Source organism: Phascolarctos cinereus, unplaced genomic scaffold, assembly GCF_003287225.1.
Source record: "Phascolarctos cinereus isolate Bilbo 61053 unplaced genomic scaffold, phaCin_HiC Scaffold_726;HRSCAF=1367, whole genome shotgun sequence".
NCBI lineage: Eukaryota > Metazoa > Chordata > Mammalia > Diprotodontia > Phascolarctidae > Phascolarctos > Phascolarctos cinereus.
In genome coordinates, this window is record NW_027556098.1 from 293,682,752 (window position 1) to 293,743,699 (window position 60,948).

The window sequence follows — 60,948 nt, forward strand, 5'->3', positions numbered from 1 at the left end:
CTATATCCCAAAGAGATAGAAAGGGGGTGGGGGCCTACTTGTATAAAAGTATTGATAACAGCTCTTTTCATGGTGGCAAAGAATTGGACATAGGGATGCCCATCAATTGGGTAGTGGCTGAACAAGTGGTTGTATATGATTGTAATAGAATATTATTGCTTCATAAGAAATGGTAAGAAGGATGATTTCAGAAAAAAAAATTAGAAATATTAAATGAACTGATACAAATTGAAATGAGCAGAACCAGAACATTGTACACAGTAACAGCAATATTGTGCAATGAAGAACTATGAGTGACTTAGCTATTTATAGCAATACAATGATCCAAGACAATCCCAAAGAACTCAAGATGAAAAATGCTGTCTGCCTCCAAAGAAAGAGCTCAATAACTTCTCAGTTTTACATAATTGCAAGATTGTTGTAGTTTGATGAGTAAATGCAATGTATAACAACGTATAACTGAAGAAACATTCTGTTCCTTTTATTCTCTCTGAGTAGCTATTCACATGCGGCCCCCACATCGAGGTTGTTATTGAATTAAATGGTATTATGAATAAGAAAATGCTTTGAAAAATGGAAAAGGTTTGTATACAGGCAAGATAGATTTTTGCATTTTGAACATGGACTTGAATGAAACTAAAAACTTGAGCCCAAAACCCAAAGGAACAACTGTACTAACTGCTTCAATTCCCAACAGCAACAACAAAAATAAAAACATTAGTAGTAGTAGCAGTACTTAGTAATATGGAGTCTGAATACAGACTGAAGCACACTATTTTTTTAACTTTCTTCTTTCTTTTTTTCTTTCCTCCTTTCATTTTTCTTTGCATCTTCTTGCACCAAATGACCAATATAAAAATGTTTTACATGATTGCACATATATAACCTCTGTCAGATTGCTTGTTATCTCAGGGGGGGAGGAGAGGAGGCAGGGCTAGAATTTGGAACTCAAAACTTTAAAAATGTTTAAAATTATTTTATATGTAATTGGAGGAATAAAATATTATTCTTATATTTTTCCTATTACACATAAAAATAATCTTACCATTCTTTTTTCAAATTTTGAGTTACAAATTCCCTCCCTCTCTACCCTTTCACTCTGCCATCTTGGCTCTACCACTGACAGCCCACCAGGAATAAAATATTATATTTTAAAAAACCCAACTAAATGTGATCCCAAGAACTTGGTTTAATTCCTGGCTCTACCACTGACCTCATGACATTGTTATTGGACAAGTTTCTGAGATTCATTTGTCTTATTTAGAAAATGCATCTAATAATACCTATGCTGCCTACTTCACAGATTTATTGTGTAAGTAACTGATTCAGTTGATGCTTCAGCAAAAACAATATTACTCTTACTAGCTGTGTGACCCTGGCAAGTCACTTAACCCCAATTGCCTCTCAAAAAACCCCCCAAAAACAAAACAAAACAATGTTACTAAAAATAATAATAATACTAACAATAATATTACTAAGTACTGCTACTACTACTAACGTTTTTATTTTTGTTGTTGCTGTTGGGAATTGAAGCAGTTAGTACAGTTGTTCCTTTGGGTTTTGGGCTCAAGTTTTTAGTTTCATTCAAGTCCATGTTCAAAACGCAAAAATCTATCTTGCCTGTATACAAACCTTTTCCATTTTTCAAAGCATTTTCTTATTCATAATACCATTTAATTCAATAACAACCTCGATGTGGGGGCCGCATGTGAATAGCTACTCAGAGAGAATAAAAGGAACAGAATGTTTCTTCAGTTATACATTGTTATACATTGCATTTACTCATCAAACTACAACAATCTTGCAATTATGTAAAACTGAGAAGTTACTGAGTTCTCCCCCATTTAGACTGTAAGCTCCTTGAGGGCAGGGGCTGTCTTTTGCCTGTTTTTTATGGCTAGTGCTTAGCACACTACTTGGCACATAGTACGGGCTTAATAAATGTATATTGACTGACAGGCTCATAGGCAAACTCCATTTCAGTCACCAAACCTAAATCTCAATTTTGCATTTGTAAAATGGGAAGAATAATACATTTTACCTACAGAGTGCTTATGAGACAAATGTTCATAAATCTTGTGGAACAATATAAATATGAATTTTTTTGTGGCATATACCCAAGCTCACATAGCTAGTAAGTGTAAGAGTTGGGACTCTAACCCAGGTGTCCTGACTTCAAATCCTGTGATATTTTTGGACTGTTAGCCATAGTTGTCTTCCAAATATATGTGAATTTCTACTTGCTTTAAAATATATTATTTTTTAAAAGTTTTATTAATATCTTTCTCTCACACCAGACATTTCCTCACCTATCCCTCAACCTTCTCTTTTAATAAAAAAAAATTGTGCAAAACAGATTGATGAAACTACCACATCTGACAGCATATATCAACATTTCTATTTGTAGTTCCCCATTTCTTTACCAAGAAGAGGTGAGAAATATGTTTCATTATCACTTTTTTCTAGACCAAAATTGAATTTTGCAATTAATCTGATTTGCAGGGTTTTTTTATATTGTTTTATTTAGTTACTTTGGATAAGGGGATTTATTTGCTATTTGCTACACAAGTTAATTGTGGAATTGACATTATATGGGAAGGGAGTGTCAAGCCTTGGATATACTCAGTAGTTTGGGTTACCCTTTCCCTATTAAGAATATCAATCATGAGCTCATTTTTTAACCTAAAATTTATTTGTTATATACTAACAATATTTATGGGGGAGAGGGACAGATAGATAAAATTCTAGTCCAGTAACTTTTTTTTTTTTTAGGGAAGTGAAGTGGTCAGACTTTGGTGCCAATTTCCTGCCTTTTCTCCTGGAAGGAATCAAGTTCTCCCTTGGAGAAGTGTTGGTGGAGAAGACTATAGATATATTAGTTCATTCCTCTCTGTGAGTCACATCTAACAGATATATATAGACACACATAACCTATATAGGCAAACACACACATACAAACACACACACACCCATACTACCACTACTACCCTCCTTCTACAATAGTAATGTTAGTAAGAGTACACTCTTGCAGACGTTGCCTTCCTGCAAAAATTAAATGGTCTTTCTAGTCTGGTTCACAATCAACAAAAAGGTCACCTCTCTTGATTTAGATGATAATAAAAGGGACATTTCCTTTAGTTAACAAATGAACAGTGCCTCTAATCAACGATTCTGATCTTTTTGAGAAGCCAAATACACACTTTATCTTGATATCTTGATCTTAGAGAGTCAGGGGAAGTAAAGGTCAAAGTCATAGCCATAGAATTAGTTCTTTTTAATACTACTAAGGCCTTAATGTCACATTGTGGTCTGCTATATTATTTTTAATATTTAATTAATGCCTTTTTATACAGTAGGGCTTTCTCTTATCTATATGCCACTGGACAGAAAGAAAAGTCCTGCATGTACCAAAAGTAGTCATAGCAGTCCTTTTCTGACTGCAAAGATAATGGAGGGGGGTCCATTATTTGGGGAATGTCTAAACAAACTATATGAATGTGATAGGACCTAATGACACTAAATGATGAATATGAGGAATTCAGAGAAACAGGTAGAGATATATATGAACTTGTATAGAGAGAAGTAAGGACAAAGTATACATGACTAAATAAAACAACATAAAAACATTGCAAAACAGATTAACTGCGAAAGTCAATTTGGGTCTGGGGAAAAAAAGTGATAATGAAACATACTTCTCACCTCTTCTTGGTAAAGAAATGGGGAATTATAGGTGGAAATATTGATATATGTTGTTGGATATGGTAGTTTTATCAATCTATTTTGAACAATTTTTGTTTATTAAAAGGGAAAATTGTGGGGATAGCTAAATGAATGTCTAGTGTGAAAGAAAGGTATTAATAAAACTTTTAAAAATAAAATAAATAACAGATTATAAAGCAAGTAGAAATTCACATGTATCTGGAAGACCACTAGATTTGAAGTCAGGACAAAATCAAAATGTCAAAATGGGAGCAAAATAACTCAACTGAAAAAAAAAGAGAGAGAGAGAGAGAGAGAGAGAGAGAGAGAGAGAGAGAGAGAGAGAGAGAGAGAGAGAGAGAGAGAAAGAGAGAGAGAGAGAGAGAGAGTCCCACCTCTTACCCTAGGAGAAATTCCCTGAAGGGTTTAAAAATCTGGGAATAGGGACATGTTTGAGTTCCTGCTCCTCTATATGTCCACTTCTCTCCAAGGAAAGATCCTTTCAGGGACCTGAGGACATTGTGAAATGTTGGAAAACAGGAAACCAGGTTCTCCCTCCTGCCAAGGTCTTGGCAACACAGCCCCTCATACAGGCTCAGAACATTGAATAATCTCCACCAAAAAAGAGGGTTTTATGCAAATAAACTTTGAGCCTGAGGTTACACTATAGTTCTCTTTGGCAAACCAAAACCCTAAACTTAAAATTATGTACTTTTGTTTTGTATTATTTTATATTTCCTATCAAATGTAAGTTGAAATTTCCTAGAGGAGAGTGGATATTCTGATGAGCAGAGGAAATCCAGCCCATTTGAACTTCTCTTCATACAGAAATAATTGCATATTAATGCATTATCTCTAACAGATGTTAGCCTAAAATACAAAGTACAGCTTATTTTCTTTCACACTAGGATAAGCTTAGGGGACATTTTCATATCCTACTGAGTTAACATTATATCTTGTTCTGGTGCCCTTGATCATCCCCCCTTCTAGTCAGTACAGTAAGTTTAGAGGCAGCCAGTAAAAAGGAGCAATAACAGGAAATAAGATTGCAAAAGGGAACCTGGAAGTCACATACTAACAGTCCCAAAGATCAAAGCAGCATAATTTACAAATTAAATCATATGCTAATCAAAATTCACATCTTGGTGTACGTGATGAATCAGCAAAAGCCATTTGGCTTGTCAAAAACTTGTCACAGTATCTGGTCCTAGATGGCTTCAGCTGGTAGGTAAAATTTTCTCTGAGCTCTCCAGGTACCCAAGCTGAGAAAGTTGCCAACACCGATATGTAAGATTTATAGGTGGCATTTGATTCTCCTTTGGCTGAAAAATTCATTATTATGTAACCAATCTAACAAGCTTGGTAGGTCCCTGGACAATGGGCATAGAATTTATCATGAGATGCATTAAAGAATGTAGGTTCTTTGAGGGCAGAGACCATAATCTTGCCCTTCTTTTTTATTTCCATCATGTAGCCTAGTGCCTGGCATGTGAGTGCTTACTAGCACATGGTGCTTAATAAATGTTTGTTGACTTACTTGAAACTTCTTTCCAGCTTGGTGGGATCTATTAATACATTGCTCTTCATTGGCATAGCATTTAGGGAGCTAAAATCACCTCCACTGTTGTGAGGCAGAATTAAGATTTAAATGCAACTCTTCTATTAGATGAGATGAGAAGAAACAGACAAAAATTTTTGCATTTGCTTTTTTATTATGCCAGTAGAAGAGGACAGTCGTTCTGTGATTCAATGGGATTTTCCTCATTGACCAGCCAGTCCACTGCCAGGATGACTTGGCCTAACTTGTATGGGCTCAGATGCAGCATGAAAGTAAGATTCCTTGCAGTAGAGGAATTCATGGAGTCAGTGAGTAGCACTGACCAATTGCTTGTAGTCAATGACTTCTTAGGTCATATCTGTCATGTCCAACTCTCCATGACCTCATTTGGGTTTTTCTTGGCAAAGATGTTGGATTTTTGCCATTTCCTTCTCCAGCTTATTTGAAAGATGAGGAACTGAGGAAAACAAAGTCAAGTAACTTGCCCAGGATCACAGAGCTAATAAGTATTTACTTGCCAGATTTGAATACAGGTCCTCTTGACTCCAGGAACAGACAGTTCTTTATCTACTGTGCCACCTAACTGCCCTAGTCAATGACTGGGGAAATGAAATTAGACGGGGATAAACTTCAGATTGGTGTTGCTGTGTAACAACTATGTCTTAGGATCAGATTGTACAAATGAGACAAGACTCATGTATGTGTGTATGTGTGTGTGTGTGTGTGTATGTGTGTGTGTGAAAGAGAGCAAGACAGAGACAAAGAGAGACAGAGACACACAGAGAGAGAGAAAGACAGAGACAGAGAGAGACAGAGAGAAGAGAAAGAGATGATCTAGGAAAATAGGATAGAGGGAGTTACAGATTGGTAACTTTTGTGGGGTGAAAATTTTGTGAATAGGAGATAAGGGATAAGACGTGGGCCCTAAGTGTCATTGAGTCTATTTTGAAGTACCTATTTGAAAAATAGCTATAATTCTGCCCAAGTCAGTCTTAAATTTATTACTACAGAGAACTGCAAAGAAATTCCAGTTACTCCTAAATATACTCCTAGCGCTCACTGAATTACTTTCCCTGAGGAATAGTTGGCACTGACATGGTTGGGTGTGGAAGGGGCGGTATGACAAATTCCATGGTCATGTGACCCTCACAAAGGAGTGTTGATGTCTTGATTAAGATGTTTGTTACTATAGGTGTAGGGTCCTGTTAGATAATAAAAAGGATGACTCAATTGGGATATGCGTGTCTTCCATTTTAAAGTTTCTGTTTGAAATGAGCCTGACATGACATTTTTTTCTGTTGGCTTTTAAGAAAAATAAAATTGTCAGTCTGGCATTTAAATCCTTTCACAAATAATCTGGCTACAACCAATTTTTCCAGGTTCTTTTTGAATCAATCCCCTTCATTTAATGTGCATTCCACCCAAACTGGTCTACTTGCTATTCCCCAAACCAGTCTTCTTTCACCCACCTCCATGCCCTCACACAGGCTTTCTCCCATATCTGGAATGTATTCCCTCCTCATCTCCTTTGCTTAAATTCTCAGCTTATGAGTCATCTCTTACAGAAAGCCTTCCCTGATCTCCCCTCCCCATGTTAGCACTCTCTCAGTCAGTTAATCAATAAGTATTCATGAAGCACTTAGCATCTGAGGCAGGATTTAGTCAGCTCTTCCAAATTCCAGGTCCAATATTCTATCTACTGTGCCACCTAGTTGCTCAGCCAAAAGGTAATTAAACCTATTGGGGCTGATTGCCAAGTGAGAGAGTAAAGAAAAGAAAAGAAGGCCAAAGACTGAACCTTGGGGGTCACTTACAATTAGTGAAATCACACAGGTAAAGAAACATGGAAGAAAACTGAGGAGTGGTGAGGACAGTAGAAGGAGAATCATAAGAGAGCTGTGTCATGAAAACCCACAGAAAATTCAGAAGACTGTCAAATGCTGTGGAGAGATTTAAAAGAATAAAGATGTAGAAACGGCAATTAGAGTTGAAATTAGAATATAATTGGTAACTTTGCAAAGGACAATTTTAGTTTGTGAAATTGGAAAACAGATTGCAGAGGACAGAGAAGAGAAACAAAGGAGAGGAAGTGGAGACAGAGTGTACTTAATTTTTTTTTCAGGGAGTTTACTTTAGGTAAGATTTTTCTTTTGTTCAGCCATTTCAGGCACGTCTGACTCTTTGTGACCCCATTTGGGGTTTTCTTGACAGAAATACTGGAGTGGCTTGCCATTTCCTTCTCCAGCTCATTTTACAGATGAGGAAACTGAGGCAAACAAGGTGAAGGGACTTGCCCACGGTCACACAACTAGTAAGGGTCTGAGGCCAGATTTGAACTCAGGAAAATGAGTCTGGCATTCTATCCACTATGCCACCTTGTTGCCTGCTTAAAGCAAGAAAGCGAAGGCAACACATAGGACAATAGCTAGCAGGGATAATATGATCTAGTGGTATCTTTTTTTTTTCCAAGATAGGAGAGATAGATGTATCTGTCAGCTACAAGAAAGGAACCTAGGAAGAGACTGAAAATTAGTGAGAATGGGAGGACAGTAGGGATGATCTACTGAAGAAAGTGGAAAATAATGGGATCAAGGTTGGCTGCTTAATTTTTCAACATGTTGATGATTTTTTAAACACAATTATTTCTTCTCAACTTACTGTTTTCCTTTTACCTTTTAAGAGAGGCATCTTGGTGTAGTAAATTGTTAGCTATGAAGTCAGAGGACCCAGGTTCAGGTCTTCCTTTCTGCTACTTACTACATCCTGTGATCACCAGTAAATTGTTTAGCCTTTCTGAGTCTAAGTTTCTTCACCTGGAGAATAAGAGCAGCTGTGATCTAAATGACCATTTAAGTCCTCTGCCAGCTCTAAATCCTAGAATTCCCTTGCAAGTACTCTCTGAGATAGATACAAGGTTTTTTGGATCTCCAGTGAGGAAGCTCAGGTTCAGTAATACCCAAAGTCCCACAACTAGTAAGTATCTGAGCTAAGATTTGAACCTAGATCCTAATCTAATACCCTATCTATTATGGCATCAGTGTGTGGGATATCAGAGAGAACAGATCATTTGTGGCAACATAGTCAGAAGGTCCTGGGTGTCTGTGCGGAGGAGGAGGCAGGGAGATGAAAGACTCAGACTTGCCTGGAGCTGGGCCCAGATGCCGTGGAGAGCTATTAAAGGATTTGCTCCCTCAACTCTTGGATCTTCTTATGTTTTCCCACATTGTTGCTGTCTTCCTTATTTGCATATTATAAGAGGGTAGGAAGCAATTCTGTTCCCAAATGTTTTCTGTAATTGACTCAGGAAGATTTTTGTCTGAACAATTGCGATTGTATAGAATAGCTGTCCTTGGGCCAATTGTTCATGACACACTTAGAAATCTTTGGTGAATCATGGAGTTACTGATATTAGTAAAGGACTTATAAGAAGGATGTCTATTTCTTTCACCTTGGGGATGAAAGGTAACATGTCAGGGCTGGATATAAAGAAAAACAAAGAAATACATTCACAAAAGGTTATTCTTGAAAGAAATATTTAATGATCATACCGTCATTTTCAAACATAGAATTTGACTGTGTTCTACATTACATCCCGTTAAGAGTGACCATACAATGATTTTGTCATTAAAAAAAATCTCCATTTCCTGGGCTGTTAAGTTTTGTACCAGAATTGTAGGAGTGTTCAGCAAGGTCATAACAAGACTTGTATTAATCCCCCATGGAATTTGCCCAACTTAGTTTAATTCAATTCAATTAATGTTTTTATGTATCTACTATCTGTAGAGCAGTACGCATATGAGAGCAGGGGAGGTGGGGAAGGTGGCATTATGAAGATAGCCTTGAAGTGGTTCCTGCCCTCAAAGTAGTTAAAATTTAGTAGGGGAACTAAGCCATTCATATAAATAGACATAATAAAAAATAAAGCAAGACAAGTGCATAGGACAGGTAGGAACACATTGCTCTGTGAAATCTGTGGAGAGAGAAATCACTTGCAGCTTGAGGGTCCATGGAGTAGCTTCAGAAATGATAGCATGTGAGCTGAGTGGGCCTTGAAGGATGTATATGATTTCAGCAGATGGAGATTAGTTGAAAGGTATTCCAAGCATCAGAAAAGTCCCAAGTCAAAGAAAAGAGGCAGGAACTGGATAGAGGAATTAGAAGACTGAAAGGTAGCTCAGATATGTTGGAGCCAGACTGTAGAAGGAAGGAGGGAGGGAAGAAGGAAAGAACAGAAGAAAGAAGGGAAAGATGGATGAAGTGATTGTGTTATTCAGTTGGTTGTCCTATCTGATTCTTTGTGACTCCATTTGGGGTTTTCTTGGCAAAGATGCCTCTGTATGTACATTGTATGTTCTACCCAGATGAAAAGAACAGACAAGGGAGTGTTTCGTGACTCTACAGAGAAAGACAGGAATTCTAGTATGAGGATTTATGAGTTACCCTTTGCAATGTACAGTGACTGAATATGCTTCACTCTCATTCTTTTTTTAAACATATTTTTAATTAATTTATTTATTTTCAGTTTTCAACATTCACTTCCACAAGATTTTGAGTTCCAAATTTCCCCCCATCTCTCCCCTCCCCCACCCCAAGATGCCATGCATTCTGAATACCCCTTATCCCAATCTGCCCTCCTTTCTATCATCCCCATTTGCTCTTATCCCCTTCTTCTTCTATTTTCTCATAGGGCAGGATAGATTTCTATACCCCATTGCCTGTATATCTTATTACCCACCCACCCTCATTGAGAAGCAAGCAAGTCTATACAGGTTATACATGTGTAGTCATGCAAAACACTTCCGTAACAGTCATCTTGTGAAAAACTATATTTCCCTCCATCCTACCCTCCCCCCTCCATTTATTCTATTCTCTCATTTGAGCCTGTCCCTCTTCAAAAGTGTTTTCTTCTGATTACCCCTTCGCCCAATCTGCTTTCCATTCTATCATCCCCCCTCTCTTTTCCCCTTCCCCCCTATTTTCCTGTAGGGTAATACAGATTTCCATACCCAATTAAGTGTATGTTATTCCTTCCTTAAGCCAAATCTGATGAGAATAAGATTCACTCATTCCCTCTCTTCTTCCCCCACTTCCCTTCCACTGTAAAAGCCTTTTCTTGTCTCTTTTATGTGAGATAATTTACCTCATTCTACCTCTCCCTTTCTCCTTCTCCCAGTATAATCCTCTCTCACCCCTTCATCTTCAACTCACCCTGTGTCCTCTGTTTGTCTGTCTGTCTGTCTATCTATCTATCTATCTATCTATCTATCTATCTATCTATCTATCTATCTATCTATCTATCTGTCTATCTATGTATCTATCTATCTATGTATCTATCTATCTATCTATCTATCTATCTATCTATCTATCTATCTATCTATCTGCCTAGATAGATATAGATATACATATATTTTCCCCCTCAAACTACCCTAATATGAGAAAGGTCCTCATGAGTTACAAATTTCATCTTTCCATGTAGGAATGTAAACAGTTCAACTTTAAAAAGTCCTTTATGATTTCTCTTTCCTGTTTACCTTTTCATGCTTCTCTTGAGTCCTGTATTTGAAAGTCAAATTTTCTATTCAGCTCTGGTCTTTTCCTCAAGAATTCTTAAGTCCTCTATTTCAATTGAATGTCCATTTTTTCCCCTGAATGATTATACTTAGTTTTGCTGGGTAGTGATTCTTGGTTTTAATCCTAGCTCTTTTGACCTCCAGAATATCATATTCCAAGCCCCCCAATCCCTTAATATAGAAGATGCTAAATCTTGTGTTGTTCTGATTGTGTTTCCACAATACTTAAATTATTCTTTTCTGGCTTCTTGCAATATTTTCTCCTTGACCTGGGAATTCTGGAATTTGCTATAATATTCCTAGGAGTTTTCCTTTGAGGATCTCTTTCAGGAAGTGATTGGTGGATTCTTTCAATTTCTATTTTACCTTCTGGTTCTAGAATATCAGGCAATTTTCCTTGATGATTTCTTAAAAGATGATGTGTAAGCTCTTTTTTTGATCATGGCTTTCAGGTAATCCAATAATTTTTAAATTATCTCTCCTGGGTATATTTGCTAGGTCAGTTGTTTTTCCAATGAGATATTTCATATCATCTATTTTTTTCATTCTTTTGGTTTTGTTTTACAACGTCTTGATTTCTCATAGAGTCATTAGCTTCCATTTGCTCTATTCTAATTTTTAAGGAGTTATTTTCTTCAGTGAACTTTTGGACTTCCTTTTCTATTTGGCCAGTTCTGCTTTTTAAGGCATTCTTCTCCTCATTGGCTTTTTGGATCTCTTTTGCCATTTGGGTTACTCAATTTTTTAAGGTGTTATTTTCTTCAGTATTTTTTGGGTCTCCTTTAGCAAGCTGTTGACTTGTTTTTCATGATTTTCTTGCATCACTCTCATTTCGATTCCCAATTTTTCCTCTATTTCTTTTACTTGCTTCTCAGAATCCTTTCTGAGCTCTTCCATGGCCTCAGAACAATTCACATTTTTCTTGGAGGCTTTGGATGTAGGAGCTTTGACTTTGTTGTCTTCTTCTGGTTGTATGTTTTGATTTTCTTTGTTACAAAGTAAGAGTTTACGGTCTGAGTTTTTTTTTCTCACTGTTTGCTCATGTTCCCAGCCAATTACTTGAGTTTTAAACTCTTTATTAAGGTAGGGATCTGCTTTGAGTGTGGAGAATGTACTGTCCCAAGCTTTGGGGGTTTTGGGTACCTGTTTCCAAAGATAATTCTAGGGACCTGTAAATTTTCAGTACTTCTAAGGTGGTATGATGAAAAGTGAGGTGTTTACTTCTTTCCTGGCCTGTACTGTGGCGTATGAGTGACCACAGGCACTCTTTTCTGCCTTAGAACTATGAACTCCCTCTTAGAACTTAGAACTCCCTCTCCACCACCACTACAAGCTCCACCATGCCAACCTTCACTGCAGAATTGCCACCCAGGACTGCGACCCAGATCCAAGCACATGCAAAGCAAGAGAATCCTGTCTCAGTGCCAGCAAAGAGATCCCTGCAATCCCCCTCTGATCAGCCATTTGATCCCCCCACCATCTGTGCGCTGAGTGCTCTGGAAGCAGCCACCATCCCGAGGCTTCACCAGGATTGAGGCCAGACTGCACTCCTCTCTCACTCAGGTCTGACAGACCTTTCCTACTGACCTTCTAAGTTGTCTTTGGTATTTGTGGGTTGAGAAGTCTGGAAACTGCTGCAACTGCTAGTAATTCAGTCCTGTGAGGCCTGCTCCAGGTTCACTGAGGCCTATCTTTGCCTTCCCGGCCCAGACTGACCTGTGCTCCTCTCCTAGCACAGAGTGATATACCTTTCGCATCAACCATCCAGGTTGTCTTGGGCGGGAAATTTGTTTCACTCTGTCTTTTTGTGGGTTCTGCTGCTCTAGAATTCGTTTAGAGAAATATTTTTACAGGTATTTGGAGGGGTTTGGGGGAGAGCTCAAGCAAGTTACTGCTTTTACACTGCCATCTTGGCTCTGCCCCCACTCTCCTCTTATTCTAAGTAGGATCCAATTCTTCCTATGAACATTGTGTGTAATTATGAGAGAATGTACCTAGGTATGGGTAGAAAGGGTTGTTTTGGAACATTCTGTATCATCTTAATTAATGCCTTTTTAAAACTTTAAGTCTACTGAGTGATTATCAATGGAAAACACCAATAGAAGCTCATTAGTATCCAGCACAAGGCTACCCTTAGAGTCCAAGATTGTTGCCACCCTCTGGGGATCCAACCTTTGAGTGCAAATTAATGGAGTACTCCACTGGCAGTGCTACATATAAATTCCTTCCAAAGTATAGTACTCACATCTAGATACAATAATTCATTTGTGATCTGACCACGAAGCTGTTTCCATGATTGTTCTGATTGTTTTACATGGATACTTTCATACATTCAGATCACAATACAAGATTCCATAATTCTATTTAATGTAATCTATGATTAGTTTTGGGGGCTGCCACATCACATTGCTGACACACTGAGCTTGCAAGTCAAACTTCCAGCTATGTTGCACACTAACATCTTTCTCTCCACATCCTCTTTATCCTGTATTTCTGTGATGGCCTTATGTAGATCTTGACATTTATATCTATTAAATTCTACTTTATACTATCCAGCATACCATTCTAATCCATCCAGATTTTTTGGATACCATTATTAGGTATTCCTCACAGATTTGTGTTTTCTGCAGATCAAGAAGCATTTTATCTATGCCTTCCTCAAAGTCATTGAAAAAAGTCATAAGTAGGAAAAGGCCAAGGATGATTTCTAAGGAACTCCACTAGAAACCTCACCTCAGAATGACACAGATTTGATAATCATTACAATACTTTTTTGAGTCAAATTACTCATTCAGCCTGAAAACTACCTAACTGATCATTCAGCATATACCTTGCTTCCTAGGATGTCATCATAGACTTTACCCAGTGCTCTGCAGAAATTCAGGTGGGATAATGGAAAGAGCACTGCTCTGGGCATCAGGAGACTTAAGCTTAAATCTTAGCTCTATTGTTGTGATCCTGGGTAAGCCTGTATTTCCCTATTTTAAATGGGGGTGATATTTTTACTATTTACTTAACAGGGTAGTTTTGAGGGAAGTACTTTGCAAGTCTGAGGTCACCATACAACCAAAGATTATTATATTCCTTTAATACATTAGTCTGACAATCCAACTTAAAAAAAAGTAAGTGAGGATAATCTGGCCTGGCTTATTCAAAATGAAACCACCTCTTTCCATTTTTAACTGCTCATACCTGTTGAGTATACCCCCAATACTGTCTTTATATACCTTTAATAAGGTATTTATTGTAGCACAGATTCCTTGCAGCAAACTGGGATTCTTAGCTGATAAAGATATTTCTATATCAGACAACCAGTCCTCTGTATAGCTACTTGATATAATTAATAAATGTTTCTAATGGATCTGATCAGTGAATACAAACTGAGAAATCCTATTTATTTGCCCTCAATACACACATATGTATATGTATACACATACATTTTCATATATACATATGTGTGTGTATATATGTAATATATATGCATATATATACATAATATATGCATATATATATATATATATATATATATATATATATATAGAGAGAGAGAGAGAGAGAGAGAGAGAGAGAGAGAGAGAGAGAGAGAGAGAGAGAGAGACACAAAATTGGGGTTGAGTTGCCCATGATCACATAGCTAGTGTCTGAGGCCAGATTTAAACTTAGGTCCTCCTGACTCTAGGACCAGTGCTCTATACACAGTGCCACCTAGCTGCCCTGACAGATATAAATATATGTGTATTTAAAGCCTCAATAAAATATTTACTAAAAAAAACCTAGATATAATATAGGGGTTGAAGAATCAGCACAGTATCTATATTGGCTTCTAAAACCAGAATGTTAAAGGCATCCCAGTGAAAGAGTTATCTGGAAACTGATAGAGCTCACACTGCCCCTAAAATTGTATAACAAAAGCAAACTCATCTGACCAGGAGAATAAAAGAAATAGCATCAGTCATTTGGAAATGCATAGCCACTGTTCTCTAGTTATTGACCCCTTTGGTGTTATGAGATGAAGAGAATAGTAAATATTCCAAAGAGATGATCTTGGAGTGGTTTGCATTGTAGTAAGACAACAAGTAGAAAGCATGTGAAGTGATGCATTTTAACTGCTTTTGGGGGCCATGACTAGATAATATGAGCCATGGAAAGAACAGAAATAGAAGATCAGAGATAAAAAAGGATACTAAACTGGATTCTTTGGGAGGATCCTACAGGTCGTCATCTAGCCACTGATGTTTCTCATGCTAATGCCCACCCAAATGTCCCACCATTGAAGAGCAGCAGAACAGATTTAAATGATTTGTAATAGAAGCAGATTGATTAGACTGCCCAGATTCTAGAGCTTCTGAACAATGAACTATTGAGCAGACTTTATCTAGAGAGAAGAAAGGAAAAGAGGAAAAGAAAGAAAGGCAATTTTATAGATATATAAAGTATGGCATATATATAATTTTGTATGCATATATGTATATATGTATATATATACTTTTCATATCTATTGGTACCTAAATATGTATGTGTATATGAATATATGTACATATATATGCATACGTATGTGCATATATATGTATATATGTGGAGTAAGAAAAAGAGTCAGTTTTATCTCCCTTTTCAGTTTAATATCTTTTTGATTAGATTTACAAGATGAGAGGTAAATATATTTATGGTCTTTATTACATACTCTCCATTCCTAGCTTGGAATTTGTCTTTCTTATATTTTAAGCTGTGGTCAAACTTACCCTGGGATATACTACTTTACATGTTTTAAGGTTTAGGAATTTTTAGATACAGCCTCACTTCAGAGTGGCATCAAAGTCCTCATCAGTGGTCCTCATATATTCCGGTCCTAGTCCCTGGTTCCTAGAGATTCTGACCGATCTCCAATTTTTCCTAGTCCATTGTACTTAGGGTGTTTGCCCTATAATTTGACTAGTCATTATGCAAAACAAACAACAGCTATAGATATAGGAAATAAGATCACAACCTATTGAAGTTCAAACATCGCTGACAAGAAACAGTTCCACTTTTAATCAACCACAAAGATGGAATCACCAGCATGAGGCAATACAATTATACAAGTTACATTGTCAGTGGGCTGAACTTCACATGTGAATTTTAAAAATTCTTACATGGTAGTTGAAGAATTTTTTTCTCTTTCCTCATATTTAGGCATTCTATGATATCTAAAAGGACTTGAGACCCATTCACCTCTTTTATATTCCTCTGAGATATTTCCTTGCATTTCTTAAAACATACCTATTTATTTACCATTTCACTTCTTGCATGATGAACCTTATTAACTGACACTGAAACACTAGTCAGAAGACCTAGGTTCTAGTAACAAAATGTAGAATTTTAGAACTGAAAGTGAATATAGAAATCATGTCCCATCCTTGTATTTTACAAATAAGAAAGTAGAGGTCCAGAGAGTCTAAGAAAATTGTGCAGGATTGCATAGCAAACTAGCAGCAAGGCTGGGACCAATGCTGTCAAAACAGCAATAGCCATTCACCACTTCACTGATTCTACTATTGCTCTCCATGTCACAGTCTTTTGTGTGTTCAGTCCTATCCAACTCTTCATGACCCCATGGACCATAGCATGCCAGGCCCTTCTATCCTCCATTATCTCTCAAAGTCTGTCCAAGTTCATGTTTATTGTTTCTATGACACTACTTATATGTCTCACCCTCTGCCATCTCCTTCTCCTTTTGCCTTCAATCTTTCCCAACATCAGGGTCTTTTCTAATCAGTCCTGTCTTCGCATTATGTGGCCAAAGTATTTAAGTTTCAGCTTCAGTATTTGACCTTCCAGTGAATAATCTGAATTAATTTTTGTAAGTATTGACTGATTTGATCTCCTTGCTGTCCAAGGAACTCTCAAAACACCACAATTCTTTCCTTATAGGGACTCTTTTATTGATATGTGCTCCAAGAGGCCAAACCCAGAACCACACAGAATACTCCAAATGTGGTACAACCAGAGCAAAATGTAGCTGAGTCATTACATAATTTTGTGATTTCTATCCCTATATTGCTCTTGAATATGTCTCATTTCTATTCACAAAGGTACTACTTTAGTTCAGTCTCTTTACCTCTTATTGAAACTATTTCAATAGATTTTTCTCTGACTCAGTTGTCTCCTTAATCCAATCCATTCTCCACTCGGAAATCATAGGTGTGACCATGTTATTCTCCTACTCAATAAACTCTACTAGCTCCCTCTTATTGCTAGGATGAAACATAATCTCCTCTGTTTGGCCACTAAAGCTCTTCACAATCCCATCTGACCTTTCCCATTTCCTTACATATTGGTTTCCTTCATGCATTTTTTAGTCCAACCAAACTGTCTTAATTGTTCTTCCTCACATACAAGGCTTGGCTTAAATGCCCCCTTCCACAGGAAACTTTTCTTGATTCCTCCTCCCACCTACTAACACTCTCCCTTCCTAAACTACCTTCTCTTCATTTTATATATAGGTATATTGTGTGTGTGTGTGTGTGTGTGTGTGTGTGTGTGTGTGTCTACTTCTCCTGTTAAAATATAAGCTCCCTGAGGTCAGGCACTATTTCACTTTTGTCTTTGTATCCTCACCATTTAGCACAATGCCCGGCATGTACTACATGTTTAATGAATATTTATTGATTGCCTTCCCCAATACTGGAAACTGTGCCTCTTCCAAGAAAAGCAGTTGCATTTTTTTTGCTACAATTTCACACAGTCTCACTTGTATTTCCCTTAAAACCACTGGGTCTTATTTCACAAAAACTATTGTCTAGCCATGTCTTCACCATCCTCTACTTTTGCAACTGATTCTTTGAACTCACTGGCTGCTATTCTGATTTGTAACCACATTGGTATGTCTTGTTTTCTTAATGGTTGCATATCTTTATTGATACCTAATTTGATAGTTATGAACTATTTCTGCAGACTACTTAAAAATAATGACCAGATTGCACATTTTGAGATGTTTTATTTTCATTATTCTTTGAGAGTATAAACCTAGATGAACTTGTTTTAATAAAACATGTCCAGGATACATATAGGCCTCTAGTTGTGATATAGTACCTGAAATACCCTATATTAGGACATTACAGAAGAGTCAAGGGTATGTCTGGAATTTACCCATACATTAAGCTCTTAAAATAAGAATAACAGTAAGAGAATCACATTCTCTACATCATGTTTAGTGCATAATAAGTTGCTCTATTGTTAAACAAAAGATGGAGTTAGATTGGGGAAATGATCTTGTATATAAAATACAGTATTCTGTTGGAATAACAAATCTCCAGATAGATTGATTCACTCAAAGTAGAGAGTAACCCTGGAGAGAAGGGGCCATAATATGACTTTGGTTGTCCATGGAAGTCTGGCACATGGAGTCCCAGCTGCTAGAAGCTCCTCAATTAAAGCTGTTGTCCTCCTTGTTAGCAACAATATTCTCTAAGTACTCTGTGTCTTTTGAATTAGAGAGTTTAAGATCTAAATGAGGAGGAAGGACATGGAGAGGGGCAGCTAGGTGACTCAGTGGTTGGAGCGGTAGGCCTGGGGCCAGTTCCAGTTGAGCAACTCAACTCCTCCTCTCCTTTCCTCCCCTCTCCTCTTCTCTCCTTGGAGAATGAAGGACAAACCACAATCAAGGCCTGGAGTCAGGAGGACCTGAGTTCAAGTCTGGCTTCAGACACATACTAGTTGTATGACCCTGTGCAAGTCATTTAAGCTCTGTTTGCCTTCATCCACTGGAGAAGGAAATGGCAAACTCTCCAGTGTCTTTGCCAAGAAAACCCCATAGACAACATTAGAGTGCTATGGTCCATGGGGTCACAAGGAGTTGGGCACGACTGAATGACAACAAAAGGATGCATATTTAAGGATTTACATATTTATTTCTAAATACATAGGTACACACGTATAGTATGTGACCACACATGTGACCCAGGAAATAGACATGAAGAAATTACTTTGGAAACCAGACTTTCAGTAATCTCATCCAATCAACAGTCATGACCCCAGCAATAAAGGCACAGTCTTTGAACAAAATAAGTTCCCTAAAACCCAGGCACTTCACCTTGCAATAGTCTTGGACGTACAATTAGGCAAGAAGGAGACCAAGAATATGGTGGACATCACCTCCCTCATTTAGCAAGCTTAGAACAATAAATTAGGAGCACTGAGGCAGGGGTGAGGAAAGGAGCCACTAAAAACTGGAACACAAGCCAGCTCATAGCCATGAGACGACACCAGGTATCCTGAGTCACCTCACACACCTCAGGAATCCTTGTTTTCATCACTGAATCACAGTTCAACACATGAAGAGGCAGTTGTAAGGATAAACCCAAGGAATCAGAAAGTTAGATTATACTCAGTGTACTTTATTTAAAGAGGGCAGGTAAATATGTCTCACATTTGAAGATTTTCATCAAAACTGTATTTTTTTTTCAAAGTATGTTACTTAAAAGGATAAACTTCAATAATCTGGAAATTTTATTTTGGATAAATCTCCCATTCTCCAACATTGCCAGATGAATAAATGTCAAGGAATACTCACGTCAGGGGAGGTAATGTTGAGATTTTGGTCTATAGATGGTGCTCTGGAGAGTACTTCAGGAGTTGATGGCTGCAAAGTAAAAGAGGGGCTCAAAAAGAAAAAGAGCAGAAAAATCAAAAAATTAACTGCACAATGACAAGATGAAGAAGGCATAGCTAGGCAGTTAATATGAAAAAGATATGGGGACCCTGGGTGGACTGCAAGTTAAATATGAAATCAGCAGTGTGAAAGAACTACTCAACAAGTGAATGTGACCTAGGCTTCATTAAGAGCAGCAGGGGGTCCAGAATGAGGGAGTCAGTCAATATGTTAACATGCACTAAATATGTGCCAGGTACAGTGCTAGGACAGACAAGATAGCTTTGGTCAAGTAATGGAAGGGCAGTCTTGCAGAAAAGGGATGAAATTTATTCTTCTTGGTCCTGAAGATCAGGTTTCAAATTAGTGTAATGAAATGCTTCCTAACACTTAGCACTATCCAAACATAGAATGAATGGGCTACCTCAAGACATGGTGGGTTCCTTGGGCCTGCAGGTCCTCAAGGGCAGGCTGGATGACCACATGTAGGAAAATTATGACAAGGAGCTCTTTAATGGTTTGGTCTGTGTTCGATGACTTCTGGAGTCTTTCCCAACTATGAGAGTCTGGAGAGCAAGTTTAGTATAAATTCAGAGCTGTATTTCTAAGATGTCAGCTGATATGAAGCAATGTTAATTCATCAGAATGATGAATGATGAACTAAGAGGTCACAAAAACTTTCAATAGTTCTTGTGATATTACCGAGTCAGCAAAAGTTTCCTGATGTTCCAGAGGGTAGGTATTTCTGTGATTCCAAAATGTCCATGCACATTATACTTGAAGCAAGATCTGGGATGGAAGCTATATTTACTCATCCACATAAATCCAAATTTGTCCTAAATAAATATGCCCAAAGTGAGATTTGCCTGCATAATTAACTAGTAAAATGAAAAAGTGGAAAAATAAGTTGCATTCAAGAATATTGTTGCAGTTATTTTGCTTTCAATCCCTATTAATTTAATTAGCTGACAAGAACTGATGTTTACAAGGGGTTTACAATTGCTATATTTTAATAATGAGCCTCAAGGCAATCTTCTGAGGATATTATTTTGTCTCCATTTAACAGATGAGGAAATTGGTGCTCAGATAGATTAAGATAAGTTAGGCCCAGCAATTATCTAAGAGCCCAAGGTCATGTAGAAGTCAAGAAGAAACAAATTTGGCTAGGGGATAATTAACATGAAACCTGATTCATAGGCTAGAGCTATAAAAATGATCATTTATGAGTAATAATAATAATAATAATAGTGAATATTTATGTAGCTTAATTATTTCAATTGAGCCTCACAGCCACTCTTTGAGGTAAGTGGCATTATTATCCCCACTTTACAGATGAGAAATTTGGGGATGAGAGAGGTTAAATGACTTGCCCAGGGTCACATAGCTAGTAAGTGTCAGAGGCAGGATATGAACCTAGGTCCTCTTGAACCCTTGCCATGATGCCATGCTATTTGTGCATATTAAGGAGTCCAAAACAAGTACTGGATACCAGTTAGAGACTAGGGCCTGAACCATTGTTTAAGATCATATAAAGATATCCTGAGTATCCTTACAGGCCTTTGCATTCAATCTCACAGTTCAAAGAGAGTGAAAGATCTAGGGGTGAATTGATTTAAAACAATTTTAAACAAAACAAATTGATTTAAAAACCATCAACAGTCATTTATTGTGAGCCTATTATGTGGTGGGAACTGTACTGGGTACTAATAATGGAAAGACAAAAAAGAAAACGTTCCTGCCTTCAAGGTGTTTACATTTTATTGGATGGAAATGAGAAGTATGTAGCATACACATGGACATAAAAACATAAAGTAAATGTAAAATATTTTTTTAGGGGAAAGGGAAAATAGTAAGAACTAGGAGAATCATAAAAGGCTTTTTAGGAGGTTATACATGACCTGAACCTGGAAGGAAATTAAAGATTCTAAGAGGTAGTGATGAGGAAGGAGGACACTGTAATATGGGGAACAGCCAATGAAAAAGCATGGTGGCTGGAGATTGAATGTTGTATATAAAGAACAATGAGTCAGTCAGTTTGACTAGAATATAGAGCATGTAGAGGGTAAGTGATGTGAAATCAGGGTAGAATCATATATTGTGAAGGACTTTAAGTGCCCCAAAAGATAGATTTGTAGTTAATCCTAGAGTTAATAGGGAGCTATTGGAGCTTTTGCAGTATGCTAAGAATTTTCATGAGGCTGGCAGCTGTTTGGATGATTGATTGGAGAGGGGAGAGATTGGAGGCAGGGAGACCAATTAGAAAGTTACTACAAGAGTCCAAAAGAGGGGCAATGAAGGACTGACCTCTGGTAGTGGCCATATGAATAGAGAGGATGAAAAGGAAGGGAGGGAAATAAATATTTCTATAGTTCCTACTACGTGCCAGGCATTGTGCTAAGTGCTTTTTACAAATATTATCTCATTTGATTCTCACAAGAGACTGACGTGGGATATTCTGAGAAGCAGAGTTGAAAAGACTTGGCAAGTGAATGCATATAGAGGTTGCACAAGAGTACAGCCTCAAGAATGAGAACCTCAATGACTAGAAGGGGGGCAGCACCTTCAATGAGGAAATTGGGAAGAGGGTTTTATTTGGGAGAACATATGAGTTTCATTTTGAACCTGATGAGTGAGAAACCAAAGGGCCCACAGTTGGAGATGTGAAGCTGAAAAGAAACTAGGGAAGGATTCATCTGCATAGAAAAGATCATTGAACTCATGGGAAATAATGAGATCCATAAGAAAATGGATGTGGACAGAGAAAGGAGGACTCGAGATAGAGACAGGGGTTTCATCCATGGTTCTAAACCAAACTATATGGATCATGAGCCCACAAATGCAGACTGAGGAAGAATAGCCAGACAAGTAGAAGTAGAACTAGCAGCAAGAAGAATCATGAAAACCTAGGGAAATTACCATCCTACATCCTAGAGAGAAACCAAAAGAAGATGAAGACTAAGAAAAGGTCATTGGATTTAGCAATTAATAAATTATTGAACAACATTATAGGCAAAAACTAGAGTGATGAAGTGAGAAGCCATATTGGAGCAGAATAAAGAATAAATAAGAAGGGGAAGAAAATAAGATGATATATTAATTCTTTTTCTAGGTATTTGGCCCACAATAGTCCAGAGCTTGGTACATTGGGAAGGTGGCTGGATTTGGAGTATGAATTAATCGCAAGTCATTGGACTTAACTACACAAAGAAGTTTGAAGGAGATCCCTTCAGTCTTAAATGCCCATGAACAGACTTACAGCTATTTACTTTAAAATATTTAATTCTGGTCATATTTTCAAGAATCAACTTATGACAGCAGAACTGAGTGCTGTTCTTGACTTTAGAGAAACAATCTTTCCAGTCCAGGTGGGGTCTTCACATTCAATCATCATCTTATCAAGCCCTTTTAGTGGGCAGAGAGGGAGTAGAACCAAATAGATGCAACCAGTGTGTAGGCAGTACTTAATGGACTTTTAGACATTAATTGAAGTTAAAGTGGGGATACCTATGAGTCTCACAGAATCTGAACATGTAATAGCTAATCCTCACCTGACTGCAGACCTGGAAGTGAATTATGGAAAGACAGAGAGCACACAGGAGAGAAAAAAAAAAAACAACCAAACTTTGAAAAGAACATGAATTTTACAATTTTTTTTTCTTTTTGGGTGAGGCAATCGGGATTAAGTGACTTGCCTAGGGTCACATAGCTAGTAAAAATGTCAAGTGTCTGAGGCCAGATTTGAACTCAGGTCATCTTGACTCCAAGGCCAGAGCTCTATTTACTGTGCCACCTAGCTGCCCCTGCAATGTGTTTTGAAATTCATTGAAACTATGTCAATTTATGGGGTTAATAATATTTAGGTGGAGTTTTTAATCCATTGTTGCATTCCAAGTTTCTCCATTTTTTTTTTCCTTCAGAGTTAAAATTGCCCAGATATTCTACACATTATGCTGTCAGATAACACACAGCTCCATCTCTGTCAGATCTGTAGAAGGCAAGGAGCAACTTGGGACATCCATATTCTCACGAGTGAAAGGACTGGGGTTACCTGCCAGGTAATACTAAAGTCAATTTCCTCTTTTGTGGTGGAGATAGGAGTAAAGGAAAGGAAAGAGAATAGGGAAACCATGTATATCCCCCTTTTCCTCCCAATTGGGCAGTCTGTTAGTTCCTTGAGAGAAGGAATCATCCTATATAATTCTGTTAATACCACAAGCAATACAGTGTAGTGGAAGGAATATAGTAATCCCAGGTTCTAGTTTCAGCTCATCCACTTGTCCTTGACAGGCTCTGGGCCTCAGTTTCATCCCCTGTAAAATTTATATGGTTAGACTAGATGCTTGCTAAGATCTCTTCCAGCTCCAAAATTTTATGATTTTATCCTTGAAGGGAATAAGGTACAAAATCATACTCCATGCCAATCCCAGGTAATCCTAATGGTGATCCCTTAGATGAACAAATAAAGATAGGTTCTATGTGAGTATACATGTTGGGATAATTTTTCATCCTCTTTTTAAAAAAAATTTCACATTAGTAATGTTGTAAAGAAAAATTGGAACCAATGGGAGGAGCCACGAGAAAGAAGACACAAAGACAGAGAGTGGGAGAGGGAGAGAGAGAGAGTAAATACTATACTTCGATCTGCATTCGGATTCCATTTCTTTTGTGGGTAGCATTTTCCATTATGAGTCTTTTGGAGTTCTCTTAGATCCTTGCATTGTTGAGTATATCAGAGTTAGTCCTTGCATAATGTTGCTGTTACTGTGTGCAATGTTCTCCTGGTTCTGCTCACTGCACTCAGCATCAGTTCATGTAAGTCTTTCCAGGTTTTTCTGAAGTCTGCCTGCTCATCATTTCTTATAGAACAATAGTATTCCATTACCTTCATATACCACAACTTGTTCAACCATTCCCCAACTGATGGGCATTCCCTCAACTTCCAATTCTTGGCTACCACAAAAAGAGCTGCTATAAATATTTTTGTACATGTAGATCCCTTTTCCTTTCTCATGATCTCTTTGGCATATAGACCTATAAGTGGTATTGCTGGGTCAAAAGGTATGCATACTTTTATAGCCCTTTGGTCATAGTTCTGAATTACTCTCCAGAACGATTGGATCAGTTCACAACTCCACTAACAATGCATTAGTGTTCCAATTTTCCCATACTTCTCCAACATTTATCATTTTCCTGTTTTGTCATGTTTGCCAATCTACTTGTCATCCTCTTTGACAGATACTTCAGCTGGGCTATGGAATTAGCCTCTTCATACTGTAAATATTTCCCCCACAAACTGGATATTTACTTGGTAGCTTGGTAATGAGCAGAAACTGGGGCAGTGTTCACAACTGGACCCCAGGGACTACTGTTGAGAGTCTTCATGGGTGGCCTCACACAAATCTGTTGGAGGTGGGGAGGCTGACTCTTGTCTTATATTGCCCCTCTTTGGTATCCCTTTAGGATGTGCTGGTTTCCCCAGTTCTTCTGGTCTAAACAAATAAATATCTTTTTCACTTTAGCTCACTAAGGACAAAGGTAATGTTACTTCCGAATAGGTTTCTTTTTCCTGGCATTTAAGGAAAACATAAAACAAAATACAAGCCAAAGAGATTATGAATTTAAGAGCATGAAAATGTTAAGTATTCAAAATATAATACTGGCTGTCAGGCGCAGCCCTCCAGGCAACTGACCTTCATCCTTAATTACGTCAAGGCTTCCCCTCTCAACTCAAGCCAGCAGCCATGATTGCTGGAAAGGTCCCTAGACCTGGCTCCATCCAACTAGCTCTTAAAATCCTAACTTCTTTTACAACTCCAGAACCAAAGTCTAACTTGAGGCAGCTTCTCAAAATCCTCAGGTCATTTGAAGAACTGAAAAGACTGATGTTTTTCAAACTCAATGAACTTTTCAGTCTTGTCAGCCAACAGCAGAAATTTTTATATTAAACATATGGTGACATTAATATATCATCTTTAAAGATGTTGAAATGGAGTTTAACTAACTTTAAACCTTAGTAAATCTATCTTGGTTTTAAGCAATCACAGGATTGCTTTAGTTTATTGGGAAAGCAAAAGCTATAACAATGCTTATATGAGAAAATCCCCATATCCCCTATTGGCTATTTGAACAGATGTTTCTTAGCTATAGTTAACTGTCTAAACTATATATTATTGATATACTCTTCTAATTACGTTTTTGAAGCAGGAGCTTCCTAATGATTAAAATTTTTTTATTTCCATGAATTCCTGCATCTTATCAGCAAAAAAAGTTATTACCAAATATGCTATTAACATAGCCAATCAGAAGAAAATAAGAAAATAAAGAAAATCTTTTGATTTTATTATTTTTCTTCATAAAAGAAGCCCTATTGGAAAATCTATTTGAGTTTTTACTGAGATCTCTCTCATTCTGTCTCTCTCAGTAATTGCAAGTTAAAAAAAATCTATATTTTGGTATCAAAAACATCATTAAAGAGGTTAATGAGAAAAAGGAGTCCAATCATGGAATGAGAATGATGAGTAACACTCTTCATGTACTCTGTCAGCCTCAAGAAGTTTAGAGGGACCTCCTCTCAGCTTGAAGCAGTGAGGTAACTCAATGGATAATGCACTGGGCCTAGATCCAGGAAGATCTGAATTCAAATCCAGCCTCAGATACTAGCTGTGTGACCCTGGGCAAGTTTCTTAGCCTCTTTTTACCTCAGTTTCCTTAACTATAAAATAGGGATCATAACAGCACCTACCTCATAGCAGCATTGTAAGGATCGTGCTTGCCACAATGCCTGATACATAGTAGTTTATTCCCCCACCCTCTTCCCTTGTGGTAGATTTATGGGTGGACGTGGACAAGAGTTGCAGAGCTGGCTTTTTTGTGGTGGCAAAGAATTGGAAATTGAAGACATGCCCATCAATTGGGGAATGGCTAAACAAGTTGTGGTATATGAATGTAATGGAGTACTATTGTATTATAAGAAATGATGAGCAGGTGGATTTCAGAAAAACCTGGAAAGACTTACATGAACTGATGTCGATTGAAGTGAGCAGAACCAGAACATTGTACACAGTAAGGGCAACAATGTGTGATGACCAAATTTGATACAATGATCTAAGACAATTCCAGAAGACTCGTGATGGAAAATGCTATCCACACGTAGAGAAAGAACTGTGGAGTCTGAATGCACATCAAAGCATACTATTTTCTCTTTTTTGTTTTTTTCTTTCTCATTGTTTTTCACTTTTGTTCTGATTTTTATTCCACAAAATGACTAATGCGGAAATATGTTTAATATGATTGTACATGTATAGCCTATATCAGACTGCTGGCTGTCTTTCGGAGGAGGAAAAGGGTGGAGAGAAGGAGAAAAGTTTGGAAATCAAAATCTTTTAAAAGTAAATGTTGAGGGGGCAGCTAGGTGGTGCAAGTAGATAGAGCACTGGCCCTGGATTCAGAAGGACCTGAGTTCAAATCCGGCCTCAGATACATAACACTTACTAGCTGTGTGACCCTGGGCAAGTCACTTAATCCTATTGCCTAGCCAAAAAAAAAAAGTGAATGTTGAAAAAAAATAAATAAAAATTGAAAAAGAGTTGCAGAGATGGCTAAGCAATTAGTAGGTTGCAATTTTCACTGACATCAAAAAGAAAACAAATCCACTAAATTTTACAAATTAGGGAAAGGTCTTTTCAGCACTGACTGAAAGCAAAGTCCTCATTTAGTGTTAGTAGCACACAGTTCCTTCTTTGACTTCACAGTCTTCATTTTATTTCCAGAATTCTCAGTCTTGGGGCAGCTAGGTGGCACAGTGGATAGAGCACCAACCCTGAAGTCAGGAGACCTGATTCAAATCCAGCCTCAGACCAAACACTTGACACTTACTAGCTGTGTGACTCTGGGCAAGTCACTTAACCCCAATTGCCTAAAAAAAAAATTCCCAGTGTCCCCTATCCCTTGTCTCCTTTTTTTTTTAACTCTCTAAAACATATAGGTGATCTACTGGAGAAGAAAATGGCCGTCACCAAGAAAAGAATACATATACACATATGTATTCATGCATACATATACACATGAGTAACGAGAGCCCACATATAGAGAGACCCTATGTATGGTTAAAGGCTATCTCCCCATGTGAAGCATGGGAGTGTCCTTGTGTGAATATAAGGGAGACAACTAGATATCCCTAGTCTCTTCTTTCTCTGTCTTCCTCCAAGGGAGACTTTAATTTCTGCTAAGAAAAGGAACAGAAATTTAGAGCTAGAGGTCATTCTGTTCTCCTCAGACAGAAAGGGTATCAGGCTAGAATTATCTTCTCCCTTAAATATTATTAGTCTGGGGGATATGATTAGGTTCAATCTAATTTCTAATCACTGTTTCTCATCACTGGGGAGAAGGCGGACCTCAAGCTTTATATCCAAGGCTTGATCTCTATTCCACCAAATGCCAGTTCCACAATGAACGTACACAGTGGATAGAAAAGAAACCTATTTATCCAAATCACAGCAAAACAGAAATAAGAAAAAGTATATGTAGGAAGATATATATATCAGACAATACAGAGTGAAGAAGCTCTACCATTGGGAGCTCAAGCAACAGAGAGTGGAAACTCCCTGAAGTCTGTAGTGTAGCAAGCTGAGAATAGGGACATGGCAGGGACCACTGGCTCCTCCCTTGTCTTCCCAGAGCTTTCAATGAGGATTCAGAAATCTAAGAGTGATTTAATATATTGCATGTGTTCACCTATTTCTATGAGTAATAATAATGATAATAACAATAAATGACATTTTATATCTTTATCCATCATATGTATTTTATCTATTATATGTGTATGTATGTGTGTATGTAATGTATAAATATATACCTCTTCAAAAACAAAGGATGAACAACAATATATAATTAAATCCTCACATAATATCATCTCCAGTTTGGAAACATCTATCAAGCACCACAGATTTAGAACTGGGAGGGAGCTTAGATGTCTAGTCCAATCTTGTACTGTAGAGATGACATTGAGAGAAATAAAGCAATTTACATTGATAGTAAGCAGAAGAGCCAGGACTTGAACTCAGGTGCTCTGATATAAAACCCATTGGTATTTTTACTACACCAACCTCACACAAAATAACTCTTCATTTCCCTCCTACCCCAAAATTCACTCCCTTGCCTCCAGACTCCTCTACATCATCGGTTCTACCACCCTCCCTATGACCCAGGTTTGAAATCTCAGAACCGTCTTTGACAATTCCTTCAGCCTTTTCTCTGTAATACTGTTATTCAAAGCAGCATTTTTAAGAACACATCAAGAATCAATTATTTTCTTGAATAATTTCTAGTGTATCAGGGATATAATATTTTCTGTTGTGTCCATTAGTACTAACTAATTCAATATTACTGGATCACTGCCTTTTTGTGAAGGAGGGGCTTGAATAGCTCAATGAAACTATGAGCTATAGGTGCAGAGTTACCCAAGATGGAAAGGTCATAGTGGAGAGCTCGGACAAAAGGTGATCCACTGGAGAAGAAAATGGCCTTCACCAAGAAAAGTCCATGAAAAGAAGGTCCATGGGAGTCATGAAGAGTCAGACATGACTGAATGAGCGAACAACAACTGACTAATTTGTGGTAGGATTTTTCAGTTAGGTGGGATTTTATGCAGGTCACTTCATTGTGTTCAAAGAAAAATTAATGACATGTCCTTTTGGTGCAGCTCCAACCTTTGGATCATTACTCTGAATATATAATCTTATTCTATCATGGAAGGACTCAGGGGGGCTTTACTCTATCTCAATGGTGTGAATTCTTTTATATTTCAGAGGAACCATATAACTTTTGTAAAATCACATACCATACCTCAGATGCACTAGGATATATATTTGCATACAGTACAAATTTGGAGTCAGAAAGATCTGGTTTCAAGATCCACCTCTGACACTTAGTAGCTTTCTGACTACGGTAAAGATATTTAGCCTCTCATTTTCCCCATATTTAATGAAGATCATAGTGCCTAAATCACATAGGTCTTATGAAGCTCAAGCATGATGATATACATAACAAATCAAATCAAATATAATCCATAAAACTCTTTGCAAAACTGAAATGCAATAAAAATGCTACCTATTATTATGGTAAGTGTTTTATAAATCCAAAGCATTATGTAAATGTCAGCTATTAGCTAAAGCTAGCATTTGTATAATGCTTTAAGGTTTGCAAAGCTCTGAATGTGTGTTATCTCATTTAATCTCCTTTGATCCTCACAATAATTCTGTGAGGATAGAGCTATTATATTCTCATTTCATTCAGGTCTTCTTCAATCCAAGTCAGCAGTACACTGTGCCATCTAGTTGCCTGAATTACTAAACCTTAAAATGCCATAGAAATGTGATTTCTTACCCTTGTGTAGCTTGGGGATTTTTATGTCCTGTCTGGATGCCACTTGAAATATAATGTATTTCAATTACTTAGAAATATTTTTCATTTTGTTTTATATTACAATTTGTTCTATGTTGCTGCTCTTGAGTTGGCCTTATACTAGGTCTTTCCCATTCCTCTGATTTTGGGGCTTTGATGTACCCCAGTTATGGGTACTCCACCTACGGCTTTCATTGATTAACAATATCCAACTTTCTAAGGATGATATTAATATCATTCAGACCATCTTTGGTAAGTAGAAAGAAATGTATCACAAACAATTATTATCAATCATTACAAAGGTTCCTCATAGACTAACTACGGATTTTATATTTAAAGAAATGTTTTAAGTCTAAGTATTTTCTTGTCATGCAACATGCCAAGTTAACATTAAGTTGTCTGTTGTCTTTTAGTAGCCACCAAAATTTCATCCAGTCCAACAGGACCAGAAATGCCACAAGGCTGGGTTGGAATCTAATATTTAATGCTGTCACCATAATCCAGGAAGAAAACTTTTTCTTTAAAGACAGGTAAAGCCATCTGCAACTTTTCCTTCAGGCATTTAGTTTTCTTGTTATTGAAGTTGACAACGGTAATGTTATTACTAGAAATGGTGAAGAGAGCTTGCATTGCTTAGCACTGTCCATTTTTTCAAATTGATTTTACATCCTTATTCTCTTTGAGCCTCAAGCAACCTCAGGTAGGTGAAGTATTATCCACTCTTTTCTTCACTCCCCTCTCCCCTCCCCCCCGTTTCACTATTGAAGAAAGTAGAGAGAGTTGAACTGGTGTGCCCAAAGTTATGTCAGAGCTATTTGATGACTGAAGAGACCTATAACCCAGGTTTCTTGATTCCATGTCCAGAGTTCTTTCCTTTATTTACTTTATCATGACAATGATTTTGTTGTTTTGTAAGAAGATATAAAAGATAGTAGAGCATAGTAGGTAGATAGCAGGCCCCAGAGCCTAGAAGACCTGGGTTAAAGGCCTGCTTTAGCTGCTTACTTTTTGTGTCATCCAGGCTAGATGGCTAAATACCTATTTCTAAATCCTCAAGGTAGCTCTATAAAACTATTAATTGTAGAGGAGGTAGCAACCTGCATTTGTAAAAGAGGTTTCCTCTCCCAAAAGTTCCTATACAAATAAAATCATCTACCCAGTCTCATTACAAAATCATAGCCTTTTTAAAAACTTCTTGTAAAATGGAATAAAATCCTTTTTTCCCGCTGGAGGACATGAACGCTAGGAATCATCTACGAACCCAGGAATTAAGTGGCCATACACAATGCCAGCCAATTCCAGAAAGAGTATCCCCGAACTCTGTTCCCCCTGGATTTGCACCACCCAGCGTCCAACCTAGAAAGCAAAACAATTGGATATTTTCAAGTTACCCAGTGGCACGGAGGAGCAAACTGACTCCTGAAGGGTGTTTTGGGAAACCAAATCAAATATTCAGTTTCTCAAAGAATGAAAACAAGAAAAGACCTACACATACACACAGTGCTGCCCCCACCCCCACCCCCAACACACACAAACCCCTGGGACCTGGGACAAGAGCATTCAACATCATCTGCATGAGTCCCTAGGCATCAGTGCAATTTTGTAGGCCTATCACAAGTATTGCTATCGTGATAATGAAAAAACATGAAAGTGCAGTGGATACACAAAATCATTGGTAAGAGAAATATAAATGAAGATAAGAAGGTTCACCCACAGCCTGCAAACTGGCAAGAAACAAGTCAGTGTTTAGAGAGACGTGGGAAGACTGGTACATTGTGAAGCCCAATTGGCTCAACCTTTCTGAAGATCAATTTGCAATTATGTAAGAAAAATGACTAGATTGTAGCAATTATAATAACAGGGATATATCTGAAGGAAGTCAGTCAGAAATAAAGGTTCAGGATACACAATCATAGTACTATTTCTTGGAAGAACGGAAGTGAGTTCTCATCAATTGGGTAATGGCTGAAAAAACTAGCATACCAATAACTCATACTATACAACACACTCAGTGAGGATTCAGAAAAACGTTAGCTATGCAGAATGAAATAAGCCTAACTCCCTCTCAAAATGTGTGTCAATATCAATATACAATAAAAAGATCAATAAACCAACTGAATTAAAGACCCTGGAGAACATTTAGAGAAAACCTTCCCACCTCACAAGAGGAAAGTTAGCACCTTCAGCTACTGACTGATGTGTTCCTAAAGAGGGGTGCTTGCAGCAGATAGAGCACTGGTCTCAGAGACCTGAAGAAACATAGGTCTGGTGGGGGAATGATCAAAGTGGAATGCAGGTGGTTGGTCTGGTTAGTTAATGTGGGGGAAGCATGTCAACAATAAGTGAAGAGCTCTACTGCCAAAGAAGTTAACCCTGTAACGTTCTCGAGGTTAGTGGCATAGTGGATAGAGAGAGCTTCGAGGGGTCATGTGATAGAGGCCACCTACCAAAAGTATTATAACACAAAGGTTTGGAAAGAACCCCAAACCTTCTTCCTTTTACTTAGGGTTAGGAGAGAGAAGATTGGCTCTTTTAAGATAAAAATAATCTGGGGCAGTTAGGTGGCACAGTGAATAGAGCACCAGCCCTGGAGTCAGATGAACCTGAATTCAAATCCAGCCTCAGACATATAATACTCACTAGCTGTGTGACTCTGGGCAAGTCACCCAACTCCAACTGCTTCATCAAAAAAAAAAAAAGAAAGAAAGAAAGATAAAAATAATCTGTGGTAAAACCAAAATATCCAATCACTGAATAAAAGATGAAGAAAATCTTCGAGACAGAATGCAAGATGGGTCATCTCCTCAAGGCAGTTAAGGCACTCAGTAGAAACAGAGGAGAATAGCTACAGAATGAACTGACAGCAATCTTTAAGATTGCCAATAGGAAGAGAGCTGGACCAGGGCCCTGGTGTTCTGTCTTCAAGACTCAATTCTATATCAGCAGTCTTTTTATGGACCACAGTAGCTAGCAAATGGCCTCAAGAGCACAACCACCCCTATTTGGGCACAAGGAGAGCAACTTGTCCTCTTCTCAGCATTAGGCCTTGCTGGGACTCCTCACCCCAGAAAGACTGGCTTTTTAATCCCTCTCCAGCTCTTCATGGCTGATCCAAGACAATATCACACAGATATTTTGTATTATTTTATTGAAAGCTCTCCAAGGCTATTCATGTTTTCTTTTCCACATCTTGCTCTGCAGTCTCCTTGGCTCGTTTTGCCTGGATTCCAAAGAGATGGGCATTGGCCTGGGCCATTCAAAGACTAGCAAATGCCTTGAAATTCTTCTAGTCTTTAATAATGACTCGAGCTTTCTCTTTCTTGTAGACACTTCTGATAGGCATGACTGGTCCTGTAAGCTAGGTTGCCAACTTGAGCTCTTCAGCAGAGCTATCTCCCTTCTTGAGTGCAGATGGTTTCCTTGGGAAGAGGATCAGTTTGGAATGATATTCTTTCGGCCACTGTACATTTGCCTGGAGAGACTCTGTAGGCTTATTTTGGCAACGAGTTTCCATAAAGATGCCAATGGTCCTTACCACTTTTTTATGGATACCAGCCACAAGAAGCTCTTCCAAGCTGAATCCTATTCCAGCACATACTTTGGTGCAGTATCAGACAGTAGGGCACCTCATGATGGGCTGGATAGAACCAGACGCAGAGTGAGGAGCAATTCGCCCCGCTTTTGCTTGATGGACCTTTTGCCTTCTGATACTCCTGACCGACTGGTAACTCATCTTTGCAAGTGTTTGTGAAAATGGGGCTTCAGAATTATGCCATTTCGGGTGGACACCATGGCTACTTAGAGCCCTTCTTATGGGCGCCTCAGCCTACTGGAAAGGCTAGTCCAGGAATCTTTAACCTTTCTGTGTCATGGACCTCTTTGGTACTCTGGTGATGGTCTGCCATGGTCTCTCTCTCTCTCAGTTTTGTTTTTAATAAAATAAAATACATAGAGTTACAAAAGAAACCAATTATAGTGAAATACAGTTATCAAAAATTTTTTTTAAAAGAAGTTCACGGACCTCAGGCTAAGAACTCCCAATCTAGTGCAATTCCCACATATTTTAAATGAGGTCCAGAGAGGTTCAATGTCCTGTGGTTAGTAAGAGTCAGGAAAGAAGAGTAAATCCAGACACAGGAAATATTGGTGTTTCACAGGCCATATTGTTTTCTGGACATATCCCAAGGTAACAGTCATCTTCCTCACCCCAAATTTCCCTAAAGCACTTTCTCTGGCTCTCTCCTATGTTTCTATCATACCTCTCTTGTATTATACTTACAAATATACTTAAACATGAATGCTGATTCTCACCACCTGCTCAGTGCAGCATAAGATCCTTGAGGTGGGGCCTGTATTGTTTTTCATCATTATGTCCCCAGAATATAACAAAGTACTTTTTCATGTTGTTGTTGTTTTTCAGTCATTTCAGGTATGTCTGACTCTCTGTGATCGCATTTAGGGTTTTCTTGGCAAAGATACTAGAGTGGTTTGACATTTCCTTCCCCAGCTCATTGTACAGATGAGGAAACTAGGCAAACAGAGTTAAGTGACTTTTCCAGGGTCTCATAGCTAGCAAGTATCTAAGATCACATTTGACCTCAGGTCTTCTTAACTCTAGGCTCTGTGCTCTAAACACTGAACCGCCTAGTTGCCCTATATTGTTCATAGTAAAACATTTAATAAATTTTGTTGAATTGAATTATATAACCAAAAATTTTATATCTGGAAGTGACCCGAGAGATTATCTTGTTTAATATCCTCATTTTTATTACAGATGAGGAGACTGATACTCAAAGGAGTTGACCTGGGACTTGCTTAGGGTTGAATAGAATCTAATAGCAGAGCCAGGATTTGAAACCCAGTCCTCTGATTCCAAATGTAGAGTCATTGATTCAAAATGTTTTAAACTTCTCTCCACATTTTGTTGAATGTTAAAGATAAAGCAGGATGTGATCTTGTTTGGGAGGGATAGGGAAGAAATAATGACACATTGATAACAAACCTTGAATTTACTGTTTTCCATATCTTCTCAATAGGCAGGCAGGTAATGTCACATTTAATAGGGCAGACTTTACTGCAAACAACTGTCTTTTTGCATGTTTCAAAGGGCAAAAAAAAAAAAAAAATTCCCAGAGAATCCCAGAAAGGTACAACTAGAAGGGAACTAAAAATCTATCTAAAAATTCAATCTCCTCCATTACAGGTGAGGAGACACGTGAGGTCCAGAGACTTTAAATAAATTTCCCAAGGTCATTTAGCTAGTTTGTTGCAGAGCCAGTATTTTAGTCAACAAGCATTTATTAAGTTCTTTCTACATGCCAGAGACCTTGCAAAGCATTTAGAATGCCAAGAAAGGTGATCCCCACCCTCAAGGAGTTCTCATTCTAGTTGTGGGGAAATACATAGTTTATAAAAAGTAGGTGGGACATAATCCCAGAGGGAAGGCGCTTACAGCACTCAGGGAGGACAGGAAGGAACAGCTTCTGTAGAAGGTAGGATTCGAGCTTAGTATTGAAGGAAGCTGGAAGAGCTAAGAGGTTAGAGAGGCAATGAAGCTGAATATTCCAGGCATGGGAGACAGTCAGTGGAGCACCACATTGGATCATCAAGAAGTTAGTATTGCTGGATGTTAGAAGGTATTAAACACAGTAGAGTGATGAAGCCTGGAAATATGGGAAGGAGTCAAATTATGGAGGGTTGTACATGCCAAAGAAGACTTTATGCTTGATTCTGGAGCTTTGACGCGGTCAGAAGTGAGCTTTAAGAAGGTCGCTTTAGCAGCAGAGTGGAGGGTAGTTTGGAGTGGGGAGACACTTGAGACAAGCAGATGGTTATTGCAATAGCCTGGGAAAGAGATGATTAAGGCCTATACTAGAGTGACTGTGGTATGAGGGGAGAGGCGAGAATTGACAGGAAGGATATTCTGAAGGTAAAGATTATAAGATTTAGCAAATTAGTGGACATATGTGGAGTACAAGTTAGGAGTAGAGGATGTCTTTGAGGTGGACAGCCCAAGCGTCTGGGAAGATGGTGGTTCCTTTGATAGAAATAGAAAAGTTGAGATGAGGTGTGGGTTTGGAAGGGAAGGGTAATGAGTTCTGTTTGATCATGCAGAATTTGAGATGTCTAAAATCAATTGGTAATCTAGGACTCTAGCTGGGGAGATAAATTAGGGAAGAATGTAAACATCTGGAAATCATCTGCATAGAGATAATTACTGGACGCGGGGAACTAATGAGATCACCAAGTAACACATGTGGAGGAAGCAGAAAAGGGGCCCAGAACTAGAATCCAGTTTAGCTTCTTACAAAAATAGGTCAATCTTTAGTGTAGAAAACACCTTTGTAGTTTTGGTAGATGTTTGAGCTCTTCTATTAATCCAATAAAAATTTTAAGTAGAGTTTATCATTCCAAGACCTGTGCGTTTTTTAGCTTAGAAACAGGTAGCAAACCAGGATACAAATAGAGGTAAAAATATCAAATAAGGAAAAATACAATAGAAGAGGGGAGAAGAAGAAGATGGCAAGTTAACTAGAATTTAGAGAAGAGATGGATATCTGTTCATGATGTTTTGCAATTATATTTTATTTTCTTACCTCTTTCTCAAATCAGGTTCTATACCTGCATAAGCCCTGCCTCCCCAATGCCAGACAGGAATCTTTTTTTCTATCTTTTGGACAAACCTGACAGGTGGGATTGAAGCTGCATGTGAAATCACAAGAGTTGATGTAGTTAGGTTCTTCAAAGAAGATGCTTCTGATTTCCCCCTCAATACTACTATCAGTAGCTTGGGCCTTGTAGGCAGGATGATCTGATTCCTTTTCCTCTGTGGGATTTCCCCTAAAGGTCTGATCCAGACCACCAGAATCATTCTGAGTTAACAGTCACAAATGAAATGGCACGAGGTGTTTCTGAGTCATCCAAATTAAATGGTTACATGAGCAGCTTTCCTGTTTATGTCACTGGAATTGTGAAATATGAATTTGCATGCTATAACAGTTTATTGAAACACATTCCAGACCCTCAGGAAGAAAATCTAGTGACTAGAGCCAGATTGACAGGGCATGGAAGAGATGGAGTTTCTCTCATATACCCCTAAAATTAGAGACTGGAAAAGATTGTCAAGTCACAGGATAGTGCTATTTCCCTAGTAACAACTTTAGTGCTAATTCCTGTGTTCCCTCCCAAACCCCCACAGAAATGAGTTGCCAGGAATTGGATGGCACCAAATACTTTGCTTCTATCTGACTCAACCACAGTCACGTAGAACATACATCACATGCTGTGATGCATTATGCCAAACATCTGCCTGCTAGCAGATATTCAGATGTTTTGCACACGTAGAAAAAGAAATAAGATGCTTGACTATCTTATGGGCATAAATTAAGTAGTTCAGCTTAGAAAGGAAAGAGACTTTGTGAAACTAGTCTAATTGTTGGCTTATATAGATATATATGTGTGTGTGTATATATATATATTATCAAGCATACATATGTATATCATATATGTGTATATACATATAGCTTTCAACTGTATTACATTCATAATGGGATGGGATTTGTTGCATTTCATATTCCATATTTGCATTTTATATTATTTTTTGCATCTTGCATCAACATAGACATGCCTTACACTGTGAAGTCAGCTATTATAATCCAGGTATGTTGACTTTGTTATTTTGAGGCTATATTAGCTAAGCAGGTACTTTGAGTTTGTGTGTGAACAACTGGAGCACAATGCTGAACTGCTCTTGAGAATTCAACCTGTATCCATTGCAGTGCTGTAGAGTAGCAAGTAGATCAGAGGCCTGATGGAGATGTGGTTTACTTAGACTTCGTCAAAGCATCTGTCTCTTAGAAAATCCTCTTATAATAACCTCTTGGAAAAGATAGAGAGACAGGAGCTGGATGGTAGTACCATTAGATGGATTTGAAACTGGTTGAATGATCAGATTGAAAGCGCAGTTCTTAACGGGATTCAATATCAACCTGGAGAGATGTCCTTCATGGAGCACATGGAAGATGTGTCCTTGGTCCTGTGCTCGTCAACATTGTTGTTCATGGAGCCACAGGGGGCATGCTTATCAAGTTTGTAAATAAGCCAAAACTGGGAGAGATAGCTATTCCATTGAATATGTGTAGGAAACCACTCCCCCCCCAAAAATTGACAAACTGAAACAATGGACCAAACATGATGATGAAATTGGCTGAAGATAAATGTAAAGTCCTATGATTGTGTTTTTTAAAAAAGCAATTTCATATGAACAAAAGAGAAAGATACACTAATTAACATTTTATCTCAGAATTATCTTGGTATCTTACCAGATTGCAAATTTAGTGAACTGTGGATTCTTGGTTTATAGGTAACAAGTGGTGGCTCTGGGGTAAATGAGCTGCCAGGCTATCCCAAGGACATCTACCACACTTTTGGTTTTCCTACAGCTGTGAAGAACATTGAGGCTGCTGTTTTTGACTATGATACTGGAAAAACATACTTCTTTGTAGTTAACAAGCATTGATAAAATTATTAATTACTTCAACTAACTTTTTAGTTACTTTGGGATTTTTCCAAGTATATCATCATATCATCTGCAAAAACAAATAGTTTTATTACTTCATCTGCTATTAGGATTACTTTTATTTCCTTTTCTTCTCTTATTGCTATTGCTAGGATTTCCAATACAATATTGAATAATACTGGTGATAGTGAGCATCCCTGTTCCACATTTGATCTTACTGGGAAGGCTTCTTGTTGATCCTCATTATAAATAATGCTTGATGATGTTTTTAGATAAATTCTTTTTATCAATTTAAGGGAAAATCCATTTACACCAATAATTTCAAGTGTTTTTAATAGAAATGTGTGTAGTACTTAATAAAAAACTTTTTTCTGCATCTATTAATATATTCATTTTTTTTACTTTTACTACTGATATAACCAATTATGTTAATAGTTTCCCTTATGTTAAATCAACTTTGCATTCTTAGTATAAATCCCACTTGATCATAATATATAATTTTTGTCATATATTGTTGTAATCTCTTAGCTAGTGTTTTATTTAGGATTTTTGCATCCACATTTATTAATGAAATTGGTCTATAATTTTCTTTTTCTGTTTTTACTCTTCTTGGTTTTGGTGTCAGTATCATATTTGTTTCATAAGAGGAGTTTAGTAGGATCCTTTCTTTACCTATTATTTCAAATAATTTATTTAATATTAGAATTAATTTATCTTTAAATGTTTAATATAATTCACTTGATATCCATCTTGTCCTGGTGGTTTTCTCTTAGGAAGCCCATTTAGGGCCTATTCAATTTCTTTTTCTAAAATAGGTCTATCTAGATATTTTATTTCCTCTTCTGATAATCTGGACAAGTTATATTTTTGTAAATATTCTTCCATTTCACTTGAATTGTTAAATGTATTGGTATATAATTAGGCAAAATAACTGTATAATTGCTTTATTCACCCTTTTCATTTTTGATACTAGTGATTTGGTTATCTTTTCTCTTTTTTAAATCAAATTAACCAATTATTTGTCTATTTAATTTTTTCTGTAAAACCAACTCCTACTTTTATTTATTAATTCAATGTTTTTGTAACTTTTAGTTTTATTTCTATCACCTTTAGTTTTAGTGTTTAATTGGGGATTTTTAATTTGTTCTTTTTCCAGTTTTTTAAAATTTCATACCCAATTCATTAGTCAGCTCTTTCTCTATTTTATTCATGTAAGCATTTAGAAATATAAATTTTCCCCTAATCACCTCTTTTGCTATATCCCATAGGCTTTGATATATTGCTTCATTACTGTCATTCTCTTTAATGAAATGACTGATAGTTTCTATGATTTGTTCTTTAACCCACTCATTCTTTAAGATTAGGCTGTTTAATCTCTAACTAGTTTTTAATCTATGTTTCCTCGATTCCTTACTAAATATAATTTTATTGCATTATGATCTGAAAAGGATACTTTTAATATTTCTATTTCTCTGCTTTTAACAATAAAATTTGTATGTACTAACGTATCATCAGTCTTTGTAAATGTACCATAAACCTCGGAGAAAAGGTGTATTCTTTTCTATTTCCATTCAGTTCTCTCCAGATATCTATCATATCTAGCTTATCTAAAATTCTATTCACTTCCTTCACTTCTTTCTTATTTTTTTGTTAGATTTATCTAGTTTTAAAGGGTAAGATTAAAGTCCCCTACTATTATAGTACTACTATCTAGCTCCACCTGTAATTCATTTAACATTTCTTTTAAAAATTTAGATGCTGTAATGTTTGGCACTTATAGGTTCAGTATTGCTATTGCTTCACTGCCCATGGTACCCTTTATCAAAATACAGCCACTCTGTTTATCTCTTTTAATGAAATCTATTTTAGCCATAACTTTGAGATCATAACTGCCACCCCCACCCTATATTGGCTGAAGTACAATAAATTCTACCCCAGCCCTGCACTTTAACTCTGCATGCATCCCTCATTGTTAAATGTGTTTCTTGTAAACAATATACTATTGGACTCTGATTACTAGTTTGTTCTGCTATCTGTCTTGGTTTCATGGGAGAGTTCATCCCATTCACATTTAAAGTTATAATTACTATTTGTGAATTTCCTGCTATCTTGTTTTTTCTGTTTTTCTTATCGGTCTTCTTTTTACTCTATCCCTGTAACTTTATCTTCTTCTCTTACCTTTTTATTGCTTCTTTTACCCATCTCTCTAAAAATATCTCCTTTATCTTCTCCCCTGTCCTCCTAATCTTAATCTATACACCCTTCTAAAAGTCCCTACACTGAGGTAAGATTCCAACATTCCTAGCCCTCCACCCCACCTGCTTCTTCTGTACTAGTTCTTCCTTTCATGCTCCCTTTTATGAGATAATTGCTCCTTTTTACTTTTTACTACCCAAATTTTGTTTTTTAGAATCACTCCATCATGCACAACTCAGCCCCAACCATTCTTTCAAGCTATCTTAGTAATGACAACAGTCTTAAGAATACTGATAAGATTTTCATATATCCTAAGTAAACAGTTTGACCTTAATGAGTGCCTTATAATTAGTTTTTAATGTTTTCCTTATACTTCTTCTGGATCTTTTATATGAAAATTTCCATTAAGTTCTGGTCTTTTGTGACAAATACCCGAAAGTCTTTCAGTTCACCAAATGTCTATTTTTTTTCCATTCAGGATTATATTCAATTTTTCTGGGTAAGTTATTCTTGGATGCAGTCTCAGTTCCTTTGCTCTTTGAAATATAGTGTTTCAAGACCTATGGTCTTTTAATATAGAAGCTGCTAGGTCTTGTGAAATTCTGATTTTTCATGCAATATTTAATTTTTTTTTCTTTTGGCTTGCAATATTTTTTTCCTTCATCTGGGAATTTTGAAATTTGGCTATTATATTCCTGTAAATTTTCTTCCTGGTATCTCTTTCAGGTGGTGAATGGTAGATTTTTTTCTATTTCTACTTTACCTTATTGTTCTAGAACTTCAGGGCAATTTTAATTAATAATTTCTTATAATATTATATGTAGATTCTTTTTTAAATCATAAATTTCAGGCATTCAACAATTCTTATATTGTCTTTCCTCAATCTGTTCTCTGGATCAATTGTTTCTGCAGATCAATTGTTTTTCTAATGAGATATTTCAGATTCTCTTCTATATTTTTTTTATTATTTCTTGGTGTCTTATAATGTCATTCAATTCTACTTGCTCAATTCTAGGTTTCAAGGAGTTATTTTCTTTCTTAAGGTTTTGTGTATCTTTTTCTCATTGGTTAACTTTCTTTTCATAATTTTCTTGAATTTCTTTTATTTCTTTTCTTGTTCTGTCTTATTTGATTTTTAAATTTCTTTGTAAGTTTTTCCAAGAGTTCTTTTTGGGCTTGTGACCATTTGACATTACTCTTTGGGTAGGAGTGGCTTTTGTTACCTCACTGTCTTCTTCTGAATATGGATCCAGATCTTCTTTTACAGAAAAATAGCTTCCAATGATCAGGTTCCTTTTCCTCTGCTTATTCATTTTTATTTTTAATTCTCCATGCTTTATATTTAGCAGTTTAATACTACTAAATTAGGAAAAATAATAACAAAATTTATTTGGAAGAACAAAAAGTCAAAAATATCAAAGGAAATAATGGGGGGGAAATGTAAAGGAAGGAGGTTTAGCAGTACTATAAATTGTATTATAAGACAGTAATTATCAACACTATGTGGTACTGGCTAAGAAATGTAAAGGTAAATCAATGGAACAGAGCAGACATACAATTCACAGCAGCAAATAAACATAATAACCTTGCATTTGACTAGTGTAAAGACAGTACTTTGGGATAAGAATTCATTATTTGGTAAAAATTGATGGGAAAACTGGAAAGCAGTATGACAGAAACTTGGCATAGACCAATATCTTACACTATTTATCAAGATAAGGTCAAAATGGATACATGACCTAGATATAAAGAGAAATATTGAAAGAAAATTAAAACAACATGGAACATATTATTTATCAGACTTGAGGATAGGCAAACAATTTATAAATAAACAAGAAGTAGAAAGCAAAATGAGGTGAAAATGGATAATTTTGATTACATCAAATTTAAGTTTTTGTATAAATAAGACAAATGTAGCAAGATGAGAAGGAAAGCAGTAAATTGCAGGGGGGAATTTATAGATAGTTTGTAGATAAAGTTCTCATATCAAAAATGTATAAAGAACTTTGTCAAATCTATGAGAATACAAGTCATTCCCCAATTAATTAATGGTCAAAGATATGATCAGGCAGTTTTCCTGATAATCAAAACAACTTATAGTCATATGAAAAAATGCTCTAAATCATTATTTCTAAGAGAAATGCAAATTAAAATAACCTTGAGATATCATTTTACCCCTACCAGATTGGCTAAGATGATTAAAGAGGAAAGTGACAAATGTTGGAGGGGATGTGGAAAAACGGGGACACTAATTCATCGTTGGTGGAACTGTAAACTTATCCAACCATTTTGGAGAACAATCTGGAATTATGCCCAAAGAGTTATTACACTACCTTTGACCCAGCAATACCACTCCTATTTACTATTTAAAAAGATGTTTAGGGAAAAAAGAAAACAAACTGTGTGTTCTAAAATGTTTATAGCAACTCTCTTTGTGGTGACAAAGAGCTGGAAATTGCAAGGACTTCCATCAATTCAGGAATGTCTGAACAAGTTGTGGCATATGATTGTGATGGAATGCTACTGTACTCTAAGAAATGATAAGCTCAATGATCTTAGAAAAACATGGACTTTGCACAGCCCTCCCTCATTTAAATCCCATTCACTTGCATGTCATAGAATCACCACCCTCATGTCATGGTCCTCTTCAAGAACAAAGCACAACCACAACAGTAAAAAGCCACTACTGATATGAGAGGAAAAGTGTGACCCAACCAGATTTATACATAAGTGATATATAGAATTATTCTGGAATAGTTATAAATTATTGAAATTTCTCCATCTCTCATTGAATTAGAATTAGAAAGTGTCCAGTTCAACATTTGTGCAATCCATTAAGTGTTTCCCCTCTACTGATCAGTTGCCATCAACCAGATGTTGAAGCTTACTAAGTCTAAGGATTGGGCGATAACTATAGGACTGAAATTTATGAAGGGCCATTCTTTTTACCTAAAAAGAAATTTTAGGATTCATGTAGTCCAACCCCTTCATTTTGTAGATGAAAAAACTCCAGCCCAGAAACATGATGAGACTTTCCTAAGTTCTCACAAAGATAATGATACAGGAAGGTTTAAAGGCAGTCTCCCGGCTCCTACTGCATTTTTCTTTGTATTTATTCCATTTTGCTTCATGATTGATGAAGATGAATCTAATCAACTTCCTTGAGATGCTTGAAACACCTTATCACTCATGATATTTCACTTAAATGGAACATACTGTGGAACACATCCAGGAATTTGTCTTATAGCAAGGTTAGAGCTTGAAGGGACCTCATGGCTCTTTTAGTCCAATTATGCCTCATTTTATGGATAATATATTGAGTTATGTGCTTTTGTCATGTGTATAAATATGTGTGTGTGTGTGTGTGTGTAGGTATAGGTATGTATACATTCCTAGCTGGTAGTGCCTGTCAAAATAGTTTTGATCTGGTTGGCTAATTGGTTTTTTTTCACCTTCCCATATTTATACTTTTTTTCTGATAAATTATAATAACTTCAGTCAAACTATGAATGCAGATAATAAAAAAATTACAAATTATTTCCCTAGAATTGAAGCCAATGTTAATACTGTTTTCAAGGAAAATGATAAGTAGGAAACTTTTTCGTTAAGCACATATGCTAGGAAATATTATAGGATCACATATTTAGAGCTGGAAGGGACCTCATAGATCATCTCATCTAACCATCTTACTTCACAGATAAAGAAAAAAAGATCAGAAAGATTAAATGACTTGTCTAGTGTCATACTACTGGTCCATACTGGAGGCAGAATTTGAACTGAAGTTTTCCTGACTCTGTATCCAACACTCCAATCACTATACTATACTCTCTCACACACACAAAGAAAAAAGTCCTTTAGTTTTGTTGTTGTTAACAGCAAAATGATTGTCCCTATGCTAATAAAAGGCAGAAAAAAGCTTAACAAAAGGTTGTTTTTTTTGTTGTTGTTTAATGGAATCATAGAGTGTCACTATTGGAAGGAATTTCAGGTATGTTGAAGTTCAGCTGAGGAAACTGATGCTCTCAGAGGTTTAATGACTTGTCCAAGGTTAAACCTAGGCAGTTAGGTGGTACAGTGAATAGACTGCCAGGCCCAGAGTCAAGAAGACTCATCTTCCTTAGTTCAAATCTGGCCTCAGACATTTATTACCTGTGTGACCCTGGGTAAGTCCCTTAACCCTATTTGCCTCAGTTTCGTCATCTACAAAATGAACTGGAAAAGGAAATGGCAAACCATTCCAGTATCTGTATAACCTTGTACATTGGCCCTGATTAAATTTCATTTTATTAGAATTAATACATTATGGTAACCTGTCTTTCATATGTATTAGTTGTAGTCATCTGTGTGGCTCCCCAAAAACCTTCCTGGCTGGCCCCTAGGCATTTCCCTTTCCCCTGCCCTCTCTCCCAAAGAGAAATGAAAGGGAGAGAGAGAAAAAGAGAGAGAGAGAGACAGAGAGAGACAAGACACTGACAGAGAGACAGAGACAGACAGACAGAGAAAGAGAAAGCTGGAGATTTTTTTACTCCTCTCTGATTGGGAGAGAGAGCTGTGAAGTAGGTATAGTCTTCAGGCTGTTGTAGAAACATATTAAGGACTATATACAGTGTCCACAAGTGCGTGTGCAAGTTAAAAACTTAATAACTTTAATACTATAGAGAAAAAATAATCTGTAAAACACTAAAGAGATAATTTATTAGTTTTATAAAGTTTAATTTTAGAATCATTAGGTTTCAACATGTTTGCAATCATTGCATATACAAATTGTATAGTTTTCTAGTTACATGGACAAATTCTGCAGCTGTGTTAAGGCACTGAACACATCAATGATACTAGCATGAAGTTCATTCAGTGACAGATGTTTTGAGTACAAATGTCCACTACTCAAATTAATGTATATAATTAACATGTAAAATTTTGTTCTAACAGCTCTTATAGTTTTAAACTAAACTAACCAAAATATACTTTATCTTCTATTAAAGCCATTTAGACTATTATATATGTAACATGTGTTTAGACTATTATATTTCTATTATATAGAAACAAAATATTAGAATAAATTGATTTCTTTGTTCATTAAAAATTTGAATAAATTAACTCTATTGCATTATATAGGTTTTTATCTTCAATAGAACTGGTTATTAAATGTTTTTAATTGCACTTGGGTATTACAAAAAGATTTTAGATACATACACACACATGAACAGTTTATCTGAGAATTAGATTTTTGATCAAGACTTAAAATAAAGGACTTCTATGTTCTTGGCCAAGGATGGAATACGTCAACCATGGAGCAATAAAGTATATGTTTGTCTAGAGATTTGCAGATCTAGTCAAAAGGGCTTTAAAATGAAAATAAAGAGGAAAGAATACAGTTACCCAAATGTATCTAGAAAGTAGCAGTTATAACAGAAAAAAAAGAGCATCCATAAAGATGAACAGTCATTCACAATATCCAGGATGAGAAGCAATAATAAAACTTATAGACTCAGATGCCTATAAAATGCAAAGAATGAAGATTATAAAGAGATACAGAAAATTTTAAGCAAGGAGGTAGATTCAAACCCATCAGTGTCACAGGGCTAGGCAGAATGTGACTCAGGATGATAATATGACAATGGAAGGCTATGTCATATTTCAAAAAGAAACAATTAAGTGAAAAAGAATAGTGGACTTGCATTATATGTCAAAAAGACATATTTATATGATAAAGAACTGTGAATGATTATGGAAAAAAAAATTAAGTGAGGATCAAGGGAAGTAGAAACAACAATGGCCATCTGGCCACAAGGAAAAACCAATCTGATGCCTATCTGGAGGGATGTTTCTAGAACAGGGTCTGGGTGATTTGCCCTTGGGCCTGCTCTGTATGTTAAATGATGACTTGGATGAAAATTAATTGAATGATTACCAGATTTGTGGATGACACAAAACTGGGAAAATAAGGATCTCCAAATACTTGAACTGGCTACTATAATGTATTAATTCTAATAAAATGAAATTTAATCAGGGCCAATGTATAAGGCTTCAGATGGATTTTAAAAATCAATTTCTTAAGTATAGCATGGGGAATGGATTGGGAAGTGTCTAGATTATAGTTTATGTATTAAAAAACAAGCAGGTTTTATGAAATATAAATTCAGTATATTGCATCCTAACTAACCAAATTTCAATTTTATAGAGCAATAGGGTCTAGAATAAAGATAGAATGATAGAGTATTCTATATCTGTGGTAGTATTTAGTTCTAAGGGCACATTTTGGGAACAACATTGATAAACCAGAATGGATCTGAGGGAGGGTGTGCAAAATGGCAAAGACATAAGAACTGTTTAACCTAAAGAAGAAAAGATTGAAAGAAGAGGAGGGATCCTTGACTCCTTACTCTCTCTTACTCCATATAGCTGTCACATCTTGTCATTTGATAACAGCTAAGTGCTTTACAAAAACTATCTCATTTCACCCTAACAGTAACTCTGACAGGTAGCTGCTATTATTATCCCATTTTATAGAGGCCCCTAGATTAAATGGTACAGTAGATATAGAACTGGCCTTGGAGGCAGGAAGATCTTCAGCCTAAGACACTTACTATGTGGACCTAGTCAAGTCACTTAACCTGTTTGCCTCAGTTTCCTTATTTATGAAATGGAGATAATAATAATAACCACCTCCCAGCGTTGTTGTGAAGATCAAATATATATACATATGTAATTATTGTTTGTTGTTTGATCATTTTTCAATCATGTTCAACCCTTTGTCATCCCATTTGGGATTTTCTTTGCAAAGATACTGCAGTGGTTTGCCATTTCCTTCTCCAGCTCATTTTACAGATGAGGGAACTGAGCTAGACAAGTTTAAGTGACTTGCCCACAGTCACATAGTAAGTTTCTGAAGCTGGATTTGAACTCAAGAAGATGTGTCTTCATGATGGAAAATGCTGTCCACATCCAGAGAAAGAACTATGGAGTCTGAATGCAGATCAAAGCATGCTATAGGGCAGCTAGGTGGCGCAGTGGATAGAGCACTGGCCCTAAAGTCAGGAGAACCTGAGTTCAAATCTGGCCTCAGACCAAACACTTGACACACTTACTAGCTGTGAGACCCTGGGCAAGTCAGTTAACCCCAATAGCCAAAAAAAAAAAAAAAGCATGCTATATGCTCTCTTTTTTTGTTGTTGTTTTGTTTCTTCTTTCTTGTGGGTCCTTATATTGATTCTAATTCTTCTTTACAACATGACTAATGTGAAAATATGCTTAATAGGAATGTATATGTAGAGCCTATGTCAGATTGCACGCCATCTTGGTGGGGGGGGAGAAAATTAAAAACTCAAAATCTTATGGAAGTGAATGTTGAAAACTAAAAATAAATTAATTACTTAAAGAAGGTGAGTCTTCCTGACTCCAGGCCTAGCACTCTATCCACTGTGGCACCTAGCTGCCCAGCATATGTAAAGTGATTTGCAAATCTTAAACCATCATACACGTATTGAATATTATCAGCTATTATCATCTACCTTCACAATCTCCTATTGGTTAGAGCTATTCAAAAATATAATGGGCTTCCTTAAAAGCTAGTAGGCTCCCTGACTAGAGGTCTTCAGGCAAAGGTTTGGTGGCTGTTTGAAGATACCTTGTAGTCAGGATCACTTCCTAGGTATGTTTTGGCCTAGAAGGCCTCTGAAATCCCTTCCAAATCTGAAATTTTGCAATTCTGTGAAATGATTAATTTTCAAACCAATCAAAGTAAATTATAGGTAGAAATCTTTATTGAATAACAAACAATAACTTATTAAGGCACATTCTCCTGTCTATTGCACATTAGTGTTTTCCTCTGTATCAGCGGAAACCTAGCAAAGGTAAAAAAAGAGAAAAAAGGAGAAATATGGCTCAACTTGATATGACACAATAAATTAACACACTTTTAAGGCACAGATATCAGGCTTGTATTTTCCCCTGGTCCTTGCACATTCATCAGAAAATGAACCATTTTCATCCTCAACAGCTTTAGTGAAGAGGGCTTTGACAATGCCCTCATTTTATGACAGTCTCTCTTCACAATTAAACCAGCTGTTACTCTTCAGGGTTCTGGTCACCATCTGAGCATTAGGATCAAATTCAATCTGGGAGGATCCGCTGAAGAAATAGAAGAACCCTGGAAGTAAAAGCAAGGGAAACAATTAGCTTTTTTTTCTAACAAACAAAAACTTAGAGAATATACATAACCCAGAATCAGACATTATTCTCAAAATTGGTACTAGAATTTTTGTCTCTTTGCTTCCCTTTCTCCTAATGCTCAAAGAGGAGATTTTCTCAATCCTTCTGATAAGTTTTTGTTGAATTGAATTATTAAACCGTAGCATCATAGGAATTAGAGCTGGAAGAGATTTTAGAAATAATCTCATCCAATACCTTCCCTCATGGAACAAAAGAGGAGACTAAAATCCAGAGACATTGCCTCTTCCTCAATATCACACAATTGGTAAGCATCAGGACTATATTTAAACTAAAATTTCCTGACTCTAAATTCATCTTGCTTTTTTCTTGGAAAATTCCATGCAAGGGAAAGGAATAAGCATTTTTAAGTACCTAGTATGTGCTAGACATTGTGACAAGCACTTTATTGATATTATCTCATTTGATTCTCACCACAACCATGTGAGGTGGGTACTGTTAATATCCTCATCTTACAGATGAAGAAGCTAAGACAAACAAAAGTTCAGTGACTTGCCCAGAGTCAACCAGCCAGTATATGTCTAAGACTGGTTTTGGACTCAGATCTCCCTAATTCCAGGCCCAGTGCTCTATCCACTGCATCGCTTAATTGATCTTTCATGGTTCCTTTTTTTTTTTTCAAAAAAATCACTATAATGAAGACTTTCCTGTATTTGTATACCCACAAAAGAATACAAAACATAGCAACTCAATACATGAATTAGTGAGAAAGCATTATATTTTTGTCTGCATGCAAAATGGCATTTAAAATTGTTACAATTATCAGCATAATTAAGATTACACTGTACCCCCCCAATACTATTGTCTCAAATAGAAACTTAATTGCATCAAAACTGTTGGTGAGAGGTGGGGAAAAGTTGGAGAAGATGGTCTGAGTTATGACTTAACTGCTTTAATTTTCTACCACATTTTAAATTTGCAGAAAGTGCCACAGTCTAGCCAGAAGTTGAATCAAGTAGAAAATATTTAAAACCCTCCTGCTATAATAAAAATGCACATGCCTTGTCATTGTTGAAATCTCTAATATCTTACCAAATGCCTCAAAAACAGCATCGACCTTCTCGTCAACTCCTGGAAAATCAGTTGCTATCTGTCTGGGATAGCCATGGTCCATGGCATGTCTCTTTTCATCATACCTAATCAAAACAAAATGAATAAAGATTAGAATGTAAGATCCTTGAAGGCAGGGAATGGTTCAATTTGGTTTGATTTTCTTAATCAGTATCTATTGACTGATTGCTTGATTATCCTAGTGAGGCTGAAGACACATCCTAGTGGCACAGGCCAGCGCATTCTGCTGAATTTATTTAGATTGCCATATAAGAAGTCAAACATTTGAAGCTTTTCCCGGGTCTATTTCCAGCAGTCTTTTGCTATATTCTTCAGTTTTAATTTTTCCTAAATAAGCATTCAATGTAGCCTCTGGGGACAGGCTCTTTTCTTTTAATGTTCAATTCACAAATGACTGGTTTTATATTTTAGCCCTGCCAACTGACTAGGTGGGTCATCCTGTTTAAATGTTTAACAGTCTTGAAAAGAAATGTCAAATAATTCTAGGCCTCAAAATATTTTATTTGTCCTGTGTAACTTTCTTAGATTTGCAAGTTTAAATTTACACAGTAAATTTAAGGTTTCTAAATGGAGATTTAAAGCAATTGTTGCATCCTGCCTATGGGTCTGTACTGCCCACAAGCCCTACCAAATACCATCATCAACCCACCTTTAATCAACCACCTCCAATTATTAGAAGCAGAAAGGAGCTCCAGATTGGCGGTGGGGCAGTAGAGGGAGAAAACAATTTTAACAGAAAGAAACGAAAGTATAGTCCTGGATTGGACCATGACAACACAGCTCCTTCTAAGGAAGATGTGGTAAGTATGCTATTATAATAAAATACGCATTTCAGAGCATTGTCTCATTCAGGGATTTTTGAGTTCCAGTTGGAAGTACTCAGATTTCTACCTCTCCCCATCAATATCAATTTGCCAGGTGAGGAGTGTGACAGTCTGAGAAAAGTTATAACTCCTCTTGCTGGGGAATTTCTGGGGTTTTGTAAACGTAGACTACTGCCTAGGATATGTGTGTGTGTGTGTGTGTGTGTGTGTGTGTGTGTGTGTGTATTGAATCATCAAAGAGAAGGAGGAGGACAAATACATTATTCTTTAGTGTCTCTTTCTCTGGTCAGAGCCTAGTTGAGCTGTCAATCAGTAATTCTTGTACTGAACTGTAAATGTATGGATAGCACCAGCCTGGCCCAGTGACATTGTATATCAGCAAAATTTCTGGTAGGTGACAATCTAGAAATTAATTCCTAGTCTGGGCCAAGAAAGCACAAGCACTTGTCTAAAGTAAATCTACATGGCAAATCTACCATGTCCACATACAATGTGAAGTGTAGAATAGAGGCAACTGTCTGCAGTATAAAAGGAAAATAAATATATTTACAATGATTGGTGATATATCAGAAGTAAGTGTATGATTCACCTCTGCTATCCATTTACCTTTTGATGTGTTTCCTATGAAAGTCACAGATCAAATAAAAGGGGTAGGTTCTGGGGAAGTGGTACTAGAAAGGTGAGGATAAGCACAGTAAATGCACCTTGGGCCCATTGACTAATCCCTAGTAGGTTTGCTGGGATTTCATTTACACGAACAGAACATTTATTTAGCCACTGCCCCCCACTACCTTCCTTGGCTTTCTTTATTGTGAAATGAGTATCATTTCCTCTCTTTCTCAGAGGCTGACAATGATGATAAATATGAATGTCTATGTGAAGCACTTTATTTACTTCCATTTTGTTTTGCTTTTAAGAAAGAGCAGCCCTTACAGAGAACATAGATTGTCCTTCAATTAATCAAAAGAGAATTTATTGAACACTAGCTATGTGCTCAGCCCTGGGGTAGGCACCTTCAGACACAGATGGACAAGACATGTTCCTTTCCCTCAAGTATGTTATTGCCTAATTAGGGAGACACACACACACACACACACACACACAAATAAGTGTTGGCAGTACAAATCGGTATAGAATCAAGTGCTAAATTGAGTGGTGGGGACTGTCAGTACAGCAGTAGTTAAAAGGAGAGGGAGACTGATCGCGATCTGGGAAGGCATGGTGGGGATTGTGGAAGCAGACTTGAAGAATTGGCATAGTTTTGAAAGGAAAGAAGAAAAAAGGAGGGAATTCCAGGCAAGGCACAGGTAAGCATATGTGAAATATGTCTATTCAATATAGAAACTAAACAAGAACAGTGCACGATGGAAGCATAAGAATTTTTATGATAAATTCAAGGTTTTGTAATAAAGTAAAAACTTACACTTGATTGGCTAGATTCCCTGTTTTCCTGACTCTTTATGACCCCATTTGGGGTTTGCTTGGCAAAGATACTGGAGTGGTTTGCCATTTCCTTCTCTAGCTCATTTTACAGATAAGGAAACTGAAAAAAGAGGGTTAAGTGACTTGTCCAGGATCACACAGCTAGCAAGTGTCTAAAGCCTCATTTGCACTCACCACTTTGTCTCCTAGCTACCCTATTAGATCTCCAAAAGGGAGTAATTTCTACACCATAATGAGGTACCAGGGTAGGACTTCACTGAAGGACTGGGGGGTGGGGGTGGGAAATAATAGTGTAGCTCTTTAAACTTCATAGTAATATGTTCAAGTTGTGTCTTACCTCCAGTAAATGTCATTCACAAAGAAATATGTTTTTTGTTTTTCTTTGTGGAAAAATGCTGCATCAATCTTCTTTACGGTTCGTGGAAAGCCCAGAGTATAGATATCTCTCGGGTAACCTGGCTGGATGTCACTTCCTCTGACAGCCCAGAACTTGCTTTCTATGAAGAAAAATCCATAGCAGCTTTGAGTGAGAGAGAGGTCAAAGTTCTTTACTGTTATTTCATTTTAGAAGTACATTTTGATGAAGAAATAGCATAGAAAAAAAAAAGTTGAGTCAGGAGACTTGGAATTTAATTCTTGCTCTTCCCCTGAGTGGCTGGGTAACTTATTTGAGTCATTTTGATCTCTCTCTATATCTGAGTTTCCTCATCTGTGAAATGGGGACAGTCATACTTATCCCTATTCTTGTTTTGAAGATCAAATGAAAACATGTATGTGAAAATCTTAGAAGTCTTAAGTGTCATGAAATGTTATGGTTTTACAGTAGCTAAAAAGAAAACACAAGCCTTTGTATGAAGTTTGAAAATAATATTTAACACTAATAACATTAGCTAACATTAATACAGAATCTACTATTTACACAGTAGTTACAGTGCTGGGCCTGAAATCAGGAAGGCTCATCTTTCTGAGTTCAAATCTGGCCTCAGACACATACTAATATGTGACCCTGGACAAGTCATTTAACCCTGTTTGCCTCAGTTTCCTAATCTATAAAATGAACTGGAGAAGGAAATAGCAAACTGCTTCAGTATCTTTGCCAAGAAAACTCCAAATGGGGTCACAAAGAGTTGGACACAATTGAAAAACAACAAAATAAACCAGACTTGGTACTTAGCACTTTACAAATTGATCCTCCTCCACCCTGGAAGGCAAGTATTATTAATATTATTATCTCCATTTTATAGTTGAGGAAACTGAGGCAAACAGAAGTTAAGTGATTTGCCCAAGATCACACAACTATTAAGCAGTTCCAGTGGCCAGATTTGAACTTGAGTCTTCCTGACTCCAAGCATAGTACTGTATCCACTATACTACCTACCTGCCTTATCGGGCATCTTATTAAATGAATTTGTAATCTATTATTTCGCATGCTTAAGCAAAGAAGGGCAATTTTGAGATAGAAAGTTGTAATTTTGGATTCTTTAAAAAAAATAGTAACTTCAAGAAGTGATATTTAAATCATGTTCCAGCAGATATTGTGTTTCCTTATAATTCTCAGGAAAGAATGTGTTTCATAGAGAGTCAAAAACCATTAGGTCTAGAGTCAGAGGACCCAGAGTAGGGCAAGTCACTTACCATCCCCAGGCCTCAGTTTCCTTTTTGGAAACGTTGAGTTTGATTAAAGATCCTTTCCACCTCTCAGCCCTATGATTTGTAATCTCCCACATCATTTAGGCATTAGAACTGCTATGTTATGTACCGATGGATAAAAATGATTTGATAAAGTAAGGAAAATCCAAGTCTTATTAGGATTTACCCCAATTAGTTAAAGAAATGACTGTCCAATAATTACCTTTAAAAACAAAAACCGTGTCCTTGGTAGTGAGTTCATAGGCAGCATCAAAACCCGATGGAAGAGAGGGCCAATAAGCAGACAGCAAACAGAGTGTCGGCTCTATACTGTTGGTGGACTTCCGCCAAAAGTACCTGAAACCAGTTTTAAAAGAATTCCACACATCAAACATCCCATTAGTTTTAGATATTTGAGAGATTACCAGCCACCTTATCTGAGGAAGGGGGAGATGGGGAGTGAGGGTATGGAGAGGGAGGGCTCTCCTATTGGGTGGTCAGAAGAACTTTCTCCTCAATCCCCTTTTCTCACAGGTATTCTCTCTCCTGCTAAGTGCCTTCATACCCTGACCAGTGCTCACATTATCCATGCTGCTCCTATAGTAGGTTAGAGAAGGGTTGATCAATAATGGCACCAGCTCGTCTAGGACACCCCTTGTGCTACGGGAGAAATGTGGGGGCTAAACAACTCTGCAGAGTCTCTCTATCTAGCCTCTCTGTAACCCACTCTTAATCTACCTTGAGAACCTGTAGTGGGCTGCCCTCCATAGGGTGATGGGGCTGTGTGCACTTTGTATCTGACCTGTGGAAGGCAAATATGGCTACATGTTGATTTATTAGTAGGGTGTATTTTAAAATTTGGCCACTTAGCATTTCTTTGGGCAGATGTACAAATGTCACTACGGATCTATAGATCAGTCAGAATAAATCAATGTGGCTGGATGAGACTCCAGCGGCAAGACATCTGTACTGTTCTTGGGGTCAGAGGACATAGGTTGACCCTGGATGCAACTATCTTGAGCCAACATCAGTCACATTCAAGTCCGAAAACATGATGCTCATCATTTAGAAAGAGAGAGACTATCTAGGGAATGCAGACCAGATCTGGATTTGTTGACTGTCTAGAGGAAAAATTCCGGTATTGAATGTTCAGAAATTAGTGTTCAGATTTGGTTTTGTTCTGCTTTGTTTTTCTTTTCTTAGTTTAACAATTCTAAGAACTAGGTGAAGGGAAACGTTTCATCTGATCTTACTTGTCTTTAAAGAACAACATTTCTCCCCGAAGAGTGCTCACTGCATCAAAAGACATGTTTGGGTCACAAGTTGCTGGGTCCTTTTCAAGTGTCTCGTTTTCTGTAGATGTGGTAGGTGGTACTGATGGATATCCTAGAGGGAAATTTTGGGAGAAAAAAGGAAGTGAATGAGAATGTGAATGCAGAGACTTTTAGTGCCTCCTTGAAGGATTATGCTTTCAATACATTCGCAGTGTGCTTAGCTTAAACACATTTCATCATAGTTACATTTTCCCCAGGATTCCTCATCTCTGCCTGTTAGAAGACATAGCTTCCTTTGAGATTCAGCTCATGAGCTTTCACCTCCTCTAGAAGGTCTTTGCTGGTCCCCACAGCTTATAGTGCTTCCCCCTCTAAGACTCCCATACATTTCCTATTTATCTTGTATGTACTGATTCATATATGTTGTTTTCCTTATTAGAGTATAAACTCCTTGAGGGCAGGGACTATTTCTTTTTCTTTGTAATCCCAGCATTTAGCATAATGCCTGGCATGTAGTCATTCTTTAGTAAATGCTTGTTGATAGACAGACAAACAGAGAGATAAATCGAAGAACCCCTTAGAAAAAAATTGAACTCATTTCTGCACTCACCATAGAGAGACTGAATGCCATCAATATCATCCTGAGAAAGGCGGAACTTAGTGAGGTCTGTGTTTATGTCGTAGACTGGGTACATCAGAGCTCTGGTATCACTAGAATGTGCGAGACCCAGCGAATGGCCAAATTCATGAGCAACAGCAAGGAATAAATTGACTCCTGGTGGGAAATCATCAATTTTCAGTGACCAAAACACTAGTCTTTGAATTATCCAAACAGTAAACACATATATTATTTATGTTTATCTGTTGAGTTCATGCTATTCATGACCAAAATGGAAGCTCCAATCTCAATCTAGATGACTCTTTGCCCTTTCTAGGGCTAGTTGACCCAATCTAGTCTGAAAGTTTTTATTTAGTGTCCACTTCAACGTCATTCTCTCAATAAAGTGTTTATTTTTGTTTTCATTTCTATCACAATAACCATTTCCATTATTAGTGAACACTTAGAATATGGTTCATTTTCAACCTTGCAAGAGTGCTCTGAGACATATATAATTTAGTAAAGAATATAAACACTGAAGCATAGATACCATATTTTGGAACTGGAATATTCCGAAGATACCATAAAAGAGTGCCTGAGCTTAGATATAGTGAAATCTCAATTAATCAAAATTCCACTAAGTGGAATTCTCACCCAATCCCTCTGGCTGGGGATTTAGTCAGAAGAACCTCCTAGCTCTGCCTTTAGGTAAGCAAGATTCAATTTACTATATTATGCCTTCTACATCTATAATATTCTAGAAATTGCCACTGATAATTATAATCTTCAAGATGATGAGATCATAGATATAGGGCTAGAGAGCACCTTAGAGAACAACTAGTCCAATATGCCCATTTTTCAGATGAAGAAACTGAGTCCTAGAGACTTTTAAAAACTTGTCCAGGGGCAGCTAGGTGGTGCAGTGGATAGAGCATCAGCCCTGGATTCAGGAGGACCTGAGTTCAAATCTGGCCTCAGACACATAACACGTACTAGCTGTGTGACCCTGGGCAAGTCACTTAACCCCATTGCCTAGCTTAAAAAAAAAAAAAAAGACTTGTCCAAAGTCACATAGGTAGCAAGAGTCAAATCTTGGATCTAAAATCAGGTCCTGATTCTGAATCATTAGATAAAGTTCTTACTATGCTCACTATAAGCAGAAAGGTGAATTAATATGCTTTTTAGAGTCAACAATGATGATATAAAACAAAAAATTTTCTAATCAACTCCTAAAAATGCAACTAACAAGGTCATTCCATTTCCAGAGCATTCTAGTTAATCATCATTTTTATTAAAAACCACCCTAAGGTAATTTTAACCTACCACTCTTATCTTCTGTCCATTTTTCATCATCATCCAGGTGAACATCTCCATTAATCTTAGGCCCAGGTGGATAGGCATGACCCAAGACTCCCCCAGGTCCATCAAAGGGTAGAAAATCTCCATGATCTAAGAGAAAAAAAGCCATCTTTTTTTTTTGACAGTGTTTTTCCCTCAGAAGCCTTGGAAACAATTATATCACATTGGTTAGAACACATGGTTATTTGCCTTTTAACTGGCTTCCTCTCCTCTGGCAAATCCCCTTGCCAGACAAGATTCTTTTCTATTTGTCTTTTTTTTTTTTAAAGTGCAGCTACTTTCCAGGCTGGCATGGGTTCATAGGATCATAGATTTAGAGCTGAAAAGGACTTTAAAAGTCGTGTTTTCAAAACTCAGTTTACATGCTACCTCCAAGGAGAGGTGTTTATAGAATGTCCCCATTGTTAGTTCCCAACCCCAATGTAAATGACTGTATATTTCTGTTAGGGTGTATTTTGCATACTGTTCTGTTTTTTACTTTGTTTCTCCAGCACCTACCCCATTGTCAAGTCCACGATAGGCATTAAATAAATACTTATTGATCAGATTTTATCCTAGATTTTATCATTGGAACAGACCTCAGGGACCATCTAGTTCAACCCCCCCTCCCATTTTTTTTAATAGATGAAGAAGCTGAGACCCAGCAAGGATAGGTAAGTTGCCTAGGTTCACATAGGAAGCATCAGAGGCAGAATTTGAGCCCTGCTCAAATTTACTCCAGACCTAGTGAGCTTCCCATCTTACTATGCTGTCTACCAGTTGTTGAATTAAATCTAACCCCCTCATTTTATAAATGAGGAAATTGATTTCCAGTGAATTTAAGTGACTGGCTCCAGATCATACACATAATAATTGGCAGATCCAAGAATTGAAATCTAAACCCTCTGGTTTGAATGCAGGATTCTTTCTACTGTGGAAAGAAGGCAGGAGAATGGAAGAAAGGGAGGGGAGAATCTTGTTTTTTACCTTTTACAGCAAAAGAGATCATTATGTCAGCCTCTCCTTCATCGAGCCTGGTGAATGTGAGGGGAGTAACATCACTCCAGACTTTCAGAGCTCTCTCTATGGCAGTGTCTACATCAGTTTGTTTCATATCAGTTGTGTAGTTCACAATCCTTTATTAAAGAATGAAGAAAATTAACCCACAATCATTACTTTTCATATCAGAAGTAAATGATGAAGTTAAGACTCCAAGAAACCTCTGCACCAAACATTACCTGTACGTAACCTCATTTTTTTTCCATTTAGACATATAGGGAAAGAAAGCATAAGAAGAAACATCAGGAAATCCACATCTGGGCTTCTTCATCATCTCCATAGTATCATCATCCAAATTCCCAGTCACCTTCAAGCCTAAGAACCTTTGCATCTCTCGTATTTTTGCAACGACAGGGCTACTGCTCTTCATACGAACAAACTGATTCACATTTTTTTCAAGGTGGTAGAAGTCTTCCAGGTATTTCTAGTGGGATAAGAAGTATAATTATTTAGTCACTCCTAAGATTTTTTTTTACCAGGTATTACTATTAACAATAAGAAATAGCATGGCATAATGGATAAAAAGCCAGCCTTGGAGCCATGAAGACTTGGATTCAAATACTGCCCTGACACACACTGGCTGTTTAAATAAGGATAAACCACTTAATTTCTCGGTGCCTCAGGCAACTCTCTAAAACTATAATTATAGATAAATTGTCAGTTTATATCAATGAAGAGAATTTTCACACTAGAAATTCTTACACTAATGAAACCACAGGTTTAAGTAATTAAAAAAGATAGTACTAATAATATTGTTAGTATCGTTGAAATAATGTTATTCTATTGCTTGTATCTCAACCCATTTGAAGTATTTCCTCTAGCTTTTCCAAATGAAAGTGAATTGATTGTATACTATCACTTTATTCTTCAATTAAGCATTCATTTCCATTGTTTTTTCTTCATAACTGACTTTTAAACTTCACAGTGAATGGGTTTACTACACAAAGAAAAGTAAAGTGTATTAAATAAAGAAAGAAAAAGAACACTTTGGATTTAATTGGGTGGCTTTCAGGTGAATTTATCTAGACAATTTCCTTAATTTTCCACATCCCTTAATAGTATAGACCTCTCCATGGAGAGGATCGAGATGAACATCTATCTCCATAAGACTTTTGCCTTTTCCAAGAGAAATATTATCAGCTAAATGTTTTTAACATAAACAGAAAGCTTCCTACTTACTTGTTTTAAACTATGGTCCTTTGACCCTTAAATATGCCTAGATACTGCCCTTCATTCAAGCCATTTAAGTTCATTAAAAAATAACAGGAAGGAAAAGGTCATTTCTCCAATTGATCCACTGTACTCCTGTCTGCTTGCCTGCCTGCCCTGCAGAAGTGAAGCCTGTCTTCCTACATTACCTGGACACGATCCATGCTCAGTTTTCCAACTGTGGCTGCTGGGTCCAGAGGGTAGGCTGCAGAAAATGCCAGGTATAACAGGAGAACTGGAAGACTCCTCATTGCGATCTTCTAATGCTGGTCTTTTAGCAAAGCTTGTCAGATTCTGCCAACTATCTTTCCTGCATGCCTCAATGGCTCCACTTTTATAATGCTCCCTGGTGTTTTGTTGACATGACCCACTGGCTTGAGTCACAGCTGAGCAGTAGCAGAAACCATCCCTCCAAAATAAATAAAAAAGGGTGACACAGAGTTTTTTTCCCTAATTCCTCTCAGCTTTCCAATTTTGCAATGCTAAAGTGTGATTAAGATGCAGGAAATGTTTCCTATGCTTTCATGAAGGAAAACTTCAATCTCTGCATCTGGACATAAAAATTACACTAGACCCTCTAATAGAGGGGGTTGTGTGTGTGTGTGTGTGTGTGTGTGTGTGTGTGTGTGTGTGTGTGTGTGTATTTCATGGGGAAGACGATGACTTTGTAAAAATTCAAAATGGGTCAGTTTTTTTTAAAGCAAGGCAGTTTTCTGCCCAGTTCATTTTAATTCTTAATGCAAGTATGTATACACAGATAAGTAAAATACAAGTCCCAGCAGAATGTAAGCTCCCTGAAGGAAGGGATAACTTTATTCTTTTACCTTTTTATGGCAGTTCCTGGCACAATGCTTGGCACATAGCAGAGTATATTAGTATAAATTAAATTGAATAGGAGAGGAAAAATTGCAGGACAACTGACTAATGATCATTACAGTGAACATCAAATAATTAATTCACAGAATTTTAGAGTTGAAAGGGCAGCTAGGTGGCTCAGTGGATAGAGTGCCAGGCCTGGAATTAGGAAGACTGATATTTCTGAGTTTAAAACTGGCCTCAGATACCTACTAGCTGTGTGATCCTGGGCAAGTCCCTTAACCTTGTTTGCCTCAGTTTCCTTATCTGAAAAATGACAGGGAGAAGGAAAGGCAAACTATTTCAGTATCTTTGCCAAGAAAACTCCAAATGGAGTCATGAAGAGTTGGAAACAACTGAACAAAATTTATTCATTCATAGAGTTGAAAAGAATATTAAAACTAATTTAGCCTGGTTCTTATCCAAGGTATGATTTCACTCTACATCATGTATTCAGTATATGATTATTCAGCCACTATTTGAGACTTCCAGGGAGCTCATTACATGATGAGGCAAGCCATTTCATTTTTGAACTGGTCAATCTGTTAAAAAGTTGTTTCAAAGTGAACCTTTGGGAGAGGGTCCAGTATATAGAATCTGAATGCATTTGGGTATATTCTTTATTTCCCTGGCTTATAAGTCCCACCTAGGAGACCTGAGGAAATATATGCCTGGTGACTCCAATATGCTGAGATTACAGATTATAATAAATATTAAGGGAGGAAAGTTATCCTTTCGTTATTTTAAATCAAAAGGCAATATAAAACAAAACTAGATCTAACCACATCATTCCATTCCTCAATAAACTCTGATAGCTCCCTATTACCTCCAGGATTAAATATGAGATCTTC

At 37.1% G+C, this 60,948-nt stretch overlaps 1 protein-coding gene and 1 pseudogene across 1 annotated transcript; both read right to left on the minus strand.

Moving 5' to 3' along the window:
• Window positions 1-33,023: 33,023 nt before the first annotated feature.
• Window positions 33,024-33,646, minus strand: LOC110214985 (large ribosomal subunit protein eL13 pseudogene; annotated as a pseudogene).
• Window positions 33,647-48,333: 14,687 nt separating this feature from the next.
• On the minus strand, window positions 48,334-59,534 carry LOC110214977 (stromelysin-1-like). Its single transcript, XM_020996147.1, has 10 exons — window positions 59,392-59,534; window positions 58,213-58,457; window positions 57,962-58,110; window positions 56,960-57,085; window positions 55,649-55,813; window positions 55,018-55,150; window positions 53,988-54,121; window positions 52,473-52,632; window positions 49,830-49,933; window positions 48,334-48,717 (listed from the first exon to the last, which is right to left on the minus strand). Exons 1-10 carry the CDS (start codon window positions 59,491-59,493, stop codon window positions 48,602-48,604), a joined length of 1,434 nt encoding a protein of 477 aa, XP_020851806.1. The 5' UTR covers window positions 59,494-59,534; the 3' UTR covers window positions 48,334-48,601.
• Window positions 59,535-60,948: the final 1,414 nt, after the last annotated feature.

Bases quoted from the DNA above. Each gene is read 5' to 3' on its own strand.
- LOC110214977 (XM_020996147.1), bottom strand. From the start codon at position 59,493: ATGAGGAGTCTTCCAGTTCTCCTGTTATACCTGGCATTTTCTGCAGCC. The intron at 58,458-59,391 runs GTAATGTAGGAA...TTATCCCACTAG, and splicing joins TGAGCATGGATCGTGTCCAG to AAATACCTGGAAGACTTCTA. The intron at 57,086-57,961 runs GTAAAAAACAAG...TTTTTCTCTTAG, and splicing joins GATCTCTTTTGCTGTAAAAG to ATCATGGAGATTTTCTACCC.